The sequence below is a fragment of the Citrus clementina genome, unplaced genomic scaffold, assembly GCF_000493195.1.
Source record: "Citrus clementina cultivar Clemenules unplaced genomic scaffold, Citrus_clementina_v1.0 scaffold_9, whole genome shotgun sequence".
Classification (NCBI taxonomy): domain Eukaryota; kingdom Viridiplantae; phylum Streptophyta; class Magnoliopsida; order Sapindales; family Rutaceae; genus Citrus; species Citrus x clementina.
The window spans coordinates 15092045-15163202 of NW_006261964.1; the positions used below are offsets into that span (position 1 = coordinate 15092045).

The 71158-nt window shown below is 33.0% G+C and overlaps 7 protein-coding genes across 9 annotated transcripts in view; 4 read left to right on the top strand and 3 right to left on the bottom strand.

Moving 5' to 3' along the window:
- LOC18033426 (protein arginine methyltransferase NDUFAF7 homolog, mitochondrial) overlaps nucleotides 1–1821 on the bottom strand; it is a 9986-nt gene extending 8165 nt beyond the window's left edge. The window contains exons 1-4 of the mRNA XM_006420839.2: nucleotides 1548–1821; nucleotides 1352–1463; nucleotides 743–825; nucleotides 165–230 (exon numbers count right to left, since the gene is read on the bottom strand). Coding sequence (XP_006420902.2) covers nucleotides 165–230; nucleotides 743–825; nucleotides 1352–1463; nucleotides 1548–1682 — 396 coding nt within the window. The 5' untranslated portion in view covers nucleotides 1683–1821. The remainder of the gene's footprint in view (nucleotides 1–164; nucleotides 231–742; nucleotides 826–1351; nucleotides 1464–1547) is intronic.
- Nucleotides 1822–15165: 13344 nt separating this feature from the next.
- On the top strand, nucleotides 15166–21782 carry LOC18032270 (protein PHR1-LIKE 3). Of its 2 annotated transcripts, none has more exons than XM_024180753.1 (6): nucleotides 15166–15679; nucleotides 19690–19766; nucleotides 19869–19923; nucleotides 20376–20454; nucleotides 20540–20609; nucleotides 20959–21781. In XM_024180753.1, exons 1-6 carry the CDS (start codon nucleotides 15487–15489, stop codon nucleotides 21403–21405), a joined length of 921 nt encoding a protein of 306 aa, XP_024036521.1. In that variant the 5' UTR covers nucleotides 15166–15486; the 3' UTR covers nucleotides 21406–21781. The 2 variants fall into 2 exon arrangements, with proteins under 2 accessions (XP_024036521.1, XP_024036524.1); XM_024180756.1 differs by lacking the exon at nucleotides 15166–15679 and adding an exon at nucleotides 15949–19087 and having other exon boundaries at nucleotides 20959–21782.
- Nucleotides 21783–22027: 245 nt separating this feature from the next.
- On the top strand, nucleotides 22028–24675 carry LOC18033157 (probable calcium-binding protein CML22). The gene is made up of 5 exons (XM_006420841.2): nucleotides 22028–22369; nucleotides 23463–23702; nucleotides 23799–23995; nucleotides 24111–24285; nucleotides 24392–24675. Exons 1-5 carry the CDS (start codon nucleotides 22366–22368, stop codon nucleotides 24499–24501), a joined length of 726 nt encoding a protein of 241 aa, XP_006420904.1. The 5' UTR covers nucleotides 22028–22365; the 3' UTR covers nucleotides 24502–24675.
- A 78-nt stretch (nucleotides 24676–24753) lies between these two features.
- Nucleotides 24754–27794, bottom strand: LOC18033095 (receptor like protein kinase S.2). Its single transcript, XM_006420842.2, has one exon. The coding sequence runs from the start codon at nucleotides 27474–27476 to the stop codon at nucleotides 24972–24974; it is 2505 nt and encodes an 834-aa protein (XP_006420905.1). The 5' UTR covers nucleotides 27477–27794; the 3' UTR covers nucleotides 24754–24971.
- A 5398-nt stretch (nucleotides 27795–33192) lies between these two features.
- LOC18033253 (probable galactinol--sucrose galactosyltransferase 2) lies at nucleotides 33193–39639 on the bottom strand. 2 transcript variants are annotated; one of them, XM_024184336.1, is made up of 15 exons: nucleotides 38901–38982; nucleotides 38379–38433; nucleotides 37996–38243; nucleotides 37813–37903; nucleotides 37454–37502; nucleotides 37235–37326; nucleotides 36961–37068; nucleotides 36746–36871; nucleotides 36231–36647; nucleotides 36000–36141; nucleotides 35841–35908; nucleotides 35617–35751; nucleotides 35308–35528; nucleotides 35135–35223; nucleotides 33193–33856 (listed from the first exon to the last, which is right to left on the bottom strand). In XM_024184336.1, exons 3-15 carry the CDS (start codon nucleotides 38198–38200, stop codon nucleotides 33575–33577), a joined length of 2025 nt encoding a protein of 674 aa, XP_024040104.1. In that variant the 5' UTR covers nucleotides 38201–38243; nucleotides 38379–38433; nucleotides 38901–38982; the 3' UTR covers nucleotides 33193–33574. The 2 variants fall into 2 exon arrangements, with proteins under 2 accessions (XP_024040104.1, XP_006420906.2); XM_006420843.2 differs by lacking the exon at nucleotides 38379–38433 and having other exon boundaries at nucleotides 38901–39639.
- A 9944-nt stretch (nucleotides 39640–49583) lies between these two features.
- On the top strand, nucleotides 49584–54469 carry LOC18032828 (1-aminocyclopropane-1-carboxylate oxidase homolog 1). Its single transcript, XM_006420844.2, has 3 exons — nucleotides 49584–50235; nucleotides 53570–53891; nucleotides 53987–54469. Exons 1-3 carry the CDS (start codon nucleotides 49694–49696, stop codon nucleotides 54239–54241), a joined length of 1119 nt encoding a protein of 372 aa, XP_006420907.1. The 5' UTR covers nucleotides 49584–49693; the 3' UTR covers nucleotides 54242–54469.
- An 11923-nt stretch (nucleotides 54470–66392) lies between these two features.
- LOC18033093 overlaps nucleotides 66393–71158 on the top strand; it is a 4849-nt gene continuing 83 nt past the window's right edge. Inside the window, exons 1-4 of the mRNA XM_006420846.2 lie at nucleotides 66393–66538; nucleotides 66719–67471; nucleotides 68402–69894; nucleotides 70606–71158. The exon at nucleotides 70606–71158 is cut by the window's right edge and continues 83 nt beyond it. Coding sequence (XP_006420909.1) covers nucleotides 66808–67471; nucleotides 68402–69894; nucleotides 70606–70665 — 2217 coding nt within the window. The 5' untranslated portion in view covers nucleotides 66393–66538; nucleotides 66719–66807 and the 3' untranslated portion in view covers nucleotides 70666–71158. The remainder of the gene's footprint in view (nucleotides 66539–66718; nucleotides 67472–68401; nucleotides 69895–70605) is intronic.

Below are 71158 nucleotides of genomic sequence, written 5' to 3' on the forward strand. Positions count from 1 at the left end.
TAGACAGAGTGATCAGAAAATAATTTTTTCTTCAGATTTTACTGTAAAATATGACGAACAAAAAAGTGAATTATATTTTAAATTTCAGATTACAATAAAGCACAAGAATTTAACGTGGGGTAGTGTAAATTCTAAAGACATTACCAAAAAGAGAAGGTACATACTTTTAGAGGGACAGAAAGGTTAGCAGTGCGCATTATAGCCTCCGCAATCCCATGGGCATACCAAGGCTAGAAGGAAGAAAGTTTCACAACACCAAAGAATTAGAAGGCAAAATTTATAATTATACGGCATGAAAAAATTTAGCACTGTTATTACAAATGAAACTTGATTGAATAATTAAGATCATGGTGGAAAATTTATTAAAATTGTGATTATCATAATGCATGGACAAAAAAAAATGATAATAATAGTAATGAATAAAGAATACCAATAATGGGTTCAAATTGTGGTTGATAGAACATATGGTAAGGACTCCAACTACTTAGTTCCAAAGCTATCTAAAACCAAGCCAAAGGTCTAAAGCTCCACATGGACAAATGGGTAGACAAGTTCAGACAGTACAGAAACAAAATCGAGGAAGTTTCTTGCCACTTCATGCATGCTCAGAAACTGGATACAGCGAAAGTTCCCTAACTCTTGATTAGCAGATAAGATAAAACACTGAATTCTTGATGCACGATTTGCATATTAGATAGATGGAAACTTTCTTTTATCTTAAAGAGATTGAAAGAGAGATTACCTTGAAAAGTTCCACTGGTGTAAACCATGATATTTCACTCTGCTTATATATTTTATCCACATGCTTCATATAAGCTTTCCTGCCTAAAAGCATACCAAAAATTAGAATAATAAAAGTTAGAATAATACATCAACATCAAAAGGAAATAGCAGTATGGTCAAATATTTCAATTTTTTTTCCCAGATTTAAGTTAACATATTAAGCTTAAGCAGGGAAACCATTAATTCAACAGCATGTAAATCCACTCTTAACAAAGTACACTGATAAGTAATCAATAGAAGTCAATAGAAATCCGATCAACATATTAAGGGTATGTTTGAGACTGCCATGCTTCTACTTAACTTTGAGAGCATAGCAGCAAAAGTGCTTGCCAAATGCCACGTTTACTTGGCATCTAAAATTTCACTAAAGATTTTGAACATTATATATGTCAAGCTCTTTCATCATTACAAGCAAACCCCATTATCTTTCCACAAGGTTCATTGAACAGTCATCAGTAATGCGATCAAATTTCAAACTTAAACATAAATTCTACTAAACCCAGATCACAAATTACGAAGTAAACAAAAACTCAAAAAGGAAAAGCAACACACACGCACACGCACACACCTTGAAGCTGATTGAACTTGATGGCAGCGTCAAGCACACCAACGGACCTTGATCTCTGAGAGAAGTAGCCATGTTTGGGGTGGTACAAAGCTGAGTGTATGAAATCACGAACCTGCCCAATTGAAATAATAAATTAGTAATGATAATGAAAATGGAAACGAAACAAAGAAATGGAGTGAATGAGTGGGTGACTTACAAGAACTGGTTTGTCCCCAACAATGTGTGTAGAGAAGAGAGCTTTCAGTGGAGGCTGACATGGATTAACTGCAATTAAATCAACACCGTTGAAGATAAGTGGGAGCGTTTTGGTGGTGAGAGTGCGAGAAAGCATTTGTTTTTGCTGTGCTTACGCTTCTGCTTCTGCTTCTGCTTTTGCTTTGAAGTTTTGGCTTTTGGGAATTTCAAAGCCTTAAACCCCTCCTGACTGAGGTTTTAAAATGGGTTTTAAATGCAAATAAATTTCGTCTTTCTTTTTGGCAAGAAGATATTGATTAAAATTTAACTTAAAGATTATCACATTATCTTCATTATGTACCTGAATTGGACCTGCACAGAAATGAAGTTTATTAAAAATTTGACTCAAACATGGGCCTATTCTTGCTATCCGAGCACAAGAGTCAGGGTAAGGGTTGCCGAATGGGTTGGGCCCGGTTAGGCATTGCCAAGCACAGAAGCGGGCCCCTGAAGTTGGGAAAGTCTAGGCCTTTAAAACTTTTTGGCCATCTGGGCCTGACTTGGCCCAAAATTTTCTTTTAGGAAAATTGAAAATTGAAATAAAAAAAGGCGGATGCCTACAGAATTATGCTGCGGTGAACAATGCAAAATGCTAGTACAAACAAGAAACAGGGAGTTTTATTTCTTTAAACACCCCTAATTTATTTTATAAAATATAAATACGTATATTGACATTAATCATCTTCCCAATAATTTTTTAGTTTTTTATTGCAAAGTACCTACAAATCTTAAATTCTAAAATTATTTCCTTCTTATTATATGATTTCTATCTCCAAAGCTCTAAACCATTATATCATTAAAATTTATAATATAAATCTAAATTATGAAATGGAGTAAGAGTGAAAAGTTTGTTAATGAAAATTTTACTGAAATGTTTAATTAAATTTTCATTCAAAATAAAGATATTGATTAATTTGTATTTGGTTATTTAAGTAATTTCAATTAAAATTATGAGGAGTGTCAAAAAGCTAAAGGTGGCAATATGGGTTAGAATTTGTTTATTCGATTCGATACGAATTAGGTGGGTTTGGGTTTGAAAAAATTGATTCGTTTAATAAATGAGCAAATTCGATTCGATTAGCTAAATCGAATCGAATCTGAGTCTAACGACATTGATTCATTTAGGATTTATTAAATAAATAGGTCATAAACTAATCGAATACGATCCATTCATGTAAAATTGTTTATTATTCATTTAATTAAACTAATTATTTATCCTTAAATATCTATGAAAAAATTTTAATGTTTGAAGGCTAATATAATAATTATAAATTGTAATGAGTTTGTATTTTGTAGGATATTACATTGATGGTCCTTTTATATTTTTGTTTATTAATCATATTTTTATTAAAAAAATCATATTCAATTCAATTCATTATGGATTAGTTATAGGATAAATAAATAGTAAATAAATCCAAATTCGATTCGATTCGTTTATTAATTCTACTAAACGAATCAAACCAAATATTCGTTTAATAAATGAATCAAATATGAATCATAAGATTTCAATTTATTTAATAAATGAATTGATTCTAAATCAATAAAATTTTGACCCAATTCGTTTACGATTCGATTCAATCGTATTTATTTGTTTTGTCACCCCCTACAAAAAGCCTAATGAACAGGGTCTTGATTTTGATGGCACTGGCCCAGGCCCTAGCACAAAGGTCCGAGAAAAGCCTTGCGGTCCTGGGCTAGACTGACCCAAGCCTTTGTGCTATCCTTAGTGTGCCGAAGGGGAGAATTACATTTTAACACAAATAGGTCTTTTTTCTCTGTTTATTGTTTCCTTTAAAATGCTTGTTTAGTGATGCACTTATAAAGTTGGAGGTATAACGTTCATATTGATGTGTAATAAATATAAATAATTAATTGTCACATGAGATTATCCCAAAAAAAAAAAAAATTATCACATTAAATAATGCCACAACATCTGCTATTTATTAATAAAAATTATGTATCTCAAATCTGAACTTTGCAAACCACTAACGATCGGGTGGTTAATCACATTTTCTGAGTTTCATATGGTCAAGCACGAAATTGATGAAAAAATATTCTATGAAAGAATATTCTATCGCTTGGACAATGTCACATGTCAATTAGCTCAAGCAGATTTCATGAAAAAAAAAAAAAAATCAATAAAAGCTCTTTTAAAAAAAGTTGTTTTTGTAAGAATCTCCTTCTCGCTGCTAATCTTGATAATGAACAAGTAGAAATTATATTGAAATGTTGGAAAAAAATTAAAAGTAAAAAATTATTGTTAACTACAACCTTTAGACGAAACGTTTAACGCCGTCACTAAACTTATTCATGTCAGGATTATATACAACCAAAAAAGAAAAATAAGAAAAAAACTTTATTGCACAATATAAATATAATATGGTGCCAATTATAATTTGTAAACTACAAATATTAATAGTTGTATGCACTGCCATATATATGGCAATACATAATAGTGGCCAGTTCTCTGACTCTACAGCAAAGACTTCAGATGATTAATGTATAAAGTCTACTTTTTTAATGAATATATAGCAATTAGTGGCGTAAAAACAATAAATATATACTAATATACTACTCATTTAATCAAAATTTATAAGGCAATCTCTAAGTTACATCTATGTTGCGTTTACTTACTAGATTAAGGAATCGAAATCCGTAATTAAAATAATTGACAATGTTTACTTCACAAAATAAAATCAGGAATCGAAATCATGGAACCCACCATAATTTCGAAATGAGGAATGGGAGACTAGGTGTTGGCTTAAGTATTGGTGGCACGAATGATGCGCAATGCCGAGCCCCAACCCATACTGACACTATCCATGGTGCATTCTGCACTATGGAGACCCTGAGCTCCCTTTGGTACTCATAGTCCGCCCCATTCCCAAGATTGACCATTTTGTCCTCCTTAAAATTTCAAAATATTTATTTTGTCCTTATTTATAATTAATTAATATATTAATAACAATAATTATTAATAATTATAGTTTTTGAATACATAATCACAATAATTAATATATAATAATCACAATAACTACCATATATAATATATTATTGTTATTAATTAATATACTATTATAATAATTATTATAATTGGTTCATATTATTATTAACTAACTAATATAACTATTACTATTAATTAATACATTAATATATTATTAACAATAATTATTAATAATTATAATTTTTGAATAAATAATCCAATAATTAGTATATTATTATTACTTAATTAATTAATACACTATTATAAAAATTATTAATTTAACCATTATAATTAATTTATATATTATTATTAATTAATATAATAATAATAATTAATATAATAATAATAATTATTAATCATTTTTATAATAATAAAAATCACAAATAATATAATAATAGTTATTATTATAATTAACTAAGGACATTTTAGAAACTTGAAACAATTCAACTTATTTCGATTCTGATTCCAAGATAAAATAAACAAATCAATAAAATTTCAACCAATTTCTATTCTGATTCTTATAGTTTAAGTAAACAATTTATTTTGATTTCGCGAGGAACCAATCTTATATTTTTACTTTAGTTTGAATAGTGGTAAGTTATGCTAAATGTAATATAGGGACACTCAATTTATAATTGATAAAGTATTGGTGGTTCCATGATAAAGCTTGAGCGAATGGATTTGGCAATCATCTGTCCGATGAAATTCAATTGACTGATGGAAATTCTTCTATGCTATGGTGGAATTGGTCCACAAAAACTATGATATACTACTATTGTTTATCGAATGGTCCATGCCCCAACTCTTTTGAAAGTTGACTTTATGCATATCCATAGACAACACAATCAAGCCAAGCTCTACTAATTATAAACTATTAAATTATGCTTAAAATATTGAAGAAAAAAGGACAGCAGCCAGCAAGCGACCTCCATTTACTCATGTCTCTTTCTATGGACAGCTATGTCTGACCAATTATTTTAGCATTAATCTGGGTGGAGGGGACCCTAATTGGATCAATATGAATCATAGATATTAAGTTATTAACTTTGCATTTCATTCAATAAATCACTCAATTAAAATATTGTTTAATTAGTGTAGTACACTTGCATTATGGAGTCGGCTCTACCAAAAACACTTAATCATTTATTCGCTTCTCATTAGGGGTCAATGGAGCTGAGTATTAAGTTTTTAAATATCTACAATAAAAATATTTATTTTTTTTTAGTTAGTTTATCACAATATGTTTGTTGGAAAAATATGCTCTTTAAAAGCATATGTGTTTATTTAATTGTAATAAATAATTTTTCTGATTAATAAAATAAATGAGGTATTTTATTCAAATATCTTAATTGCATTAATATTTGTATTAAAGTCCATTTAATCATATTATATGTATTTATGTGATCACCATGTGAATTCACAGAAGACATAAATACAAGTTATCTTATGATTAAATAAATTTAGTTCGCAGTTGATAAATAAAGTTGGGCACTTTATTTAGGTATAAACTGTAATAAATTCATTGAATGATTTGTCTTAATCATGTATGAATTTATTGATGTAGTACGACTACATTGAACAGGATCACATATGAGATTTAATTAATTTTGTAATAACTGTCAGACTTATTAAATCTCATAGGCGTTGATTTTACTGTAATCTTAATCTTGAGTTAATTATGATTTCATGATTGTAATTGTTATTCCATTTGAGTTACCAATGGGCACGACACATCCTTGTGGTCAAGATTACCCGGTATCTTGGTGGGAGCAATTATGAGTATTGGAGTTATGAATTAACAAAATAGAATTTGTACAACACATCTCTTGATGGGTTTTCGGCACTTGATCATAGAATTCTCTGACCAGAGTGTGTCAACATATTTAGTATGTTGAAAATGATCATTAGAGAAAACTAGTAAGGATCAAGGAATAAGATGCTATTAAATTGATTGGACAGTTGAGATATCAATTTAATTAACGATGTGGTACAAAGGATTGTGCAGTAAAGAAATCAATGTGGCTTGGGACAAATTATTATTCGAGCATACAATTATGGAAGTCAGTTCCAATCTTTTAGTGGAGTAGATTTGGAATTAAATAATTGGGCTAGTTTAATTACAAGCCTAATTATTGTAGCCACTATTGTATGTTCCCAAATGATCCCCGGGTTAGCTCATTTAATTGACTGCACCACTACTGGACTAATAAGTAAGATAACTAGCTATTTGGGTCAAAAGCATAAATATATCATTTAGTGGGAGGCTCCATTTAATTAGCTTTTGTGTAAGGGGACTTATGTTATTTTACAAGGTGGGTCCCCTATTGAAAAAGCAAAGAACGTGGGTTTTGTTTTTTGATTATTTGGAGCCTAGGGTTTTCACTAAAGGGTAATATAAAAGGCTTATTTTTCTCAAAAGAAAGTAGGGTAGCCACTTTATACATATCAGAGAAAAAGATTTTTCTCTCTATTGTTGAGAGAAAAATTTTCTCGTGCTAGTTGCTTTAGTAGTGATAAAGGCGCCCACACGTCAAGTGCAGATCGAACCTGAATCATAACCTGGAAGATCATTGGTGACAGTTCGTGATCTAACAAGCGTTGTGGTGACGGATCGTGATCTAACAGGAGTGGTGGTGGCGGATCGTGATCTAGGATCCTAAATTACTTCAGCGGAAAAAGCCAACTCGGATTTTCAAGGTACGATTTCTGGATTACGTATTCCTATATATTATATGAGAGCAGTCCTTAAAAGGTTTTATAAAATTTTAAAAACCTGATTTTTTCCCAACAATGTTATCATACTCGTATTTTATTATAAACCAAAATTATTGCATTTTTCTTATAGTATGTATGTGCTTATATATAAGAACGTTGAATCAAAGTGCGAAATGGAGACATAAATATGTATAAATTATATATAAAAAAAGTAATTAATCAGCTAAGCAGCATAAAATGATCTGATCCTTTTAATTTTTTTGAAGTTTTTTCCTTTAAAATTTTGTTCTTGTTGTTGATTAAGGTATCAAACACGCCTTTGCCTGCATAACTAATGATCATACACTTCAAATGCATTTTTTTCTTCATGCATGAATTTCTTCTTCTTCTTCTCTCTCTCTCTCTCTCTCTCTTTTCCTTCTTAACTTTAGATATTAAAGCAAGCATGCTAATGTAATTTTTCAACTATTTCCCAAATTAGAATTTTATGAATCTAGGTAATAAAGTGTTTTTTTTTTTTTGAGTTAGAATGATATCATTGATATTTATTATCTGAAATCTATCAAGATCAACTTATACTATTTCTATTGTGGCACAACCAAATTTATTATTCCTACATTAAGATATAATTGTAGAGTTTTAAACTCGTTTCCTTGAAAGAATGAACTATTGGGCTAAAAGCTTAGTAGCATAAATAATATGTTCTTAATAATTAAAAGTTTCTTTGAAGTCGTTTATTGGCCTACCGATTTTTACAATTAGAAATCGTTTAAAACCTTGGATTATTTTTTTACAATTAAAGATGTCACTATCTCATGGATCAATTGAATTACTTGTTAGTTAATTCTTATAACATGCATAAATTATACGAGCACTTTTCCAATCAATAAAATTCTTGTGGAACGAAATTACTCATGGTAATTATCTGGCAAAAGTTGATCTCCTCTTAAGTTGGATTAAAATCCATTAAAAGTTCCTTTTACTTTTAATTATAAAGTATAGTGACCTATTCTAAGATTTTGAAAAATGTTAAAGAGAAACATCTAGAAAAACCTTGTCAAAAAACTAAACCTAAGTTAATTAATTAATTTATGGGATTCATCAATATGAATACTAGTCTCTTATTAAAAAAAACTCAAAATTAAAATAAAACCTTATACTTATATATTTGATGAAATATTTGAGATAAAGAACTCATTGCCTAGATTTGGCATTAATTCAGCTATGACTCTCATTTGATTTTGTCAGCACCATGAAGAGAACTAGAAGCTGAGCTAGGCATTGCGTTGCATGTTGCATAGTAAGAGTGCGTTTGGTGATACACTGTGTGTTTAGGGAATTCTAATCCCGCAAGTAAAAATATCAAATAATATAATAAGTAAAAATAGATGGAGAATATAAACCTATACTAGGGAAAAACTACGGCTGCCAAAGTTGACAAGAGAAAAATCCACAATGTGAAAAATTATTACGGTGACTCTAATATTTTTCTTCACACCCAAAACTCCAATAACACTCAATCTCTCAATACACTTATTGTTTCTCTTACACAAAAAACTGTCTACTTGGAGAGAACTAATTATTGTGTTATGCAAATAAGTGAACCCAACCTCCCTATATATAGTGATTATTTCTTGTAGGAAAAGTATTCATTTTCTTATACTAGTAGTATTATTACTTGAATAAGTCAAGTCCCAAAGAAAAAATTACTTATTCCTTAAATATGATCATACTAAAAAGGAAAATATCTCAGGAAATCTTTATTGAAAAATAAGGCATATTTCCTAGCAATCTTCACCTTGTCAATTTTTTCAATTAGGCGATAAAACATGATCCGCCATGTAGCCATATAACCATGTCGTCTTCACCTTCTTTACTCCATCAAAACCACACTCGCATAGGGCTTATAAGAATCACTCCACCATGAGTATAATCTTATCCTCTATCCAGCAACCATAATCCTCTACACTGAGAATTATCATACTCCACCTTATCCAGAGTACACATATTAGGCACATGTCGATCACTTTGCTAAAAATAGCCATTCTCATGTTTAGTTTCCTTGAGAGTCCTTGGCCATCAACATAAAATTCTACCACACACTTTGCGTAAATGTCAAATCATGTCTTGTGTGCAAATCTTGTAGACCTGCTAATAGTAACACATCCTTTTTCCTGGCACTAGTGCCTTGCCATGAGGATGTCTTCTTCATCTATCACAAGGGACCATTGTCTCCCACAATGATGAGAGACTTTCCGCTAGTGATACAATCACTATCTTCATATACTGACTTGGAGCCACTCACCAAACTTAGTCCATTTACTTTCTGACAATCCCTTTCAAGGTATCCTAATTGTCCACATGCCCAGCAGACTCATTTCTTCTTCAAGTTATTTTTCTTCCAATTACCAACTGTCAATGCTGAAGCATCAGAAACTTCATTACTTCCACCACCCGGCCTTCTTTCTTCTGAAAGTAGAGTACTAGTAAATTCTTCAAGATCCACAGTGTCTTTCCCATACATTAAAGTAGGCAACAAATACTTGTAGAAAGTTGGAAGAGAACATAATAGCCTAAGCGCCTTGTCTTCGTCTTCAATTTTACTGTAATTGCTTCTAGTTATGTCGCGATGCCATTGAGAACACTAAGATGATCAGAAATTTTTGGACATTCAATCATTCTCAGCGTGTGAAACTGCTCCGTAAGATACAAGCATTTAGAGATGCTCTTTGTTTGATACAATTTTCTAGCCTCTCTCAAAGTTCTTTTGACGAAGGAATCTTTCCTACATAAGCAAGAACATTCTTTACTAAACATAATCGTATGGAACTTGCATATCTTTCATCTAATTCTTCCCAATCTTCATTGCTCATAACAAATTTTCCAGAGTCACTGCAAGAAGCAGGGGATGGTTTGCCCTTCAAAGCCTTGTGTAGCCTAAATTGAATCAATAGATTCCTAACTTGAATTAGCCACAAGGCAAAATTGATTTTTCCATCAAACTTTTCAACCTCAATTCTCATATGATTTGAAAATTTGTTTGCAAAGATAATTACTCTGCAGAACAACCTTTACTCTGATACCACTTGTTAGGGAATTTTAATCCCGCCTAACGGCTCAAGATCCTGCAAGCAAAAAGATTAAACAAATAATAACCAAAAATAGATGGAGAATAAAACCAATCACACAACATAAGAAAACTCTTATATTGGAAAAAAACCACGGCTACTAAGGACGACGAGTAAAAAATCTACTATGTGAAAATTTATTACAATCACTCTAATATTTTTCCTCACACCCAAAACCCTAGTAATACCCAATCTCTTAATAGACTTATTATTTCTCTTACACAAGAAAGACTGTCTACTTACAGAAAACTAATTGTTGTGTTATGCAAATAAGTGAACCCAATCTCCCTATATATTGTGATTATTTCTTGTGGGAAAAATATTCCTTTTCTTATACTAGTAATATTCTTGCTTGACTAAGTCAAGTCCCAAAGAGAAAATTATTTATTCCTTAAATATGAATCTTACTAAAAATGAAAATATCATAGTCAATCCTTATTGAAAAATAAGGCATATTTCCTAACATTGTGTTACATTACATTGTATTAGTCGTATTACATGAGGATAAATTGTATCAAGTTATAATATAATACTATTTTTGGTGAAGTATAGGTTGTATTATATAAAATAATATTATTTTATACTTAAATTAAAATTATCTAAATTTATTAGTATTTTACATTATTATTATTAATTTTTATAATATAAGAATGATTTAATAATATGCTATTAATAATATAAATATTACAATATTATTTATATAAATAATTTACTGAAATTACAAATATAACTGTATGTTGTTTTATTAATAAAATATAACTCTTTGTTAAATTTTTTTTAAAGTTAAAAAATAGTTGGATCTCATCTCCAATTTTACTTATTGCTTTTAGAAACTCTGGGGTTGAATTCTAAAATAGCAAGAATTTTAATTTTTTTGTTACTTTAATTTATATTTAGTGGGTTGATTTATTTTTATAAATAAATTATAAATAATATAAATATTTTTCTAAAATAATATAACATTGAATTATAAATTTATTTTTATTAATGTCTAATATAATTGTTTAATTTAAATTTAGTATTTTAGTAAATAATAGATGATCAAATAAATTTTATAAATTTATTTTATTTATTAAATGATAAACGATTAAATAAAATTAAAATATTTTTATGCATTTAAAGTAAAATAATTAAAATGATTTTATGTAATGGAAGTAAGATAATGTATTATCATTTATTTATTGAATATTTAAGTTTATTCCTATCTTATATTATTATTTCAATTAAATTTTTATTTAAACATAAATATAAATTAATATTTAATAAGTTTAAATTTACTATAATTTATTAAATAATAAAAGTTAAATGATTATGTTAAAAATATGAACAATATTTTAATACAATAAAACCGAAACTAATACTCCCTATGCATTTATTTTATAGAGCTTTCATAGTGATCGTGTATTAGTAATAGCCACTTCCTTAATGTGATATAATGCAATTAAAATTTGTAACCAAACTTAGTTTGACATAAGAATAATATTTTAATATATTATAATAAAGTGTAATACAACCTGACAAAGGCACTCTAAATACAAAAAGTTCAACAGCAAAGGTTACTCACAAACAATACTACTATTAGCATATCAGAGATGCAGCAAGCTGTGTAGGGTGCTTCTGCTTCTTCCTGCATGAAAGCAAAAGCAGAGGGGAATTGGAAAAAAACGATAATAATGAAAAGCGAATTGAAAAGAGGCGAGTCGTGTCAATCAGACAACAGCAACAACAACCGCAAACACAAGCAACAGCCCCACCACACTGGCCATAACCCACAGGGCCACTATAATTGGGAAAGGATAATTGGTTCGAGAGCAAAACAGCATAATTTTTGTCTCTAAGCGCTTTGTCCCTTCTCTCTGCGTGTTTTGATTTTTAATAATTGTTATTTTTTTGCCCTTTTCAATGGAGTCATTTCTTGATCTGCCTCAAACTTGAAAAGCAACCACAACTATTTGATCATGGTGGTAGGGACAAAGAATGGCCGCCCTTGTTTTTCTGGCCTCCTATCCATTCAGTCTCTCCCCTTCTCTCCATTATCCAAATTAACGGCTTAAACAAAAATTTTAATCATACCCAGAAAAAGAAAAAAAAAATCATGCAATTTATTATTAAAGATAGTTAATGTATATCGATAATCTTGTGGGTAAGGGCGGTTATCTTCTCACGACTGATATGATATCGTATGCTGCAGTCTGATTAATTTATAATTTTAATTATATTCACTAAAAGTTAAAAAATTATACCAATAAATCTAGTGCCCGTTTAATTATTTCCTATTTAATGTAATTAAAAATTTAGTATAGAGTAAAAAGGGTGGTGTTATCACGGATTTATGTCACTTTTAAAGAATTTTTGTTAGTTTTTTTATTAGTTAAGATGTGCATATGGTAGCAATTTAATAGAAGAGATTGTAAAATATTCTCTCTATCTTTAGATTTAGGATGGCTTTGCTCAAGTTGTAGATAATTTGATTGAATGTTCAAGTTGTAGATCACTTTTGAATTTGAAATTTTTTTTTTTCATAACAATTATTATTACATTTCTTTTGATTGAATGTTCAAGTTGTTGATAATTGTATAATTTGAAATAGTTTGACTTTGCTCGGACTTTAATTGGATTTTTTTTTAAATTATAATTGCAAATTGCAAAATAGTTGTTTTTTTTAAAAAAAAATTGTTTCTTCCCCATTTTGTTATTTATCCTTTCTGGTATTTAGGACGATTTGCTTAAATAGTTTGTCCTAATCATTATTAAGTTTACAGGAAATTGTATTTATTTTCGGTTAGATATGATTACAGATAACTCTTTAAAAATTAAAAAGAATTAAATTTAAAAAAATCCAAATTAATAGTAACCCTCCATTATTGAAAGAGTTGGTAGATGAATTGACTTATAGTTGTCAAAAAAGAAAAAAGAAAAAAAATTGATGCCTACTATGGTCCACGTAATACCCCCTATAAACCCATAATTTCATTGCTGCCCATGAATGCAATCCCCTACTAAAATTGAGAATATAATAATTATTGATGGGACCAATATTAATAAACAAGAATAGAAAATGTGATCCGAGATTACGTGTCAAAAATAATAATACTACTGCACATGTATTAACTCACAATAAAATCATGTTGCATGATATAATTGAAAGAACAAATAACAAACAAAATATATGTACAACCAATAAGAATAGAAAATGTGACGCTAATAAATAACCATATATTTTAATTTTCACTCATTCAACCCCTATAAAGTATCAATAGTTTGTATCCATAAGTTTGTAAATGTAATATACTAAAAATTCTCAGATATTCAATCTATAATCTAATACGACATGAAACTAGTGAATGAATGGGATTTAAAAAATTAAAATAATTAAAATAAATGATTTTGTATAAAAAACCATAAAATTAATTCACGTTAAAAGAAATAGTTTTTTTTTTAAGTAAATTTTTTTTAAAAGGCGGAGCATTGGGTAAGAGGTAAGGTCCAAATGATTTTTTTTTTCCTCCTATCTCTCATAGTATTTGAACTTGAATGGTCATCCAAATAAATCTGTGTAAAAATCATTCGGCCTTACTCTTAGAGGTTAAAAAAAAAAAATGCTTATGATTTAAGGGTTGTATAAACTCATATATCTAAGAGAAATTGTCAATTTACTCTTATTGAAATCAATATATATCACTTACCCCTATTGCTAGTTTATAATATTATCCTTATTTTTAAATGTATTTTTATTCATATTACTTATAAGTTAAATAAATTAAAAAAATTTAAATTAAAAAAGAAAGCTTAAAATTAAAAAATTAACAATATGACAATTTTCTTGTACTTTTTGTAATTTTTTAAAACTTTTTTCTTATAATAACCATAATTTTATATTTCTAAGATAAAATATCAAGTAACTGATTTATTTATCCCTCTCTTTTTTTTCTTTGTGTTAGGATGTTTTAGATATTATAAAAATAATAGGGAAAAATGATATATCTTAATTTAAAGGGAGTCCCTATGTTAAATTTCATGTAACATACACCACCCATAAGAACCACACAGATTGTGGGACCCACATAATTGTGTGGTTCTTGTGGATTGTGTATGTTACATAATCTTAATTTAAGTAAAAAAAAGTTGGTAGTGTTTCTATATTTTTATTAAAATATTATATATATATATATATCCACAGACATATATAATATTTTATCATGTGTGCTAACTAGTTTATTTGGTCTATTCACATGGTGAAATAAGTTCTTTAATATATTATAATTAAAAAAATGATATTTTAAAATAATAATAACATAGTGAATGATGAAATGACAACACTGAAAAAATTCCTTCGATATATTTAATCAAAAAATAATATTTAAATGCAGCAATGACGCAAAAATAATAGAAACGAGAGCACTGAAAATAGTACTTTAACATGTTATAATTAAAAAAAATGAAATTTAAACATATTAATGACACTAAAATGATAGAAACGATAATACTTTTAAAAAAACACTAATTTAAAATATTATAATAAAAAAATGATATTTGAACACGATAATAACACTCCAAGGATGGAAACGACAATACTGTAGAAGAACGGTTTGTCGTTTTGGTGGACCGCAAAGTGTTGGGTGTTCTAAGCAAAACAATTCGGATATAAAATTGTTCAGACAAGGAAATCTCAAGACAAGACATAACACAAATACTTTTCATGTTAAATTTATTAATTTTTACTAAGACAATAAAAAAATCGAAGTGCCAACCAGATTTCACAAAAAAAAACCCGTACAGAGACAGCCACAGAGAGAGAGAGAGACACACACACACACACAGACAGAGACATTTCACAGAACACATCGCTGTCTCAACCTCTCTGCTTTCAGCTCTACATTGCCGCACACCCCTTTTACTCTCTCTGTCTTTCTCCTTCACTCTCTCTTTCTAACCTCAGCTCAAGCCAAAGCTGAAGCTGAATCCTTGCTGGTGAAGCTCAAAGCCCTCCTTGCTCCTCCTTTAATCTTCTCTCTTCGCTCGCTCACTCGTCTTGATTTCTTTTTCGAGATACTGCATTCTTGAGTCTTTGATAGATGTACTCGGCGATTCACTCGCTGCCACTGGACGGTGGCCACCCCGACTTTCAAGGGGGCCCCCTCGACGGCACCAATCTCCCCGGCGACGCCTGCTTGGTCTTAACCACCGATCCCAAGCCCCGCCTCCGCTGGACCGCTGACCTTCACGACCGCTTCGTCGATGCTGTCACCCAGCTCGGTGGCCCCGACAGTAAGTGGTTTCTCTTTTTCTTTTTTCTTTTTTTGGTTTTTTCTGGTTTATGATGTTCTTTTTTTTTTTTTTGAAGTAAAGATTAAATTTACCAACAAACACACACTTCATTCTATTTTATATTTGTTTTACTAGTTTCCCTCCTGTCTATTTCTTTATACAGTGCTTTGTTGATTTAATTATTTATTTAATTAATTCACGTTGTTAATTAATAAACTGTTATCTCTTGAATGATTGGATTTATATTAGGTGGGTGGTCGGTTAGCAGTTTTGTTCTTCTTCCTTATACAAATTTTACAGATGCAATCATTAAAAACTTGAATTTGTTAAATTTTTTTGGGATTTTCTATATATGATAGTTTCTTGTACTAATTCTTGGTCCTTTATGGAATATTATGGAGTCTTAGAATTCAGCGATTAGGGCAAAAGGGTTCATGATAGATGCAGCATCCATTTGTTGATTCAATTATTGTTAAAGTTGAATTAGAAAAAAATATAACCATGGGATTGTTACTCTTCCCTATTTAGTGGGAAATTAATTTAACGCCATTACTTGTTGCTCTTTGTTCTGTGAGGATGATCACTTAATTTAATTTTTTAAATCCTTTTTTACAAGGTAGAAAAATGTACGACCAGGGTAATAATATTGCAAAGAACTGCTCTTAGAAATGCAATTGATGTTATTGTCATTATCTTTCTTTTGTGGGGTAGTAACAAATGACCTGCCTTGTTGAACAACTTGGTTCGGTTCGACATCAGGACTATTGTTCAATCCTACGGCTTTGGTAGTTAGGAAACTTATGGGATATAGCATCCCAAATATGTGCCCCCAAGGGATTGGACCCCTATATGTTGACTAGAAACCGAACCTCTCAACAACCTAACCTGGAGTTTAAGTGCCTTTTTTGTTCAAAAAATGTTTTTAAGGGAATGCACCTACCATTTTATCTCCAAACACATTTGTCTATTTGAGCCAAATGCTAAAAGACAAATATAAAAGCACTTAATCATTTGAAAGGACCTTTGAAAATATTAAAAGCATTATCTAATCCACTAAAAGCTGAATTAGTTCCCTAATCCACTATGAGCATTGCCTAATCACTTTGGTGTTTTGCGCTTTCTATTCTTCGAATTTAGGTGTTATTTAATTATTCATGGACTCTTGAGTTCATTGTGTGATTATGTTGTACTTTGACCTCGGAAAAAATATGGCCAACGGGACAAATAATTATTTGGAACCATATAGTTCAATAATGTTTGCGGGCGTGGTTTAGCTGTAGGACAAGGCAGAGGGATCATGGCATTTTGTCTTGGTCTGCGTAAGAATATTCTGTTATTCCTGGTGGATTTGGAGAAAAAATCTGTTTCATCTTCTGCATGAAATATTTTTTTGTGGATCTGCAAGCTTTATGTTTGAAATTTATGTCTAGCTTCTAAATTTGGAATAGGAGGACAAATGTTGCAAGCTTTCAGTTTCACTGTTTATTTATTTATTATTCCTCAAAGCTTTAATATGACGTAATATAATTTAATTCTTTGAAATTGCTATCTTAAGTAGTCTGAAACTCCATGACCTTGTTGGATGATTGTCCCTGATGCGGCTGCATATAATTTAATGGTGAATCTGTGAAACTTTGTTGAGTGAAAATTTGTCAAAACACCGAGCGAATTTGGGTAACCTAACTTTGCACTAAGCTATCATCAGCATCATTGTTAGCAATTGTTCACTGACGCGATCCGTAATAGAAACCATCATTGCTACCACGAGCTTAAACAGTCAATGGTAAGGAATTTTCAAGCTTTCCAAACTTAACTTATCATCTTTAGAAATGACACACAAGGATAGTGGAATAAGGGACTGAAAGATGGGAAGCAAGAAATGGTAAGTTGTAGTTGCCAATGGTGGCGGATAAGAGATACATGTGAATTTTTGTCCCTTTATTTTATCTATCTAGATGATAAAGGACAGTCCCTGTAAAGTTACAGTACTCAGGGGTTATTCTTCGATTGATGTTTACCTCCCAAGCTTATTGGAAATCTACTTAAGCAGTAATAAATGCAATTTGCTTCAGCGAATAACGTCAAAAAATCTTTGATCACATCCTTGTTATTTGGAGGATATTGTCATTTTGACCAACTGTGAAGAAAATAAAGATGTATAATGTGGTGTCTACTTACTAGGCCTGCTGTTATTTAGAGGGAATTGCTTCAGAAACTTTAATTTTATACAAGCATAAAGACCATGGGAGTTTGCTGAAATAGAGGAAAGTTTCTCTAGTTATTCTTAGTGTGGTGACACTTCCGTGTCTAGATCCTGTCAAAAGGCATGGTAATAGCTGAATGGTTTTAGGCTTATTTACACAAGTTTCAGAGCTTACTGTTCCAGAAAGGAGTTGTTTGGATATGACACCTGACTTTTTTTTGGTTGTTGCCAAGGGAAGTTAACCTAAGGGGTATTTAATGTTGATGGAATGGTAATAATGATCAATTATGATGTGAGTAATTGATTTTCAAGGCTGCTTTTATGAGGTCCGCATAAAGCACCTTCCTAAATATGGGGTAGTGAATTATATGTTCTTAAGATTGGATGACTGGAAAATTTAATTAATATTTGCTAACTTTTGCTGAATGTTGTGTCAAATGATGAATTGACAAGATCTTCTAAGTAAGCATTAATAACTTGTCTCAAGATTCTCTGCCTTCGGTCAACCTATTGTAGTGCTGGAAGTCATTGTTCAATTTACCTAGTAATCAATTGTCTCACAAGTTAGGTGAAGTGATAGTCAGTTCCCAATTTTATGAGAAGCCTACAAAATATGATGCGCTATCCGCCTCTTCTACTTATTGCCCTCTGTCAACCCATTGTGGTGCCGGAAGTCATTGTTCAATTTACCTAGTAATCAACTGTTAGGTGAAATGATAGTCGGTTCCCAAGTTTACGAGAAGCCTCTACATATGGTGCGCTATCTGCGCCCTTCTAATTATAGATTGTAGGCAATCAAATAGATTGGTCGAAGCACTATTTGAATGCAAATGGACAAAGATGTTAATGGATTTCAAATGAATATCTTGTATAAAATGGCAGCTGTGAATAGAAAGGTTCTGACTTTTCTATTCATAGAAAAGCATGCCCTCAGCTTTCAACATAATTGATGCACTCCTTATAGCCTTAATACTTGCAAGTATTACTGGGGCATTTTCAATTGGAAGCATAAAGCTGTACCAGAAAATTCTCTATAAAAGTTAATGATGCTGCTTGAGATTGGATGTACCATTGGACTCTTTGTAGTTCACTTCTCATGCTACAGGTACCTCTATTTCATGGGTATGAAATGGGGACATTTCATCAGAAGCATAAGAGGGGTCTCAACAAGAAGCATAATGTATGGTGCCACGTCGGAAATAAGGGTACAATTAGTTGTTTTTATAGGTAGTGCTGATTTTGTCTTCTTTGTTTACGACCAAATGCAGTTTGTAATTTGTCATGAACATGAACAGTGCCCCAGCCTTAGGTGGAATTGCTGGAGTTATTTCTAGAATAATGCATGTTAAGTCAAATAGAACTTCTCCGTTGTATGCTTTTCTGTTGTTGACATTTTCATGTTGTGAAGCCCCATGCTCATAGATCTCATTTGAAATAGTAATGCAAAGAGAAAAAAAGAAGTCTTTCTATAGATTTTGCGACGGATTAGTGACATCTAAAGTACAAGGTGTGCATGTTTGACTTGTCAAAGCAAAGCAGCCAAAATATACCTTCTGAGGCACCTCCAATGAGCATGCTCATGCTTAGGCCTAACATGGATGATGCACCTGAAAGCAAGAGGCAAATCTGTGCATGGCCTTAAGAAAACATTGTAATCTCATAGTTAATTCAAGAGGAGTTGTATTCCAGTTGTGTTTACCCAAGTATTGCACATTCAATGGAATTGGTTTTTCTTATACTAGAGATCAAATAATTATTTGACATTAATCTTTTTCTTTGTCCTCATTCTTTTGGATTTGTGTCTCAGAAGCAACACCCAAGACTATCATGAGAACGATGGGAGTGAAAGGCCTTACCCTTTATCATCTCAAATCACATCTTCAGGTTGTTGTTGGCACTTTTTCTTTTAAACAACTCATATAAGTTGTTGCAAATATAATATGCTTTCGTGTATTAACATTTTTTCTCCCCCTTTTGTACTTTCAGAAGTACCGCTTGGGAAAGCAAGCGTGCAAGGAAACGACAGAGAACTCCAAGGATGGTATCTTTCTTGGTCTTTAGAATGAAGAATGATTTTAATATGTTCTGCTATGGTGCATGAAACTTCCTGTTGCATTTTCTCATTTCGTGTAAATCATATGAAAGGACATTTTTAAAAATGCCACATGACTATGTAAGTGAGGAACCCATAGATAAGATTCTCCCCAAAACATTCTGGCAGTGTATCTATAGTATCAGCAGTAAGAAAACACCATATTTGTCAGGCTTTAGGGATTCTGGGATTCAAGATAGTTTACTAGAATGATTTTGTTTTCCATTTATTTTACCTCTTTTCTTATAAAATTTCTTTTCATTCGTTTTCCTCTCTCGGTACTCTTTTTCTTTCTCGGTGGGCCAGATTATGTTGCTCTAGAAGGCAAGAACTGTTAATGACTTTTGAGACAAATAGATGTGCCTGAAATTCTTATTTATGTTGTGTGGTTGGCATTGCAGTTTCTTGTGTTGCTGAAAGTCAGGACACTGGTTCATCAACAACATCGTCAACCAGAATGGTAGCGCAAGATCCAAATGAGTATGTTATCATCCTTGCGTATTAATTCCGAAACTTATCCATTTCTGCATGGTAGCTTGAGTGCTGCATTTCGTTTTTCATATAGTGGTTACCAGGTTACTGAGGCTTTGCGAGTACAGATGGAAGTCCAACGAAGGCTTCATGAGCAGCTGGAGGTGAGTTTCCTTTATGTCTTGGTTGGTAGATACATAGCCTTTCTGTTTCTGTCAACCATCTTAATTACTTGTGCACTTTTCTTTATACCTCTTCTGTGGATGAGAGAAACAAAACTTCACAAGCCACTTTTTGAGGATATCACCGTAATACCATTGGGGCTTTAACATAATTTGGACAAAATGTGGTAGAACATTCTTGGCATACTGTCTGGCAATGGCTTATTAAGCAATCTTTAGTTATAAACATGAAGCTGAGTTCTTCCTACTAAAAAGATTTATTTTCTATCAATCATTTATCCAGTTTGATCCTATTTAGTTGAATCATTTACTATGGTTTTATCCCCACCAGGTTCAGCGACGGCTCCAACTCCGAATTGAAGCGCAAGGCAAATACCTACAGTCAATACTTGAGAAAGCTTGTAAAGCTCTGAATGATCAGGCCATCGTGGCTGCTGGGCTTGAAGCTGCTAGAGAGGAGCTTTCCGAACTTGCCATCAAAGTTTCCAATGATTGTCAAGGGATGGTCCCTCTGGAGAACATAAAAATGCCATCCATATCTGAACTTGCTGCAGCTCTAGAGAGCAAGAATGCTTCCACTATACCAGTTCGAATCGGTGACTGTTCTGTTGAAAGTTGCTTGACTTCAACCAGTAGTCCAGTGTCCCCAATGGGTCTGGGTTCACAGGCTGCTGCCATGAAGAAGAGACCAAGACCCTTGTTTGGTAATGGAGAGTCATTGCCTTTGGAGGGAAACATGAGGCAAGAAGTAGAATGGGTGATGCCTCATATTGGATGAACAACAAATTGGTTGTATCTTAGAAATGGAAACCCATTTTGACTTTTTCTTTTTTCTTTCTCTTGTCTAGTTAATCTAAATGTCTCCTCCTGTGTCAACTTTATCATCAGTGGTCTGTATATTCCTAAAGCAGACGATTTTGGATGTGGGGATGCCTTTAATTTTATGACATGGAGTTGCCTCATTCAAAAGTTTTTCAAGTACTTTTCCTTTTGGGGTTAGTGGAAAGAGTTGTTTGAACTTTTGACATCATTATTGAAAAACATAGTGTTTTTCAATGGATTCCCTTTGTACATTGAGCTATGTTCTAGAAGACTCTGTGTTCACTGATTTAGAAGATAATCATCCGGTTCTTCAAATTGCCTATGAGCAGTGTGTTGAAATGTCCAAGCTACATTTATTTATTGATGATAAATTCATACTCTAGGCGTGACAGCGTTGCACTGGCAGTGATAAATAGTCTAGGCGTGACTACGTTGCAATAACAGTGATAACAACCCTGTTATGAATAAACTAATGGAAATAAAAGATAATAATAAAAAAGAAAAAAAAATCTCAAATTTTGCTATTACAAGGTTATCTATATAACTACTGACATGCGACATCACAGTAGTTACAGCTACGGTTGGCGAAGTTGCATTGAGCGATAGGTACAGTCCAACTGTCCAAGTAAACTATATTCTTAAGAATGTGATGTTATGGTTATTTAGGAAGGAGTGAGGCAAGAGTTGTAAGGATTCTGCTGATGCTTTCTTCGTCGTCAAAGGCCATAATGGCATCTCCACTTTTTAGAGAATCCCGTTTTGCTTAATCTTTACTCCCTTTTTCTCCAGCTTTCCACTCGCTAAATTCTCTTTTCGTCCTTCCTTCCTCATTATGCCTTTTTTTTTGTAACGCTTTTCTTCTTTTGAAAGAACCACTTGCCTCCTCTATCAAACCACATCTCCCCCAAAGATTTCAATGGGTGAGTTTCAATTTTTTGTGCCTTTCCATTCATTATTTTTGTATTAGTTGAACTTCAATTCTGTAGCTGAATTTGGATTCCTTTTCTTCTGTTGTTTTACACATTGGGATGAGTTTTATGTTCGTCTTCCTTGACCTTTTGCTTATTATTTTTTGCTACTACCGGTAGAAACTTCTCTGTTCATATTTATTTGTTCTTGCAAATATTTATTTGTTCAGGATATATGGGTACTCTTGGAACTAGCAATTTGATTGTTTGGTTACCACCATGCATAAATATGATAAGTGTAGTTGTCTACCTTCTTTGTAATTTTTCTTAAGATAGCGGATAATAGGATCTGTTTGGTCAGTATCATTTAAGTTAGTGCAGTCTTCATAGAATTTTTGTTTTGGGTTTATGTTAGGATCTGAGAAGGATATAAAACTGCTCAAGGAATTCCCTTTTGAAATGCTTTTCATACTTTGCCTGGTTGCCTTCTTCAACAGTCTTTGGTTGAACTTTCACCAGTAATCACCACCAGAACATTTGGATTGTTATTTCTGCTTTTTCCATGATGCAACTTCTTTGGCATTAGAATTATCAAACACAATGACTAGAACTGCAACATCCTTCCACTACCATCACTACTAGTACTAACTGGCATATCATGCCTACCATCCCACGGCGCAATCATTTCCTCAACCTATGGGTTTCACCACGTCATTGTCAGTGCCATTTGCTATGACTGCAATTACCTGAGAAGCGGCAGCTTTGCCACTTCTTAATACTGCCAACTCGTTTCAATATTCCCATTTTAACCATCAATGCATGATGTAAACTTGCAGAATTGAAAAAATGGGACCTAATATTCTTTAATACATAAATAGATTATGCTGTTGAGATTGTAGAGGCATGTTGAAGGATTGTTGACTGTTTGATTTCTTATCTTGAATGAGAGATTATGTGTAAGGTGGATTGTGTCCGTTGATGTACCGAAATAACAAATTTCACTATTCTGCTTTGCTGGCCAAACAGTTCAGATATATGCTTTTGAATTTGTTTAAGTTTCATTCTTTTTTAGCCTATTTCTGATTCTGCTTATGTTATCTTTAAGGCACATCTCACCCTTGCCCTCCTCTGAAGTACTTATCCAACAAAGTTAGAGGCATGCTTTGCCATTGCGGTTCACAAAACAAGTACGCAAGGTTGGATGCAAAGCTTGAGAAGAAAATGATTGAAGTTAAGAAGAGTTCATCTGGACATAGCAATTTCAAATCAATTGACAGTGTAATTGTACGATTCCCTCAGTTCAAAGACGGACTGAAAAACATTAAAAGTGTCTTTGAGCAATATGGTGGGTCATAATGAGGTTGCCTTTTTTTATCTTCTGTGATGTTTTAAAGATTTTATTGTAATTTGACTCCCTTTTCCTCTATTATGCCATCTATAGACAAAGACTCCAATGGAACTATTGACCGTGAAGAACTTAAAAAATGCTTAGAGGAATTGCAACTCCATCTTAAAGAGGAGGAAATTGAGGATTTGTTCAAATCTTGTGACATTGATGGGAGTGAAGGCATACAATTCAACGAGTTTATTGTTCTTCTCTGTCTGATCTATCTACTAACAACGCCCTCTTCATCTTCCGTAAATTTATCGACAAATAAACTCAATATTTATTCTTTTACTCCTTTCTCTCTTTGTAGCCCTCCGACTGAACCTGCACTAATCAGTGTCTTTGATGGCCTTGGAATTGTTTCAGATGTCGAAGATGGGCTCACCTCAGCTCAAGGCCACATTTGATGCTATAGTTGAAGTATTTTTGTTTCTTGATAAAAATGGTGACGGAAGGCTGAACAAGAAAGACATGGTCAAGACTTTGAATGAATCTTATCCTCGGGAGAAATCACCTGCACACGTAACCAGGACTCGATTCGGTATTGCCTGATTCACTTTCTATACTTCCAGTTTTTGTTCCGTTCTGTACTTGTGATAAAATCTTTTATTATTTTTTCTTTTGCTAACTCCTTTGACAAATTGCAGAGGAAATGGACTGGGACAGAAATGGGAAGGTTAGCTTCAGGGAATTCCTCTTTGCTTTGATCAGTTGGATTGGGATTGACAATGATGAAGAAATTGCAGAAATGGAGTGAAGGGATAAGCCAAGATGCATATATTTAAAGAGAAGGGATAAGCCAGGACACATTTATGTAAATTGGGTGATGGTCCAAAATGAGGTCAGACTGAAACACCCCAAGTATATTATTTGTATTATCTCGTGTCCACTATAATATCTTCCCAAATTGTAGAAACATGAATCTCTTCAATAAATTAACTGATAATTATGGTTAACTTCTTTCTTCTTCCAGAATTCTTCTTTTTGCTCTGTTGAAACTACAGTGAAAAAAGTTTTGCAAAGTAAATAATCTGTAGCAGAGATTTCACAAGAATTTACTTCATTTAAGTAAAACACGCTATACATTCCACACTATAAAATCATAAAAAATAAATCCAAGAACATTCTCCTATAATATTATACACATCTTATACCTCAAACAGTCTACAAAACTTGAATACGGTAGAAGGAAGAAAATTTCTAAATAAAAACCCTGTGAGCATGCTTTCACTGTATTCCAAGAGCTTGGATTCTCTTTATCAATGAAAGAGAACACTCATTTCTTTGTTTCCATTCTTCCAAATTTTCGGTCATTTGGCCATCTTCCATGAAGCGTTTGTCATTTCCGTCAAGTATGCTCAAAATCTGCCTCATACTTGGTCTTAATTCTGGGTTGGAGAGTGTGCATGCAATTCCTAATTTTATGAGTCTCATCAGTTCTTTATGATTGTACTCTCCATTCAACCTTAAATCAACTAGCTCTGCCAACGGTCTTTTCCGTGCTTCAAATTCATGCACCCTCTTCACAAGTAGTCCCTCAGGCAGCCGAAAGTCAACTGCCATCTGTCCAGTAACCACCTCGAGCACTACCACGCCAAAGCTATAAACATCAGCCATTGAGGTTGCTTCACCGGATTCTATATATTCTGGTGACATGTAACCAAAAATGCCACGGACCGATCTGTTTCCACTGGTAGCTTTGCGATGGCCTTGATCATTGCGTGTCAAGAATTCTGCGAGGGCAAAGCTGCCAAGCCGTGGGTTCATGTCCGGATCAAGAGTGATGGCAGAAGAGGTTATGTTTCTGTGAATAACTTGTTCATTCCATTCCTCATGGAGATAAAGAATGGCAGAAGCAAGTGACTTGATGATGTTGTATCTGTGGTGCCATTGCAGGATAGAGTGGCCAATTCTATGATTATTATGGAAAAGGAGGTGACTCAGAATGCGAGTTGCTGAATAATCATAGATAACAAGCATCTCCCCTTGCTCAGTGCACCAACCGCAGAGCTGAACCAGATTGCGGTGGCGAAGCCTGGCTAAGTTTTGGAGTTCATTGGAGAATCTTGTTCGCAATGCAGGGCATTTACTCATGCCAAGCCTCTTCACCAGAACATACTGGTGGTTGTCAAGGAAGCCCTGGTAGGCTGTTCCAAAGTCCATTTCTGCCACCCTTTGCGACTCTGAGAAGTTGTTTGTGGCAGAAATGATTTCCTTGAACGATATTTCCCGTGGAGTTTCAACCATAAAGAAACTATTTCGTCGTTGACTTCTGCTATTGTTAGATTTAGATTCAGTGTTCCCCCCACACTCAGCTGTTGCATAAATAGTTTCTCCTGCAGCTGTGACATAATTCGAAGAAGGGGATGCGATTGTTGTGTTTGAGGCAGTTGTATTGGTGGACCTGGTGGTTTCTGTGTTGCTTGTACTTGTGTTGGTTGGTGAGGATAAAGAAATGTACAGAGGGTGTGACTGAAATGATGGGAGAGCTGGCAATTTACCAGAATAACTGCCAGAAACAGCTTCTATAACCCATTTCATGCTAGGTCGAAGATGTGGATTGTGAAGCGTACAGAGTAGTGCGAGATGAGTTAGATGCTCCATATCACAAAGCTTGTAAGATCCATCTGAAAGCCGATTATCCCCTGCTTGTAAAACTTTTCCCTCATCAGACAACCTTCTGATCCAATCAAGCAAGATGATCTGATCATCTGGGTATGTGAGATCGACAGCCCTCCTGCCCGAAACCACCTCCAAAACCACAATCCCAAAGCTGAAGACATCCGATTTTGCTGTAGCAACAGAGCCTTTCTGGAAACTCTCAGGTGGCAAGTACCCTATTGTGCCACCAATTCTAGTAGTCTCTGCCAAATGAAACTGGTGATTTCTCGCTGATGATGTCCTCATTTGGTACTGTAGTTCATGTTCAAGCCACCGCGCCAAGCCAAAGTCACCAAGTCGGGCATTGTATTGGGAATCAAGCATCACATTACTAGTCTTAACATCCCTGTGTATGATCTGAGTTTCCAGCTGCTCATGAAGATAATGCAGTGCAGCTGCTAAGCCTCTGATGATCTTCTTCCTCTGCTCCCAGTTCAAAGGCGCAGCAGCCTCCAAGTTCTCAGGCCTCCGAAACAGTACCCTGTCAAGGCTGCGGTTAGGCATGTAGTCGTAAACCAAAAGCAGCTGGTCTTCGTGCACACACCACCCTCTCAACCGGACAAGGTTCCTGTGGCGAAGATGAGCAACTGCAACCAACTCAGCTGCAAAAGTCTTCTCAAACCGCTCTCCTTTCTCCGCCAAGCATTTCACAGCCACCACGGTTCCGTCACTTGGTAAAACCGCTCTGTAAACTTTGCCAAAACCTCCACTTCCAAGAACTTCATCTTCATCGAACCCATTAGATCCTATATAAAGCTCAGCATAGCTAAAAATCCTCGGATTGTCTCCACCAACCTTCTCCGACATTTGCACTCCTTCCATGTCATGAAACAAGCCGGAATGCTCTTTCCTCGGCGTATTATGATGACAGAAACAAACCCATTTGGCTTCATACAACCGCTGTAATTTATCAGCAATGAAACTCAAAATCCGACCCCCGCAGCCGCGTCCATGTTGTTCCTTGACCTCTTGTTTTCTGGATACGACGTTGTGCACTCGAGACTTCTCATACGGCTCGATCTCATCGACGTCTGCCGGTAGAATGAAACAAAGGCGGTTCAGCTGCTGCATGGTGAATTGGTGATTGCTAGGATAAAACGACTAGTTTAGTAAATGAACATGGAGAAAGAAAAAGGTCGGGGAAGAACATGAAACATGAAGGAGGTAGCTAAGCTATAGCTCAGGCTTTTTCGATGTGTTTCAACTCCATGTTGGTGGGCATTTATTCAACGCGGTTAGGTGTGCATGGGTTGAATTGTGAACCATCAGCCGTCTAAACAAAGGAGCCTACCATGCATGACGTGTGCATGGAAGTTTCTAATGTTTTCATCTTGGCTGCTCTGAGCCAAATCTTTCTCTCAAGTTATGCTGGGAAGAGGAACGGAGCATTTGAGATACGTAACAAAAATATTGGAATACACATTGAAAAATAATAATAATAATAATGTATTCATCGACCCTACGAACTGTAGTTTTGATTCATTCTTCTAGAAATTGTATCAAGAAATTCTTTTGGGAATGATTCCATATGAGAAAATTATTGGTCTGTCTTTTTTAAGCGCGTGAGTCCACGCCGAAGTTTCTTTCTTTTTTTTGTTTCTTTCAATGTCCCGCCCTAAAAGGTTGATTGACGAAAACTTGGATTTTATTTGTTTATTTGTTAGGTCAAAATTCACAAAATGCTCATCTTGGATTTTGTCCAAACTTCAAAAGAGTGTTTAGGTGATATATTATTTATTCATATCATGACAACTAATACGCTAACTTAAATAATTTTCTACCTACTTCTGATGTGAGTGAGAGGGAGAATCAAATTTTGAATTTGAACTATATAATTAGGGATGATAAACTTTTAACATGTTAATGTGACTCTCATATGAAATTAATTTACATAGCGGTCTGATATGAAATGACACAATTATTAATCTTATTAATATTTTATCGCTCATTTATTAATTGGCAATGACTATCTTAGAGCTATTCTAAAATAGAGCACAAATCACAGCCACACATATAAAGTGATAAATAGTAAAATTCATGTTATAACTTTGATTGTGTGATTATGAAAACGTATTCTACCTTAAAACGGTTTCAACATAGCCAGACCCTTATTAATTTTATGAAAATAGAGTTTAAAATTCTAAGCACAACTGTTAATGCCAAGTTAAATTGCTGCTCTTACCTATGTATAAAGATTTCATATGAGATAAAGGTAAATTAATCGTCATAATTATATAAAAGTTGACAAATAATTTGGAAAAAAAAATAACCTCATTCATTCCTAATTAATCATAATTAGGATGATACAATTGGATGAGAGTTTATGGATTAGTCCCTTATGATGAATCAAGTTTCGATCGCGTAATAATGTCATTTACACGTGGGATTGAAAAGATATTAGTGGATTAGAATTAACACCTTATGCTTGACTCCACTAGCCATGGCTTTGCAATTCAATGGCAAGCATAATGACCAATTTGATGATATAACTTGGATTATCAGCACCGAAGACATTGTTGATGATAAATTTCACTTCCTACACGATTCTTTCCCAAAATTTCGTCACATCACCTCAAATCACATCACTTCAAACACCTAAGCATGTTTTCTTTTTCTTTTTAATTCTTTTTTTTTTTAAATGTTTAATTGGAATTACATGGTTGCTTAGTATTAATTGGCTTAATGATAAAATAATCATCTCTTTTTTATCATATCAATATTATAAAGAGTTTTTTTTTTCTTTTTTCAAATTATTCAAAAGCATGTCTAGTGTATTTCAAGATTCCTTTTAGATATCAAATCTGCATCATCAAAGAATTGATTTAAGAAGTTTTTAGATCATAAGTTCTGATTTCTAAATATTAATAAATTATATTATAATTAAAAAAAATTTGAATTCGGTGTTGAGATGATGTGTGTGCTCAATTCTTCATAATCTTTCGTCACATATGTACGTATAGTAATGAGTGACGGATTTAGAAAAATAATTTACCGGGACCTAAATTACATGTTAATTAAATTTTAAAACTAAAACTTTGAATGTATAAAATACTTGTTAATACATTTATGATTGTTCTCGACGTATTTTTAAGAATAAAAAAATGTTTGTGGTGATGACGTATCATTATTTTTAATTATAGTGTAGACTTTTATAATTCTAAAACTTAAAGTTTAAATTTTGTGAATTTATAAATTTATAGGGTCAATTTTAATAGATTTAATGAGGGCTAATTAGAAATCTTAAATATTTTTTCTTTTCTTCTTAGAACTTTTTTTTAGCTAGCGGAAGCTACAGCCCCACTGGTCACTTGGTGCATCCGCCACTGATAGTAATATAGAATTAAGATTTAATTAATTTTATATTCTTATTTAATAATTAATAATTATATTTTTTTTAAGATTAACAAAAAAATTAATCCAGTTCTAAATTTAAATCCATAAAAATACAAATTCAATAATATTGTGATTCCCTTATAGAAATAAATAAATACCCACATGTGTCCCCAGGTGAAATCATCTAATTAAATGTCAAACAAACAAAAAAGTGTCCATTTATCTCATGGGCCTATCAACAATCAACGAAGGAAAAAGGGAGGTGTCAAAGCAAATTTGAATTATCTGGGAACGGCCAAAAGGTGCAGAGGGAGTAGATGGATAGGTGTTGCCAAAAGTCAATTTGGGGACAGGTGTGTGATTGGGACCTCCGGAACCTTGGCCTTTTTCATTTGCTTTGCAATTAATGGCGGCATAAATTTATGGCATTGATTGTGTTCAATTGCAGATTTAGTGCATTGAGGTGGTTTCTGAGTTGGTCGATCGGTTTGTCTACTTGTGTTTGTTTTATGATCTTTAAAGACAAAACAAAAAGTCACATTTTGGGTTGGTACTTGGTTGGAGTTGAGAAGATATACACTTATTAGAAAAATTTGTGAGAGTTGGGTACACTCAGATGTTCTTGTTCCCATTAAATTTTGGAAATAATTTGACACTTTAATGTGATGAATTCAAATTTCAATGGAAAAGGAAATTGAGTCATGCTCAAGTGAAATAGTTAGCATTGATATCTTTTAGACTTTTTGTTTTTGTTTTTGTTTTTTGCCCCCCCAAAAGTGTTAATGCACGTGCCATGTGTGTGTGATGGAAACTAGTTGTTACTACTTACTATTAAGCTAATCCAACTACCTCTTGGATTATTATTTTAAGGACCGTTCACATTTTCATCCTTCCTGCCTTATGATCTACACAATAATGGGGTCGGTGCATTAGCATTATCGTTCATATATAGTGAGTGATTTTTTTTGCTCTTTATTTTATCTATCAATAAGAAATCGAAGGCCATTAATATTGATATGATTGAGTAGGTTAGTTGATAAAATGTCCAATAATATTATTTATCGATAATAAGCAACTGAACCCAGTACTCATCTATGGCGGCAAATAGTAGTTGATGGTGGATTGCCATAATTCTTTTCTTTTTAATCATAGTTAATAGAAAAAAAAAGCATTGGATATTATGTGAATGATTGAAGAAAAATACTAATAAAATATTAAATCTCTTTGAAGAATAATGAAAAATAACGATTAATGGGTGCGTTTAGGAGGAGCCAGGACGTCAGGAGAAGACTAATGTGAACTTTAATTTTATTTGTTATTTTTTTAAAAAAAAACCAATCAGATATATTTTCTCTTGTTGTGTTGCAAAATGGTCCATTTGAAACTTCAGAATCTTTTCACAAAAAATCAAAACGATATTCTAAAAAAAAAAAATTACGTAAATGGTTACCTATCCATTTAAAAATTGAAGGTGAAAATTAAAATATTCAAATTTTAAGGGTACACATTTATTACGTAAATTCAATTGCGGTGAATTTTTCAAAATTTTGAAGTTGTCTAAATAAACTAATAAATATGTAATAACATTATTTTTTATCTACTAAATTCCATTTTCATTCAGAATGAAAATTCAAATGGTAATAGCTAACTCCGTAGCGTCTAGGTTATTGCAAAATTTTTGTTTTAAAAAAAATAATATAATGACGAAAGCATAATTTATTTGATTCAAATATTCTTTTTAATTCCTTAAGATTTAACAATTTTTTTCCTAACAGCCGCACTTCACCCAACCAAAGTTATTAAAATTATCATTTGTATACCCTTAGTTTACTCCATTATCAAAATACTACAATACTTTGAGAGTGTATTAATCGTCCACCCTAAATTGATAAAATATATCAGCCGACCACCAAACTGTTAGTTGCCGTTTAAATATGATAACGTCAGAAGGGTAATCTGGTCTTTTCATATGATACAAGTGATAATTTAAGGATATACAAGTGATAAAAGAGAGAATTTAAGAGTATACACGTGATAATTTTCAAGGGTAAAATCGTCAATTCACTGTAATTCCGTTAACTTTCAAACGACAATTAACGGTTTGGTGGTTGGTTGATACATTTTGTCAACTTAGTGTGAACGATTGATACACCATTAAAGTGTTGTAATATTTTTGATAACAGAGTAAATATAGGGTATACGAATGATAATTTTCCTAAAAAAAAAGAAAAAAGGATCAGAGGATGACATAATCAGTGATTCAATTACTGCTGCGAGGATTAGGTTACACAAATTATTCTAAAATTTCTACCCAAGTTTTTCTTTTGCCTTGGCGGAGGGTTTTGAATTTTGACAATAGAATTAGTGCTTTTCTTCTTTTCTAAATTAATTTTAAATTACCTACTACAAGTTTGGGGATTTGGGTTAGCGTGTTTTATTAAATAAAAGTATAATAATATATAATGCTGACCTAAGTACACCGCTTTGTTAATGGATTCCAATCCAATTCTACTTTTCAATTTTACTATCTTTCACCAGTTCACATTACATTCTATGGATCAAAGATCTAAAATATGGAAGAAACATGTGTTTACACGGCTTTACCAACTAGTCAATTCTCTCACACGTAATCTTTATTTTATGGTCACATAAGTCTCCGGTTAAGTAAGAGAAAACTATTGTTAGTAGAGTAGCATTACGTTTTTCAAATAGAGATTTGATAGTTTATGTAAATCATACATGGTATTAATCCTCTAAAATCACGAAAATTAAAACTTTACGGATTCCTTAAAACATTTTATAATTCTATAAACTGTAAATTGGAAGAAATGAATGACACCGCTGTGATTTAGTGAAATAGTTATGAAGACTCTTTTATTATTTAAAAATGTTCACGCAAATATTTTTGCAGGATACACGTATCTCTTTTTCCACAAATCTTAAGAGTGGGTGCCTATTTCCAAGTAAGGAAGGGATTCTTTATATCCCATATGTGGGATCATTCTTTAAAATAAAAGGATTTTTAATTTGTAACCGTTTTGCAAACTTCATAGGCATCGCTATCATTTTTCTAGTATTAAGTTCTTGTTCTACTATGAAAAAAATTATAACTATAAAACAAAAATTAATAATATGTAGTACATATAAATTTAAAATAATAATATTGAAAAAATTATTAAAGATATAATATATTTTTCATTATACAAGTAAAAAATCATTTCAATATAGCTTATAAGTTATGGCAGATAGTGTTTAGCAAACACTTTAGTACTGTAACTTTTAAACTATAACCGCCCAACTTCAATTCTAAATACACTCTCAACAGAAGACACTTCAGCTGAACATATTTCTCATATTCATTCATCAACCATTTTAGGGCTTAGGCCATGTAAAGCAAAGACCAATCATCACTCACAATCGCATTGATCTAGACTTAAGCTAAGAACAACAAAAGTGTAAAAATTGAAACTTTGCTATTCATAAATACCATATATTCGTTTCATGTCGCAATATGTACACAAATGCATTCTTGTATATCAAGAAATGGTCAGAACAATTATAGCTGTAGCAAATGATTTAAGGGCTGATATCAGCTTAATCTAAAGGTTGATATTCACTGTCCTTAAATAGTGACAGTTACGTCGCATGATTCTTCGTTGCTGCTGACTCTGATTACTTGTCACTGCCTTGTTGGACCATGCTCTTATTCACAACACATAATTATGCCAGTGCCAGAGGCATTTTATCAAACACCTAGTTCATTGCATCAAATCTTCATCAATCTAGCTAATACTGAATGATGAAAATTATAGTAACCATGCAGCAAGATGGAAGCCTCAATAACAAAGAGTTATATCCCAAGAGCTGGTTGTGGGTGGAATTGTTACCGTCAACAGATTGTCTTCAGCACTGAATTTGAATTCCTCATTTTTTGAGTTTAGTAAAATTGAACTTGGCTTTGTACTTGAATATGCTCCAAAACTCCCTCCTCCTCTTCCCTTGATGTGTATTTTACAACTAGAAGAATCATTAGTCAAGTCAACTGACTCAACAGCTCCTCCAGAATTATACATATTCGTCAGCCCAATAGGAGCAAACTGAATCTTTTGGTTGTAAACCTATAAAAAATTATTCAAAAGTCTCAGAATTGGTGAATCTTTTGGTTGTAAACCTATAAAAAAAAATTCAAAAGTCTCATAATTGGTGTAATGAAAACAAAGAACTAAGAACTTGGGCCACGCCATCTAGAGATGGCCCACGAGTGTGGTGATGCTAGGCATGGCATGCGCATGGGCATGGAACGTGCACGGACACGACACGAGTCCGCATGGTAGGGTACGGCACGAACATGATCCGTTAGGACATGTAGTGCGGCACAACATGGCTCACACGGGGGCCTAGTTAAGTTGAGCCAAACATAAAATTTTAGGCAAGTCATGTGAAAAAATGCGAAGTAAACATATTTCGAATTTTATAACTCAATTTTTAATTAACTAAATTCAATAAAGTTAAATATCATAACATTTTATTTATCACATTCCAATTAAATGATCTTGAACTTTTATATTAACCAACACTCGATTTGAATTTGATAATTTACTTCAAATTTCAATGACTTGTGCATTGTTTTACTTCAATTTAAATAATTAATGATATAGTTGAATTATATTTTAATATTTTTTTTTCAATGTAATTGAATTTATTAACTTTCAATCTAATAAAAAATTGTCAAACTCATATTAAAATTAGAATGCCTATTATTGTTAGGTTTATGTAATGTTTCCCATTCTAATTTGTTCCATTAAAAAAAAAGTTAATATTTTTTGAATTATTAAATTAATTAAAACACTAAAATTTGATTTTTTATATATTATTATATTATTATTTAATCAAATTACTTTAGCCAAGTGTTCTAATTTCAAGTCTTAGAAAGCGCCAAAATAAATAAATACATAAATAAATGTTTTAAATTGAAATAGATGCCTAAGGGCCGGCCCACAGCCCATCCATGCCATACTACATTTGGTTAGTGGGCTTGGCATGGGATGACTCACTATGTGGGCATCAGCACTAATAGGCCTCTTTCTTAACGGGGCATGCCATCCATTGGCTATTTCTAAAATTATATGATCTTTTTTTTTTTCCTAACATATGAAACTCAAAAGTGTATTAATAGAGAAAAATCAAAATAGAAAGTGGAGCAGTTGTCTGCAAAGTAAGTAAAAATAAAAGCTTTTAAACTCATTGGAGTTGTGGGTCAGTGGTGGGTTGGCAACCTCAACAATGTTAAGGGTACCAGTTCAAGCCCTTATGAGTAATCTATGTTCTCCTTAAATATTGTTAGTGTTAGTAGAATTCCGAATTAAGAAAAGAAAGAACTCAGGACGCTAACCAACCTTTATAGGAGATACAGTGAAGACATCACATTGCATCACCTTTAATGCAATACCAAATGATTCTGCCTTTGCTAACCGGAAAAGAGAACCTGATATTTGAAATGACAGTAGAAAATAATTAAAGAAAAATGGATGAAAAGTTGATCTCATTCCAAATGTTGCATCTTGTGTACCTGTATTGAAGGAAAAAACTGCACAATCTCCGGTCCATTGCTTCCCAGAAACCTCTTCGAGGTACTCAACATCAGCGGGAGAGACCTTCCCAGATATCACAGAATCAACATTTTCCTGAACAGAGCTTTCCTTTTCCGTACAAGGCCAACTGCCTGCTCCTTGGCAGTTGAAGACTCCAATAACGCCCGTACATTTGTTCAAATTCCAAATTTTGAGAAGGCTATACACAAAAGTTCAGGAAAAAGGCAATGAGAAAAACAAGGAAACAACTAAAAGATCAAGAAATTGAAGTCATCAGATGGAGATACCTCTTCCCATCCATAACTGGATCATTGAATAAACAATCGCGCGATGGCCTTCCTGGATATTTAGCTCTAAGCACTGACCCATCAGCAAGAACAAGCCTTTTAAGTATTTTGAAATCATGCTTTCCAGGTTTATCACTGTTGTCAAAGTAGCATACATTATACATTATTCTAGGGCTGAATTATGAACAAGTAGTCAAGCTTCTACCAAGAATAATGCAATTTACCTAACATAGACTCCGCAACCTCCCACAGCTCTAGCAACAGCATGAAACTCAGCAGCACAATGTTGACTCTGAAAGTTGTCAAAGATGTTGATCACTGATCAGTACCAGAATGTAAAAAGGAGACACGTAGTTAGATCTATGAGAATGCGTTTTACATACATAGAACATGTCCCAATCTGGGACAACTACTTCACCAAGAAATATGCTGTTGAAAGCCACAGCTGCTATGTGCAATGTCTGTGTCCTTGGATTTTTTGGATAGTAATCATCAGATGCTCGGGTAATAGCACTTCTTTTTGAACTGCAAATCACAGGAGTAAGCAAAATTAATTAAACCCGATTCATGTCTCAAAGGGGAACATAGAGCATTGAAGTGCATGAATCATGTACTGGAAAATGGAATCCGTGTTCTGTGCCATGCAGCAGATTATGCTGTTGTCCTTGAAGTTGGTGGCTATGGACTCCTCCAGTGCTTGTTGAAACTGTCTAGTAAGTGAAACTCTGCTTCCTAAACCCGAGCAAATGGTTTCCAGAATGTTCTGAACATCAACTTTAACCCCATCCACACCCTGTGAAACAAGATACTTGTGTAGATCATCATAAAACTGAGAAATTTTATCAGGATCAATAGCACGAATGCCATACTTCTCCATCTCCATACAATCAATGGATAAGTCCCTCATATTTGCCAAATTCCCAGGTGACTGCACCGGGTATTTCATCTCCGGATTATACATTTTAGTTCCTGAAGAGTTCAGAACAAGGCCTCCCCAGTACCCCATCAGGGCATGCCACACATAGACATACCTGAGAATTCAGAAGTTGAAAGAAACTGGAAAATGTATACAAAAAATTGGAAATACCTAAAGAATGACGTATACTTTCGAGTATTATAAGTAGCTTACTTGAGGCAAAAGTTTTTCTTAATATCTAAAACAAAATCCTTCAGTCCACTTGTTTCTTTCTGATCATCACCTGTTGTTCCCCGAAATTTATTGTTCTCTTTGATACTCGCTAATCTCCCACCAAATCTGCAATTTAGGGTAACCACAGTTACATATGCCATCACAATCAACGAGTCCCAATATATATATATATGTATATGTATATATACACTTACTGTGACCCTTCAGCAAATGGCTCCCCTTCTATTTGGAACTCATTAGTTGTATCTTGCCACCCATCATCTATAATCAAAAACTTTGCAGGCGTGCCTCCCTCGGATAAACTGATAGAGAAAAGAGTGACAATGGTCTGAAATAAAGAATCCTCAAAAGCACGAAACACCTATTGAACATACTCATTCTTAAAATATTATTTTGTGACAATTTGTAAAGCATGGCACCCTATTTTGATTTTGGAAGAAAAAGATCTATGACTCAATACTAATTAACCTCTTCAGGCCATCTTTGATTCCTTGAGGATTCACTTCTTGATAAAAAGCATCCCATGTGCACCAACCAAACCAATCTAACATTCCTGGCAGCTGCATTCAAAATTTACCGAAGGATCAGCACATTGTTGATCTTTTGTTTCTTCTAAAGATTTATATACTTGCAAGTGTATAATCTGAGAACATTCATTTGATCTGCAAAGATATAAATGAAGCACACCTGTTTGGTTTCTCGGATTGAAAACGTTCCAAGGTGTGTCTCCAGCATTCTGCATATCATCCAAAAACGCATAAGGGTGCTAACAACATTTGGCTTCATGGGCATGGCCCAGCTAGCTGTGAATGTGCTTTTTTCCCGTAAGTTTGAGTAATAATAAGAGGCAAGAGTTGGTATTTAGAGGATAAGGTTTCTCATTTCCAATCCAAATCTTTTAAAAAAAAAAAAAATTCCTGCCTGTTGTTGTTGTTATCATTACTTACCCAAGCTGCAAGCTTAGCAACATAATTAGTTGACTTAAAAACATTTTCTAAAATTCATTTTACCCTGAAAATTAAAGTTTACTTAAAGAGCTGACCTACTTCATAGATTCCTTCACCAAATCAAATGGATTGTCTCCGAAATTGACAAAAACTGCTCGAAGGGACTCTGAGGTAACTATATCCGGATTACCTGTGAAAAAAGGACAATTAAGTGACAGAAAATGTATGAAATAGACATACGAATATGTGATTGTTTATTTCAAATTTTTGAAGTGATCATACCACTTTCAATACAAAATTCAAGTTCATTGGATGAGTTCCCTTGCAGGCTGCTTCTAAATTCACCATCCAGGACGGGCAAGAAAAGGATATAAGAAGTAGAAGCATCATCAGAAGTTGGTCCCTTTTCTTTTTCACTTGCTTCCAGGAGTAGCATCTGAGTTTCAATAGGAATGTCACTTGCTGAATTTCCCATCCGAGGTATCATCCACCAAATTGTAAATCTAAACAGACTGAGTAATCTCACATCCCTGCATCATACACACCCATTAAACTTCTGAGTCGGATTATAGTGCATCAGGTGCACTGTACATTGCACCAAATTTTTTATCACATCTCAAATTTTTGTTGCACGGCTTAAATTTTTAGAGACTTGAGAGATTAACCCCTTAACACGAGCAGCAGACTAGGCTTATGCTTTGGGTAACCATGGCTCCGAGACTGAAAAAAATAACAAGAAAAATCAAGGTCTAAATTGATTTTATGTATGGCTCCCTTTATCTTATTGCCTACATATTTTATGATTTCTCCACTATAACATCGTGTTATTAATTTTGGTGATATAGTAGTATAGGCTACTTTAGTTTATATTTCCTTTTTTTCGATTATGACCGTTGTGTCGAACTAAAATCATTACTTGAAACGTACAAAAAGAACAAATTGAGAAATACAATGAAAAACTTAGTCCACATATAATGAAGTGGCATAATCATTTTTAAATTTATTTATCTATGTGTAGAACTCACCTTAAAAAATCGATTTAAAAGGGGAAAGCATCCATGAACACTATATTCCCATTTATTAAATCATTATATTTTTCCTGCGTGGGATATTGGATCCGAACAGGGATATGTATCATTACTCAAACGCAAAACTAAAGGACAAGAAGAGGAGGTGGCATGGCTTACTGAATCACTCCAAGCTTGAAAACATGGCGTGAATCCGCGGAAGTAGCAGTAGCACCCACAAATGCGGATGTGTTGGTGAATGGGGTCACTACCACATTTCCGGGCACACCAGTCAATGCATCTTTTCCATTTATCCTGAGGTTTCCGTCTTTGAGTACAGGCGTTCCGTTTACAAACATAGAATGTCTCCATCCCTCTTTGACTTTGAAAGACAATGATGCTTTTGACAGAAGCCTCTGCCTCTGCCTTTGGCTCGGGTTCGGGTTCGGGGCAATGAAAGGTGATGATGATGATAGTCCTGAATTGATTCTCAGAGAAGCCATCGGTGTACAGAAATTGTTCATACTGGTGGTGGTGGTGGTGCGAGTCATTGGTCTTAGAACCGTTAAAACATTTACAAAAGGATGTGTCAGAATTCTCTTCATAGGGGCAACGCTTAACTTACATTTGATGTAAGTAACATTCCGAGAACATGAATGGTTGGATTCTTCAATTTGCAGATCCAACAGGTGTGGTGAAACATAACGTAAAATTAGGTTCAGGTAATGGTTGGAAATTCATTTTTAAAAACAAAAGAATGGCTACCTGCTAAAACGGTAGTCGAAAAAAGCAAGCTAAGGGATTAGTTGGAAAAGACAATTTTGGAAACGATAAGTGATGAGTGCTCGCTGAAAAATCCAGAAAATTGAAGACAGAAAGTACAGTAATTAGGTTTTGAAAGTGGAAAGCAACAGAAGCAGCAAATGACATAACCAAATTCCTATTTCATTTTTTCATATCAAAAATTAGGGAAACCAAAAAAATTGCAGCCCCATAAAATCAAAGCTACAGGCGCTGGAATGTGGCAGAAATTACAAATTACAGTGTAGTCCAAGAAGATATTAAAGGAAGTATAATATTTTTAAGTCTTATTTTCGCATTTCATACTTATATAACATTTGAAATAATTATTAAAGCATCTACTCCCTAATTCAATCGAATCACACCTAAAAACTATTACAATATATATATATTTTGTTGATAAATTTCAAGTTACACTAACACATACATTTATAGTTTTATAACACTTCTAATTGACCAAAAAAATTGCTTAAATTAACAAACATAACATAAGAAGCTCCATGTTTTATTTACATATCGGGTAAAACATAACAAAGCTTTATATACATATACAAGTTCTACAATATACACACATAAACGTAAAAACATCATTTCCCATGCTGCCTTCTTCCATTATGTGCATCCAGTTCTGCAATTTTTTTTCTCTTTGAATAAATAGTTGCCAACTTTGCCTCCTGGGGCTGGGACGCAACTCCCAAACTTCCTAATTGTTGCACTGACACATCTACATTTGACATTAACCAAAAGTTCCGTCAAATTACATATAAACCAAGATAATAACAAAAAAATTTCACGAAATATGCAATGGCCAACGTCATTGTTGGAGTTTTTTTCTCACCTTCTCCAATTCTGCATTTGTTCCAAGATGCACCTCTTCTTTCATTCTTAGGTGTCATAAATGGTGATGGATCATGTAACTTCGGAGCAAAACTAACTAAAGTATCGAAAGATTATTGGCGCTCTGTCAGCACCGCACCCACTCTTGCTTCTTATTGCATCCCTAATCTAAATAAACAAAATATTCTGAAGCTCCATTTCTGTAAATGCTAATAACAAAGTCAAAATTTAAACTTTTCCCTTAATTTAGCAAGGACATCAAGGTTTCAATTTGTTAACTGATTAATATATTCTAGTTTTGAATTACAGATATTGCAGGCATTGCATTGAATTGTATGAACTGCACAAATACAATTACAAAGAATGGCACCGCAAATAAAAGGAAAATATTGTACAGAATAGAATATATTCTATATAACTCCTATATATTCATCGTACTCTGCCAAAACAGAGAGAACAGAATAAAAGGAAAGGAGAAAATTATTAATTCTACAGAACCCAAAAGAAGAGAAAATATTGTTATGGAAAAATGAAATTAAGAAGGTAATTTAGCTTCTTTCCTTCATTCTCAGAGAACTACAACGTAACATGATTCATGGTGGCTCTGAAAAACAACTCAAAACAGAGATACTAAACAAACCAAAGTACAGATGCACAGCAACAGAAGCTAGCAGCGGCATACAGCCCTCATTTATATTAATAAATAAACCAAACTACAAATACTCAGCAGAATAATCCAGTAGCAGCAGAAGAATCAATCACCAGCATACAAACCTCACATATATTCATCATATTAACCAAATATATTCATCAATTTTAGCCAAATATTTCCGGGCTAACGCTATTCAGACATTTCATCGAACACTTGATGAATATGGTCCATTTAAGACTTTCAAGCAGGATAAATTAATCGCTGATATTACAAGTTCATTATTCCAACGGAAAAAAATAACGAAATATATTATAAAATTTTCAAACACTCTCTAACCTGTGAAACTGCAGCTCCCCGTCATTTCTCCATGTACTAGTAACGAACAAAACTCTGAAACCATTTTTTTTCCCCCTCGATTTTCAGCCTTTGTTCAATACAATCAAATATAAAGCTATATGAAATTTTCGCATATTTAGTTGCAGCAGCGAGCTGTTGCTTCTTCAATAATCCTCTTTTAAAAGTCGCGTAAATTTTTTTCTCTTTCCAATTTTTCCTTTCTTTTCAAAATTTTCAGTGATTACTGCCTTACCTTCAACCGGCTGTAATGATAAACGCATGGGATTGACTTTACCGTTGACCCATTTTGCAACTGGTTTCCATTCGGTTTCAACAAGTTTTTATTACTCCCCCCCCCCCCCCCCCAAATTAACACGTGTTGCACTTACATCAATTAAATAGTCATATCAGTTATGTTTCTTACATAAAATGTATCGTAACCTTACCCATAGATAGGACAACATAGTAATATGAGTGATGTAAGGGTGCGTTTGGCACACTGTATTGTATTATGTTGTATTGTATTATTTTAATACTGATGTATTGTATTATGCTGTATTGTATTAACATTGTATTATAATAATACTGTGTAATATTTGGCAATACACTGTACTGTATTAATGTTTTTGTAATTAATTTAAATTTTATATTTTATTATATTAATATTTATATTCTTATTAATTTTAAATTAATATTATTCAAATTTATTCATATTTAAATATTTATTATTAGTTATATTATATTATAAATTTATTAATAAATTATAAAATAAAAATAAAAATATTATATAATATTATATTAAATTAAAAAGTTATCTTTATTTTTATTATTATTATAAGCAAAAACAAAAAGCAATTGGAAAAGAAAGAAGAAGGAAAAAAAAAAAAAAAAAGAAACGCAAGCTGCCAAAGAAGGAAAAGAGGGGAAAAAAAAGAAGATAAGGGAGAGGAGATGATAATTTAATACTCATGTGATGTTTTTCCAAACATAGTATTAGTATTAACTTAATATAAATAATAATTTAATACTCCCTTAATACTACAACCAAACACACCCTAAGTTGTTTCTGCAGTTGATAAGGGAGAGGAGATGATAGGCTTAGTTTATTGGCCACGTTTTTCACTTTTTAAATGCTTGATGTTTCTTCTTTATTAATTTATCATTTTCAATCTTAATTATCATTGGATTTTAGTTTCTAAGGGTGTATCGTATCCTCTCATTTGAAGATTGGGTTTTGGAGCTTTCTTTGTCACTAGTCAGCAATAAAGAGGTTACCCAGAATGAGACGTCTATTCCAAGATAAGCCCACCACCAAGCCAAATTTACGTGTGGACAACCTTTTCTGTGCCTTTCCATTCAATATTTTTGTTGGGGCTGAATCTGGGTTTCTGTTCTTGTGTTGCTTTTACGCATTGAGATGAGTTTCATGTTCGGTTATTTAGTGTAGTATTAGGTGCTTGCCATTAGGCTAGAAACCTGAGGCCACCAGGTTAAAATTTAAACAGATAGTGGTCGTGCGTGCACCGTATTTTTTTTCATTTTAGGTGATTGTCATTGGGCTAAAAAGTTAAGCTTATAAAAATTATCTGACGTAATATTAGTTAAATTACGTAATAATGATACTTAGACATAGGTTACAGTTTTCTAAATATCTCATTATTCATCCTATAATGTAGATTAAACTATTAGTTCATTAAAATTTAAAATCTTGAAGATTTTTAATTTTAGCCCTAACATAAGGCTGCAGATGTGCAGATGTAGTTTGTCGATGGATTTGGTATTGATGATAATTTCTTTAACAATTAAAAGAGAATAACAGAAAGAAATTATCATAAATTATCTTAATTTGACAAGAAAATTAACAAAGAAGAGAAAGATAAGAGAATTTATTGTAATACATAAATGATAAATTTTAAATTTTCAAAGAAGAAAAGAGCAAAGAAAGAATTAAGACGAGATGACCTTTGTATTTTAAAAATTCCATAAACTTAGAAGGGGGTTTTTAGAGCAACTAATACTAAATAGATCATTGGAGCAATTAATACCCCTGCTCGCACCCTTTGACAATGCCCTTGACTCTACGTACACTAGAAATTTAACCAACTAAATTAATTACAACCTATGTCAAAATTATATTTGTAAACTAAGGTGGAGTGACCTGTCAAAGTAATAGGTTTAGAATGCTGCTAGGTATCTAAAAAGATGAGAGAAGCACAAAAGAAGCTGTTTTCTTTATTAATTTTTATTGATATTTTAATTTTTTTAATTAAAGAAGGATGAGAGATTTTGGGAGTCGTGTTTCTCTCGCCCTTCTAAATACCAAGCATTTTCCTAGGTTTAAGGTAGATATAGTACTAAGACACGGGTTTGCATTTCTGATTGGTTCCATCTTGTTTCACCTCATATTTTTTGGTTGAATTTTGGTTGTTATTATCATTGACTTGATATAGTTGTAATCCAGAACTGGCCATGTCACTCTTTAAAAGGGAGATTTTTATTCAATTTAAATGAAAAATCTGACAATAAAATATATTTAAAATACTAGAGATTCTGGAAGTGTAATTGATAAAAAATTTTGGGAAACCATTTGGCACCAGCCTTCCTTCTGAGACTCGGCGGCGTGGTCGCTATAAATACGCTCTTGCTTAGTCTCGAGTTCGAGGGGCTACTTGACTGAACTGGACCTTTTTCTAATCCTAAATAAGGTATTCTAAAATACCTTTTTTTTTTTTTTTTGTTTAAGTTAAACTTTTTAAGATGATAAATGTATTTGACTTTGTGTGGGATACAAAAGAAAAAAGAAAAGAAACAAAAGTGTATAATGTAAGCTAGCTATAGATAAGTCGAGAAAAATCAGTCAAAATAGAAAATTTCTTTGTCCTTCTATAATTTCTTTCGGCTACTTGATTGACTTGTCTAAGTTGTCCAAACATGTTCAAATTGCCTCTCCACTTGAACAACTATGTTTTTAATTTGTGCAAGTGGAGGTGTATTGTTTCAACTTGTAAAATTTAGTAGTTAATGACGTGACTTAAAAATATTGATTACTTTCAAGTATAAGAGTGAGGTTGAAAACACAAGAAATTTAAAAATTCAGAAGTCAATTATTAAATAAAATTAATTACAAAAAGAGAAATTAGTCATTTAAAAAAGTGTTAAGATTACAAGATCTGTTCTTAGTATTCAAATTATAGTCATAATATTCTCTCATAATTACATTTTTACTAATTTAATTGTTAATTAACCACTTATGGTTAGATATGGGGATAAAGTACATAATATGCCATAACTATATTTTTGTGCCAATATTAGGTCTAAATGCCAGATGGATCCAAAGTAGATCTAGATCTATAGACTAACATGAAATGAAAATAACAAGAGAAAAATATATCTAGTAAATACATAATTAAAATAATAAACTACAAACTTACTTAAGAGAATAATTACTTCCATAATTTAAAATAATTACTTCCTTTACGTCCTACTTCAGGAGGCATTTTCTGTTCCCCTAATGGTATGGAATTTGTTTTATTGAAGTGACAATTCGTAAATCGTGTGGCAAAAATATCACTTGTCAAGGGTCCCAAATATATGATAATTGAATGTCAGTTAAACCTAACATAGATCCTCAAATGATGTTGAAGTCCCATCTTTGTGCTCTACGGGAGTGATATATGAACATACACGACACAACTAAAAATGCATAGATGGGATATTTCAAGTTAATGACCAACCACAAGTTGTAATGGAGAATATTGATGATAAGAAGAAAGTCTAAGATGAATTAATGCTTCAGCATGTAAAATAGCATGACCCATATAGATATTGGTAATTGCGTACTCAATAGTGAAGTTCGTGCAATCACCTGAAATCTTTTAATCAATGATTCTACCGATCTATTTTGTGTATTTACATAAATATATAGTAATCATCAAATGTTTTCAAAAGTAAACTCACCAACATTATCAAGATGTATGGTTTTAATATGATAATTTGGAAATTGTGCCCTTAATCCTATAATTTGGATAAGTATTCTATCAAATGCAAAGTTACGGGTGGACAACAAACAAACATGTGATAATTGTGCACATGCATTAGTTAAAACTATAAAGTAACGAAATAGCCTGCATGATGACAAGTTGGCCTATATATATCTCATTGAATTCTTTAAAGAAAAGTTAGAGATTCAAAACCAATCTCAGAAAGGGATGACCTAACCACAAATTTGTCTTGTGAGCAAGTGGTACAACTAATTTCATTGGACAATAGAATCTTTTGATTCTTTAATGAGTGCCCATGAGAATTTTCAATGATTCTATGTAACACTGTACATCCTGGATTACCAAGGCGATCAAGCCATAATATAATTATTTTTGCATCAATGAATTTATGGTTCAGTATTGCGTAGCTTTCAATTGGACTTATAATTGTATAATATCATCCAGATGAGAAAGTTATAAGTGTTTTCAATACGTATTTCATGCCTGAGATATTTTTAATAATGTATAAGTATTCTACATTATTTTTATTGAAAGTCCCAATATAATATCCATTTCTGTGGATCTCTTGAACTTAATAAATTCTTTCTGAATCTTATATAAGGTATTTGGAATATATAATTTTGTTCAATTTGTTAAAAAGATAATGGCTCTTTTAGAGCCTTCAATCGAGTCTGTAGGACTTGAAATAGTGCTTATCTTTCTTTCAAGAAACTTTAATTCTAAGAAATTTTTTTTATTTTATTTTAAAGAGTAATATGTGTGATTCCACTATCAGCCAAGCATACATCCCAATTTTTCTTTCCAGGATAGACAATTAATTTCTAAATTCATATCCTTTTATTCAAGAAAAGCTCATGTTAGATATCAGAACTATTAAAACATAAAACATAAAGTGAATATGGTGTGATAACAAAAGTACAATATAGATAACATTAAGCAGACTAATAAATAAAGTTTAATTAGTATGAATAGTTCCATAAGTAATTAAATAATCAATTCTCCATCTTCGGGTCCTCGAAGAATTTCGAGATATCGAGATGAGTGAGATCTGTAAAATCTTATTCATTAATAGAATTAGCCTTAATACTATTTCCTTTGCCTGTTTTGGATGCCTAATAAAGGTCTATTTCCTGTTACCTTGCACGGCAGAGACGTGACCAATGCCTCTTTTTTTCCCACATGGATAACAAATGTCGTCATCATTTTTTTTTACGATGTAGAAATGAAACACCCTTGTCTTTACTCATTGTTCTGTAAATATTCCATTTTAGATGGTGTCCATCTTTGTTATTTTGATTTTTTTTTGAGTTTTTATGACCACCGTGGGAGTGATTACCACATTTTTTCTGCCTTCTTAATTAAGTCACTTATTTCTTTGTTCATTTCCAATTGCTTTTGGGAATGGTTTAGAACTAAATGGATGTGATTGATATTCTTCATCAAGAGCTCAATGTTTTACTTAGCTATCGGAAGATATGATATCAGATCTGAATATTTACAGAATCAGCATTCTCAATATTATTGCTGTAGGACTATATTCGATACATGAAAAGTGGAGAGTGTCTTTTCAAGCATCGCATTTTCGCCAACTTGTTCACCTCACAATTTCAGTTGTAAGGTAATGCAAAACAACTCAAGAGTTATAATCAGGTACTCTCGAGTAGTCTCACAATCATAAGTTTATCTATTCATATTGTGATTTAAAGAGGAATGTGTCCCTATAATAGTTATATATTCCTTCATATTATTATAAAGTTAGTGGGTCCTCGACTGTCAAATATTGAGTTTTTAAGCTTCCATGCAAATTATGGTAGAGAAGAATCATGATTTTTGTCTTATCTTGCCGAGATGCCTGATTTTCTTCCTTTGTGGTGTCCTCTAGACCCACAGTTGGAGATGCATTTTGGCACCTGAAGCATAGGAAAAATAATTACTTTTAAAGACATCGAGAGCGGGAATTTGTAGATTTGTTAGGTTTGACATGTTTTCAAGAATACATTGCAATTAGTAGCTCTTAAATCAGTAAGTCATGCTGATAACGTGTAATAAATAAGGTAACAATAATTAATAAGAAAATAAATTTAAGAGAGAAAAATAACAATTCTTAATTCTTTCTTCGTATTGAATAGAGATAATATGAATGGAATGCCTTTTGCTTACAATCTCATGGCTATTCATAGTGAAATGCTGCATCAAGTTTAATCAAAGAATCAATGAACTGTAGGCTTATTAAACTTAAGCCATAATGAACTACGTTAAAGTGATGGTAAATCTATTGTTTCAGAACAATCTAAAGTATCTGTAGTTTCTTTTATATTTGTCAAAAGATCTTAAAAAAGAACATGTAGGAAAGTAACATCAAGGTACTTTACCCTATCCAAAAAAAAAATAAAAATTAAGGTACTTTACATAACGTGGGTGATATTCTCACCCTTTAAATTATGTAAATCAAAAAAATAGTTGTAAAAAATTTATATCATTGTTAATAATTTTAAATAAAGAAAGCATTTGAACAATTAACCAATTAAATCCTTATTAATGTTTAAATTTATGACACAAAACTATATGTTTTGGACAATTTATTCATTTTATGTTATAAGGATAATATTGTCAAATTAAAATTATATTAAAAGAAAAATTAATGGTTAATTATGATCAAGGGACTGATGTAAAAAAAATTCTAATTAATTAATTATTTCGTATTAATTTTTTTTGTAAATAATTTTTAAAATAGAGTGGATTGAGTGATGATATTTGACCCCGTTATTATATCTCACTAACCTAATATTTTAGTTAACCCCATTAAAAAATTAAACTAATCTTTATCTCTCAAAATGTCCCACCAAATCTTCAATTTGCCCTTATTGTAATTTTTATCTTTTTTCCAAGCATGCACCATATAAAACATGTAAAATCTATTTTAAAAAGAAAAAAAAAACCTCTTATAATCTCTCTCTTTCTCCTTAAAGGTTTTATCTATTGTTGCCATTACCATATAAAAAGATTTGATACTTCTTCATCATCCTCTACTGAGTCTATAAATTAATTTCTTCCATGATTACAAAAGTAGAGTATATAATATTTGAGAACATATAATAATTTAAAAAGTTAAAAGAATTTAGGGTTTAAGAAATTAGTTAGCTAAATTAAATATTAATGGAAATTATAATGTAGGTGTACTTAAAACTTATTTACCCGTTTAAGTAATTTCATATAAGGATAAAATAGGTAGTGAGGTTTGGTGAGATATAATGAAGAGGTTAGATATCACAAATATGTGGATTTAACCATTTGTAAATATTTAACATTTTGGATATAATATTTGCCTGAAATAACAATTCCAAATAACGGTAAAATATATTGGGATGAGCTATTTGAACCTACTAAATTGCTTTATAAATCCATTTATTAAACAAATATCCTACAAAAATAGGATTTTACTCTATTTGTCCACTCTAATACCAAATACGCTCTCAGATCACAAGAAGTATGAAATTATCCATACACTCACATTTAAATGCAGCCAATATACTAGTTTTTAAAATATTTGACGATTTTATTTATGAACATTAATCAATCAAACACGTATTTTAATTGGAATTGATCACAAAGATTGACAAAATTCAGTTAAAACTTATGCTTGATATTTTCATTCATAGTACAAGTCCAGAATGATTTAGTTAAACTTCTAAATCTACCTCTAATCACCATCAGTTTCTTTGCATAAATAACAAAACAAAATTAAAACTAAAATACCAGTATAAAGTAAATTTGGTTACTCATATAACTTTGTTAGAAGACACAATTTTGGAATCATGTAATTTTTTTTAGTTGAGTCATGTGTATTTTGGAACAATCAAAATTTTTTTTTGAGTTTGCAGTCATTGGTTTGTTGATGAACACGAGTGAAGATCCATTTCATAATCATAATAATTAGATCTATAATTAATAATTTATTATATTATTATAGAGATTGAAGGTGCAATATGGACGGTCATTGAAAGATGAGCTTAGAAATAAATATTGGCTCGTATATGTTAGTAATTTGAGTTTAGGGTATTTTAATAACAATAATATTTATTAATAAGTGAGTGTAAGAAATATTATAATGGGTATAAATATCCTCACTCAATACTTGACTGATGGACAAAAATAGTACGACCATATTGGCCTTTTGTCACCAATTTAAGTGCAACACGCAAACACATGAGGATTTTCAATTGGCGGGCTGGAATACTGGGACCGGGGCCAGGCTAAAGCTCAAAAAGGTCTAGCTAGCTTGTCAACTGGAGACAAGTACTAAGAAATTTCCATTAATTAACTTGCTTTCTCCCATCGGAAAGCAAATGATTACCGCTGACGCTGGTTATTCTAACGCTCACTGTGCGCCAAAATACGATCGGAAAAGCGAATTAAAGGCGTTTGATGACACAAAAGCCGGCGTAAAGGGACTTGTTGATGCCGGGATAACTAAGATCCCTCGGATATTCATCCATGATCAACTTAAGCTTAGTAATTCAAGGTCTGGTGACTCCGAATTCATTATCCCAATCCTTGACTTGGATGGTGTCAATAAAGATGCCATTTCACGGGCCAAGATAGTCAAGCAAGTTCAAAATGCATGCCAGAACTGGGGGTTCTTTCAAATTGTCAATCATGGAATTCCAGTTAGCATGTTGGATGAAATGATTGATGGGGTAATTGGATTTCATGAGCAAGATACTGAGGTGAAAAAGAAGTTCTATACGCGAGATTACCAGAAAAGGAAGGTGCTTTATAATACAAATTTTGACTTTTATGCAGCACCAGCAGCTAATTGGAGAGATACCCTCAGTTGCGTTATGGCTCCTAATCCACCTGATCCTGAAGAATTGCCAGAGGTATGCAGGTACGTGATAAAAATTTATACCTAATTCTGGCTTTGTGCTGAATTTTATCTGTTCTTTAATTATTATTTTTATTAGAACTAAAGCAAATTAAGCACCGATTTAGACCTCTCACCAACTGATAATCCCTCACTTCCTGATCACTTGCTGAGTCAGGTATAGACTCTGGAATCTCCATATCAGATTTTAACCCAGATTCAACTTTGGTGGCCTTATAACCCTTTTCTCTCTATCTCTCACCAACTGATAATCCCTTACTTCCTGATCACCTGTTGAGTCAGGTATAGGCTCAGGAATCTCCCTATCAGATTCTAACCCAGGTTCAGCTCTTGGTTTATGTCTTGCATTAGAAGTTGGAAGCTCCACCTTAAAATAAGACTTCTGATTTTTGTCTTCAGATTCTGTGACAACAGTTTTTGACTGTGTTGTATTTTAAAACATTTTAGCTTCATTAAATACAACATCCCTACTAATAATAGCTCTTGGTGGTTTTAAATCAGTACACCAGAGCTTATATCCCTTCACCCCATCTGGATAGCCCAAAAATACACTCTTCAAGGCTCTAGGTTCTAGTTTCCCTTACTTAATGTGTGCATATGCAGGGCAACCAAACACCCTTCAATTGGTGTTTTAAAGTTGATTCCAGAAGGACTTCTGTTTACAATGTAATAGGCTGTAGATAAAGCTTCTGCCCATAAAGCCTTTGAAAGTTTTGAGTGTATAAACATGCATCTCACTTTGTCAACCAAAGTCTTATTCATCACTTCTGCTAACCCATTTTGTTGAGGGGTATTCCTAATTGTCTTATACCACACAATACAATTTTCAATATAAAAATCATCAAACTTCTTATTACAAAATTCCAACCTGTTATCAGTTCTTAGCCTCTTGGCTTTTCTATTTGTTTAAGTTTCAACCAGTGCCTTCCAAGCCTTAAATTGATCAAATGTATCATCCTTGTTTTTCAACACATATACCCAAACCATTCTAGAAAAATCATCAAAAGATAAGAAATACCTTGCCCCACCTAGAGAAACTGTCTGTGTTGGCCCCCACAGATCAACATGAATGTAGTCTACAGTTCCCTTTGAGTTATGAACACTAGTACTAAATTTCACCCTTGAAGACTTTCCTAGGACATATTCTTCACATAACCTCAAAGACTCTATCTCGTCTACACCTAAAACTCCATGTTTTGATAGTTCCTTTAAGCCACTTTCACTCATATGGCCTAACCTCATATGCCACAATATAGATTTGTCTAAATTCTGGTTTGTCACAGTAACATCACTTGTTACAGCTGAACCCTGAAGCACATACAAGCCATTGCACATGTTCCCCTTCATTACAACCATTGACCCCTTCATAAGCTTTAAAATACCTGATTCAAGTTTAGCTAGACAACCTATTTTATCAAGCATCCTAAGAGAGATAAGGTTTCTTTTTAATTCAGGCACATGTCTGACATCCCTTAATTCCTTAATCATGCCATCAGACATTTTTAGCCTAATTAAACCCCAGCCAACTACTTTACAACTGGCATCATTACCCATTACAACTATTCTACCATCATAGGTTTCATAGTTCATGAATAAGCTTTTGTTAGGGCACATGTGAAAGAAACAACCAAAATCTAGAACCCAATTACCTCTGGTTTGACCATCAGTTGCTATTAGAACTCCAGCTGAGTCATAGCTATCAGATTCCTCAAGCTCTGATGCTACAGCAGCATCTCCACTCTTCTCTTTTGCATCTTTATTCTTACTTTTCTTCTCAGGACAATCTCTTTTGAAATGACCTTTCTTGTGGCATTGAAAACATTTCCTTGATTTTGACTTGGATCTTTTCTTTTTTCCTTGTTCCCTTCTCTTTTGCATCTTTATTCTTATTTTTCTTCTCAGGACAATCCCTTTTGAAATGACCTTCCTTGTGGCACTGAAAATATTTCCTTGATTTTGACTTAGATCTTTTCTTTTTTCCTTGTTCCCTTCTCTTTTTTCTGACATTCCTCTTGCTGTCAAGCCTTCTCCATCTCTGGATTCTTTCTTTGTTGCAGCCTTAGAACTCAGAGTTTCCTTTACATCTACCATGGTAAGAGTTTGCCTCCCATACATGAGCGTGTCAACCAGATGTTCATAGGAGCTTGACGGTGAACAAAGCAAGATCATAACTTTGTCCTCATCATCAATTTTCACATTAATATCTTCAAGATCTAGTATGATCTTGTTGAAAACATCAATGTGATCAGTGATTGAAGACCCCTCTTCCATCTGAAGAGTATAAAGCTTCTTTGTGGCTAGACGTTTGGCCATTGATTTCTTGGTGTAAAGATCCTCAAGCTTTTTCCATGGACCTGCTGCTGTCTTTTCACCACCAACCTCTCTGAGTATACCATCTCCAAGGCTTAGAATTATTGCACTGTAAGCTCTGTCCAGTACATCTGGTAAATCTTCATCAACAATTTATCTTGGCTTTTTGGATGATGAAACCTCCCCAAGTGCTACATCCAGACCTTGATGTACCAGCAATGCCTTCATTTTAAGCCTCCATAGGTGAAAATCATTTTCACCCGTAAATTTCTCTACCTCAAGCTTTGGTGTAGCCATTCTATGATCAAGAATTCAGCGGACTGGCTCTGATACCAATTTGTTAGAACTAAACCAAATTAAGCACCGTTTTAGATCTCCCAAGATCCACCTTTGTTTACTCAAGATTCTGAATCTACTTAGTTTTAATAGCTGATGAATCAATGGTAATCCAACAAGAAACTCAAAGAAAAACATAGAAAAAATACACACACACACCTGACACCAATGATTTATAGTGGTTCGGCCACAAAATGAGCCTACATCCACTGTGAATGAGAAGAAGAGTTCCACTATCTGAGCTTATTAAAGATACAAGGTTCTTGAGACCATAAAGCCATATATACAGTAAGGAAAGGATTTAAAAAGACCCTTCATCAGTCAGCTGCTAACGCCATCTGGGTTTGTTCATAACAAACCCAGTATTTGCCCGCGTGATAACAACCTTTAACGGCCTTTTGAACCTCTGGTAGCCACGTGTTTTGACTTCACAAGCTCTTGAGTACAAAGCGGCACAAACCCCTGTCGTTTTGAGTAACTGATGCGAGTGTTGTGTCACGTGCGTTACTTGTTTCACCGACAGAGAAAGAACGTCATACAGCTCCCTGAACTTCTGCGACTGACATATCACTTTCCATACAAAGATCAACATGACTTGTCGTGTGTGTTCTCAAATTCTAATTTGAGCTTCATATCTAACATTTTTAATCTCTTCAAACTTCTGACATGAGTTTATGGTTTTAATTTGTAGAGATATAATCGTTGACTACGCTAAAAAGACAACAGAATTAGCACTCACTCTATTTGAACTTATTTCGGAAGCTCTTGGCCTTAACGCCAATCGCCTGAAAGACATGGATTGCGCAGAGGGACTGTTCTTGTTAGGCCATTACTACCCAACATGCCCTGAACCAGAGTTGACTATGGGAACTGACAGCCATGCTGATAGTAGCTTCCTTACTGTGCTCCTACAAGACAGACTTGGTGGCCTCCAAGTCCTCCATGAAAATGAATGGGTCAATGTTACACCCATTTATGGAGCTCTAGTGGTAAATCTCGGAGACATGATGCAGGCAAGTTAATTTTAGAGTAAATCAGATCATTGTCAATTTATTATTGCATCAATCATGTAATAAACAAACTTAATAACTTCTGTTTCTTTGCGTAGCTGATTTCCAATGACAAGTTTAAGAGCGTGAATCACAGAGTTCTTGCTAAAGATGTTGGTCCACGAGTGTCTGTGGCATGTTTCTTCAGATCACATTTTCAATCAGAGAAAGCAAGGCGTTATGGGCCAATCAACGAGTTACTCTCAGAAGAGAACCCGCCAATATACAAGGAAATCACTGTGAAAGAGTACCTGTCACACAGTTACTCAATAGGGCTTGACGGTACCTCTCCACTCGACCATTTTAAACTGTGAAGTATTCGACGTGCCTGCATAATTCCAGTTAATAACTTTTGCTTGAGATTTGAAATTGAATGATTGGTTGAAATGCATAAGAAGTTTTAGAATAATCCTGCTCAATATATAGGCTTGAAGGCAAGTCGGCACTTAGTGCTTGAGCTCGGCAATTGCATGTAAACTCTTTTAACAAGAAATGAAACAAATAAGAAAGAAGGAAATATTTTTTCTGTTAAAGACCTAAAACCATTATCTGTCCGCATGTTTAATCTCTCATAAATACATGACAGGGTCAATGTTCAGTTGGATTTTATCAGCAAATGATGTTCAACTATAGGCTTGCCCCTAATTTAACTGAGGCTTAACTATAGTCAATCTTAGGCGTATAACTGTTATAAGAGTAAAATATTATATCAGCTGCTTGTTATATATCCAAACTTCAACAGAGATAAAAGTAATTAAGTAGCCCAAAACCGATAAAATTCCTGCTGCGGTTTGGAGCTTGTTTACCAGTGCAGTACCTATCATGTGAATATCTCATTTAATGAGAAAAAGTTGGTTGCGTTCGCTTGTTCTTTTCCCTTTTTTAATCTTTGTTTGATTTTTGAAATTGAAGAATATTGTTCTGTCTAGTCAAAATCCATTGAATCATATTTTATCATTATAGCAAGAGAATGGTGATGATAAGCTCAGCAGAAATTCAGGCAAAAAACATTTCCAAATATGACCGAATGAGTGAATTAATAAAACCTTTTTGATGATTCAAAAACCGGCATAGATTCCGGAGCTGTAGAATGCCAGGGATATTCCTTGTAGATAAAAATAGATCAGTGGTATAATAAACCATCAATTTTGAATTTTATGAAGGGCCAGCAGCTAACTGGAGAGAGATTCGTTGAATTCCCTTATGTCCCCTGGGCCCTGGCACACCCAATCCTGAGGAATTGCCCGACGTGGCGCAGTATGCAATAATACCACTATTAGCCCGTGCTGCTGATAATCTGAATTTTCTCCTAATTAAATTTTTACAAAATTAACGTTAAATTAACAAGTAAATGTTTTACATAATGGAGTTAAATTAACAGGTTACTTCACCTAGCATTCAAACTTGGCAAAATGGTTTCTAAGCAACTTTCTTCGACTGGCTATTAGTTGTTTGAATGCAAGGTGAAGTAGCAGCTTAAAAATCAATTTAGACTTTGCCTGCCCTCTTACCATTTAAAATAAAATAAATGTACAGGAAAATACGAGCATACCTGAACGACTGTTGTTGACTCGACGTAAATCCATTTTCTGCACATTCGTATGAAAAGCAGGGTTTTTTAATCGTATAAGATCATGTACTTGATCGAATTGCAGAGATGCAAGGTTCGGCTATTCAAATGAAGAAATGAAATTTGGACTTACAGTATTGGAGCTGATATCAAAATCTTTTGGGCCCAATTCCAAATTTTCAATCCCCTGAAAGAATTAGGCTGCGAAACAGTTAATTTGATAGCACATTAACTCTCAAGCACGCCCTGAACCAAAGTTGATTTCAGATCCTTGCAAGTACATCGATAGTAGATCCCTCACTGTGGTTCTTCAAGATCAAATGGGCTGCCTTCAAGTCGTAAATGAGGATCAATTGATTGATGTTGATCCTGCTCCTGGAGCTGTAATAGTTAACATTGGAGATCTGACACAAGCAACTTTACTAAACAATTAATAAACATGATTGATTGTCCAACGAATTAATATTTGGATATTATAGATTAGGTTATCTTTAGTGCTTTTAATAATTAAAGTTCAGTGAAAAATTTGTTTGATATTTAGTGTTTGGGGAAGAAGCGAAAGGCCCGGTAACAAAGTGCCACGTGTCAATATTAAATTTTATAATAGAAGTTATCAAAAGAATCTTGGGTTATGCAGGGTACCATAGGTATTCTGAAGGGTAGTTGGGGTGCAATACGAAGGGATAGATATGTTAGAAATATATTCATAAAAAGTGTAAGGTGATAAAAAGACGTAATCCTAAAAAGATTGGCTGATTCTCTTAAAAAAAAAAGAATCAACGAAAGAATATTGTGATGAAAAAGAGGAGACAATGATCTGTTACTCCTACAAAAAGGCTAAAAACAATTGTTACTAAGATAGTTGGGACCACATGTCCTCTCCTGCCACACTTGCAAATCCCCAACTGGCTCAACAGAGGTACACGAGACTAGCCCTCTATGCCCAACAAGTCTATGCAGCTCAAACTTATTTTCCTCGCATGTCTTGACATTAGGGATGGCAAACAGTGGGCTTAGGCCGGGCTTTTTCAAGCCCATGTCCAGGCCCTCTCATCAGCTAAGTGTACGGGCCTGGGCCGGGCTCGGGCTTTATTTATTTATTTTAAAATTTTAAATTATTGTAAATTTGAAATAAATTAATGATCAACAAGTTGTTACAATTATAGATAAATTAAAGAAAATCAATATTTCAAATTAAAATAATAAATAAAGTAAATAAAAACTCATAACTTTAATTTTCTTTAATACTAGATTTTCTAATTTAAACGCTCTCTTAATTAATTGACACAAAAGAGAGAATTTAGTATCATAATTTTAGTTTTTTTGAATCATAATTGATTTATAAGTTAAGAATTTAAGTTTTCTTTTTTATTTTTAAATTACTTTTCAATTTTAATTATATTATTCTAATTTATAAAATTATTATTTTAAAAGTAGTGGGCTTGAGCTTTGTCCGGGCTTTTTTTCTTAGGCCCTTGTCCAGGGCCTCATGGGTGAGGGCCGGCCCAAGCCCAAGCCCAAGCCCAGGCTTTTTTGCCAGCCCTACTTGACATATCCAAATGGTTACGCGTGTAAAGGACAAAAATATCTTTGACATGCCAACAAAGAAGGCCAATAAAAAAAGTCAAGTGGCATGGCAACCCGAGTGCTGCTTATAGAATAATCAGGTTTTATTTTTATCAGTATAGCCATCATGCACACCATAGGGGCTACGATTTCTTCCGCCTCCAACCACTATTATTAAGAGCTTGCAAGCTCTCTAACCTAAGATAACCCAACTTTGACTTGAGCGTCAAAGTGTGGTCGCTAGCCATCCCCAGCTCCATCTCTAACATCTTTCTCATTGTTTTGCAGGTCTAAGGCAACTTGGCGAGCTCTCTGAGTCTAGATTCAAACCTCTTACCATATCCACTATCCTCTCACTCTTTCTTCACTCCATAACAACCAAAATAATCCATATACCCTGACCAAGCTAGGCACTCTACGTCCCAAAAAAAAAAAAAAATCATTGTTCTCAAGTAAGTTTTGTAGCTTTCATTCGCACACCCAAAATCTACTAAAAACATGTAGAATCGAATTCATATACTAAGTTTTCTTCAGAATTTTATTTGTTCAAACAATGATGATAATAATTAAAATTTTATTTATATATAATGACCTCAATTTAAGCTGGTTATATTTTATTATTCACTTAAAAGATATAATTTATTTTGTGTGGGATAAAGGATTCAGTCACTACAAAACAACAAAGAAATAAAAGTCTATAGTGTGTGACATCGGAAAGTTGAGAACAAAAATTTGTCAAAATGAGAATTTTTCTTTGCTTTTCCTTCTAGTTTCTTTCGACAACTTGGTTGACTAGGTCATAAGTTGAATTTTTCTAAACCTAATAAAATTGCCACGAACAAAAATAGGCTTTTTTTTTTTTTGTTGGGGGGGTTAATTGTTTTAACTTGTAAAATCTCTTGATTGATACAAAGAAGACTAGAACTCAAACCCTGCTCATTTTGTTATTGATAGAATAAAGTGATAAGCTCGAACCTAGCTCACAAAGGTGAGAACGAGACATAGTTTCTAGAACGAGTTTCTAGTCATAAATTGTATTAAAAAAATTGTTTATTCTAATAAAATATTAGATTCTTAAAAAAAAACATACATGCGAACACACACACACAAATTAATTAATTAATTGAGTGTGCGCGAGGTATAATTCAGTGTATATGAAATTTTTGTAATTGCAATATAATATATACTCTAAACATCCTTGTTTTAAAAAAATATGTATAGTAATAATATATTCATGATGTAATTTACTATTAAGGTCTATGTAATATGATCAAATAAAAAACTTGGCTTGCGATATTTAGCACACTCATGGAATAAATTTTAAACCTTAATAAACTTTTTAGTTATTTTTAGCAAACATTCATCTATTGAGAAGCAAACCACTAATTTAAAAAAAGAAATAGTAGTAAATTGTGTGTTTAAGAACCCTATTTTTATATACAAATTTTGACGTAATATCTAAGCTACTAAAACGTGAAATAAGATGTTCTTTCAATATGAGCTCTATTGAGTTTTTAAAGCTTTTCTACCATGTATTTTTTAGTGATAGTGTAGGGATAAGATTTAACTTCTTTATTTTTTTACTTATTAACTACTAATTAACATGTGAATTATTTATTTAATACATGATCAAATGCATAGAAGTTCTTTAACCTTTAAGGTTTGTGCATGCTTTTTTGCTCAGTGGTTGGTTCAATTAATTATGATAGAACCATCAAAATTCCATATTCATTAATGGAATGACGGTTATTGCTCATAATTAGTTGAGCCAACATCAAAATTCCAATTAACTTGGCTCATCAATTACAATTTAACATGTTAAAAGTACATTTAAAACAAAACAATCCAAATTTGCAGATCAAATTAAAACAAATTCTCATATTTTCAACTAATTAATGGAATGACAGTTTCACGTAATTGTAATACTTAGCCTGAGGGCAAGTTAGCTCTTTTGATTTCTGATTCTCTTGTTTGACAAATTAGCTTTCCGGCGAAACTATTGTGTGTATAATTTTTTTTAAAAAAAATGTAGGGAAATTATCATTCGTATACTCTATAGATGCTCTGTTATAAAAAATACTACAATACTTTGAGGGTGTATCAATCGTCCATTCTAAGTTGACAAAATATATATACCGTCCACCAAACCGTTACTTGCCATTCAAATAGGATAATGCAAGAGGGGTAATTTGGTCTTTTCATATGATATATGTGATAATTTAGGGGTATACAAGTGATAATAAAAGAATTTAAGGATATACAAGTGATACTTTTTAAGGGTAAAATCGTCAATTCACTATAATTCCGTTAACTTTCAAACGGCAGCTAACGATTTGGTAGTCGGCTGATAGCTTTTGTCAATTTAGGGTGGACGATTGATACACCCTCAAAGTGTTGTAGTATTTTTGATAACAGAGCATTTATAGGGTATACGAATGATAATATCCCAAAAATGTATATGTACGCGTAGTTGTCATACATAACAATTGGCTAAGTATTTTTTTTAACGATTTATTTTGATTTTCATGTTAAAAAATAAAAATAAAAATAAAATATTTGGGAAAAACAGAGTACATATTATTTGGTCATGAATCATGTTGGTTTTATTGGGAAAGGAACTCACAAAAACAACTGCAAATTAAACAGAAACAAAACTCTTTTTTTTTCTATTAAAATACGATGTGTATCACAAATAAATAGGTAAAAAAAAAAAACCAACAAAATCTAAAGAAAAAACCAACCACAAAAAATATAAATCTTTTGGGTGGAAAATCCAAATCAAGAAAAAATCACGGGACTGTAGTCTAATGTAATCTTCCACTATATTAATGAAATTACAGCACAAATTTTTTTTTAAATAATACTAAAGATTAACAACATCAAGAATTTCAGTCTAATAACAAATAGATATCTCAAATAACCGTCAACGAAATAATCAAATAAAAATCAAGATTAATAAGATTATTGAGTTCGATGCCAAAAATTTATACTCAAAATTTAAGAAGAAACCAAGTTAATTTCATATTCTGATCATCCAATTAAATATTGAAACTCGTTCCCAAATTTAATATTATGTCAGTGTTCTCTCTTCTCTCTCACGTCTTTTTCTTCTCCACAAGAAGCTACCGCCGCTTGCTTTTTATTATTCTTTATTTGAAAACGTAATTTTATGATAAAGTTCATCCGAATCCAAATTTAATGTTAATTACAAATTAAGTAAGTCTTTTTGAACTTTGAAATTTTGGGTCCCCAAATGAGATGATCCCAACAAGTTTAAAAAGAAACCAGGTCTCCGAAGTGCTACACGGTATGAACTCAGACAAATTATTGTACAATCCCATGGATAATTGGGTATGTCATGTAATCCAAAAAAAAATTAATCCGAGATAATATAAAAAACTTTGGATAGTCCAAAAAAAACTTATCTGAAATAATATCAAATAACTACCGATATCTAAGTCATAAAGGCAAATTTTCAATAGAATCAATAATAGTACAGACTATTATTATTCCGAGATTATCTCAGAGAAACTAGTAAATGTTCGTTAAGTCGTCGAGAGAATTTTCAATAGAATCTCTTGTCATTTAATGATTCAAACTTGGGTGACATGAATATACCTACATTGAAACTGGTGAAAAACTTTTGGGCAAAAACCTATTTTAACAACCTTCTTTTCAATAATTTTTTACTTTTAGTTCTCTCCAATATTTTATCATTTTTTTTGTTAAAAATATCGTTGAGTTGAACATATATGAACACTAAATTTTTAAGTAATAAGAAATTGCTGTTATGGATACGAATGTTTGGAATAAGAAACTTTTAATGATTTTTGTTTCATGCGTTTTCTGTTCGAGATATTGAAATGCAACATTTTAATATTTAGGGATAAAATATCTCATCAATTTTATGCATGCTTTCGTAATATGAACTTCATAACATATGATTATGACTTAACAAAAATTTCATGAAAAAGTAATCTAATTTTTTTAAAATTTTTTAATCAGTATTTAATATATATTGAACAAAAATAAATATGAATATTTATATTAATATAAATAATTCTACTGTTTGCGACCAATATTCTCTTGAGTGTCAAATACAGATTTTTATTTTTGGACTTCTCAACTAATAAGATTTTTTATTTTTTCTACAGTTTAAAACTACTTCCTTCTTTTTTTTTAATTAATGAAATTTTAGCAGCATTTACATAAGAAATTAAGAATAAGTTATGAAAATCATGCAATCAAAACCTAATGTCAAGGGATGAGTATGTTGCACAACAACCCATACAACACTTAAACAACTTCTAGCACAAAGGTTAATGAACTTACTAAGCATTTACATAAAAAATTAAGAATACGTTATGAAAATCACTCAATCAAACCTTAATGTCAAGGGATGAGTATGTTGCACAACAACCCATGAGGCACTTAAACAACTTCTAGCACAAAAGTTGTTTACTAAGCCTAATGAACTTTTCAAGCTCGCTAAGAAAGGATGCTTGCGAGAAAGTATATGGCCAAGCGAATTTTATTACTCGCAATAGAGAATATAAGAGAGCTTTACTAGGATGCTTGAGTTGCTAGGTGTGTGGTGTGGTGTTGGGCAAAATGGTGGGTAGAGATGGCAAAAAAATACAGGCCTGCCTCAGCCCGTAAAGTGTCCATCTAGGCCTACCGGCTTTAGGCCCTGCCCATAGTGAATGGGTCTAGTCATGAGATGAAAATTTAAAAATCCACAATAGATGAGCTTGGATATGGGCTCATAGGAAAAGCCCAGGCTTTATATTTTATAAATAAATTTTTTTTTATTTTATATATTATGGACTTTATATTTAAATTTTATATATTTTAAATATTTTTATATTTAGTGTATTTAATTATTTAATCTATTATATATTGTATAATCAATTAATCATCTTTAATTTAAGTGTTCCTTTATTTTTTTCTAATTTTAAACTCTATTAGAAAATTATTTTAAAAAATTTATCTAAGCCCAGGCCCGATCCAAGCCCGACCTGTTTAAGTATGGACATACTTTTACAGGGCTTAGGCCTACTGTCAATAACTTGGGCTTGAGTCTGTACTTGAAAAAGCCTAGCCCAAGCCCTTAAATTGCCATTCCTAACAGTGGGTGCCTAGCCCTATTTATAGAGTGTCTTGCTTAGGACTAGATATTTCCAAGCAACTTGCGCAAAATATCTAGAGAGGTTTATTTATACACAATTGTGAAATTGCCTAGACATTTACAAGTGCTAGTTAGTTGTAAAGAATTCTAGAATCAAGCTGTGCTTGTTCACTTTAGCTTGCGGATTTGGGCTTGATCTTGGGCTGTCGGCTACTAAGCGCACCATGGCTCGCTAATTGTAGTAGATGACCCACCGTTGATCGCAGCCTTGTTGCTGAGCGTACCCTACTGCTAGCACACCTTACCTTTGGGCAGACCTTTACTAAGCGAACCTATGCGCGGCAATTGAGCCTTCGTTGGTACCAAATTATAAATTTGAGCAGCCTGTGACACTAAGGTATACAAACTAGTTGTACTTCAAAAATAAAATATGGTGGTAAATAACACTATAATAGTGTAACATGGCACTTGCCAGTTGCCAATAATTTCAAGGCAGCTTTCGCATTAGCTCAAATGTAAAGTTTAAATCACAATATTCTATATCGTGGAAAATATCCCTAAACTGCCAATTACAAATCTATTGAGATTCTACTTAAATTATAGAATCTCCTAAATATTTTCTTGAAATATTAAACTTGTGATTCTTTATAGAGAAAAATGTTTTTTTTATAGAATTTTTTTTTATATAATTTTGAATATATAAATATAATCTAATTTATCATTCTAAATTTGAAGCCAAACCCAATGCCTGCCAGCTCACGGGTATTCAATTTATCAAACTTGAAGCCATCCAAAAATACCAAAAAAAAAATTATTACTAATGTATTACAATGAGAAGACTGCAGATATCTATGATTCGATAATTATTGAGACTAGTTTATATTAATCTATGAAGCCTAAATTTCTCCCCTTACTTATATTCAATGGATTTCCACTCTCAATTGTATTTCAAAAGGGGAAAATTGTCTCCAATCAAATATTTTTTCAATTGAGAGAGAAGTGAACTGATAAATTTGCAAGAGTAGCAACTAAAGGTCGAGTGGTTGAAAATGAAAAATGTTCCTACACACATTAAAGTAAACTCAAATCCTCAAACTCAAAGACGACATTAAATTAAAGAGGTACCCACAAACTCAACTAATATTTATTTAATTAAAGAGTGTTTTACGAACTAAATTATATCATAATAAACTTTATTTTCATGTTTGAGTGAACTGAATTAAAAATCTAGAGTGTATGTAAAAATTTTATGTGGTAATTCAATAAAATTATATAAATCAATAATTATCGAACCAAACTTCTTTCGGAATATATATTTACGATGAGATTTCGATAATATCAATAATTATCGAATCAATGATAGTTTCTATTTTTTGGATATATATTTACGATGAGAACCAAATTATATAAATCAATAATCATTATATAAATTTTATGTGGTAATTCAATAATTCAATAAAATTATTTAAAATTTTGATTTTTTTTAAATAAATGCAGGAACTTTATTTTAGAGTTCAACTTACAGATAACATTCTAAAAAACTAGGATAATCTTCGAACCAAACTAAAGACTCTAAACATTGAAGAGAAAATTTAGCTAATACATCAGCAGCATGATTACAACATCCAGGGATATGTCGAATTTTGAACTTCTCTACTGCTGAGGTTAGCATTTGTATCTCTAAAATAATCCAAAATAACTCAGTACATGTATGACATTTGCTATTGACAAACTGAGTAACCGGCAATGAATCCGACTCCACCACCAACGAATCCGAATCTCACTAGCGAGTCATACACCAAAGCGAAATGCTTCAGCCTCTATAATATCCACATCATCAGAAAAAATACCCTGATAAGCCCCCACAACCATAACATGACCATCACTATTACGCATTACAGCACCATAACCCACCGTACCATTCACCTTATCAACAGCTACATCCACAGTTAATTTATACCAACCCACTGAAGGCACCTCCCACTTCCCAATAGCTAAAACCTTATTAGACTATTTAGAATCTCCACTAATATATTTCACACAAAACAAAGGATTGGAACATGCCTTCAATTTGTTCAACAACATGTGACGACACCATTTTAACATTCTCGTACAAACACTTCCCAAATACCCCACAAAGTCGGCACAAATAAAGACAATTCCTCATTTATAAGCACATAACTTGCATATTTAAATAGCCCCCACAAATCACAATTAATTTCGTGCACACTTAACTCCCAAAAGCTTAGTTAATTTCCACACCTCTTTGGGCCCAATCACACTCTACCAAAGCATGCATGACTAATTCCTCCACATATTCACAAACATGATAACTTGAAACATGTACAACTCGTTTTAACTTTGATTTGTCCATTGTAGGCAAAATATTTAAAAGAGCTGGCCAAAGAAAAATTCTCATCTTGGGAGAAACATTTAACTTCCAAACAGCTTGCCATACACAGGACTCTTCCCCAGATGACACAACACACTCTGAATCTTGACTCTGCATAGCCAAATTATAGCCTGACTTCACAGAATACTCTCCTTGCCTATCATAATGCCATAACACCCTATCCTCACAAGGCTGATACAATAGCTTAATCTTCAAGATCTATTGAACATCCATGTCTAAAAAATGTTGTCGTAGCTTAGGGACATTCTAGTAATTTCCATCCAAAATCAAATATGCAACTAAAGAATTAGTAGGTAAAGTTGGCGGCGAGATATGCCTAAAAGTACTCGGATGCAACAACCAGTTACTGCTATATATTCCTAGACATTTTTAATGTCTATTCCGCTGCATTTGGGTAGTGTTTTGATTTTGTAAAATCCTCAATGTTATTTTGTCCAAATGTATGTGCTGCTGTTCGTCGAGCGGTGACTGAGATTTTTTATTTTACTGTTGTACCTGCTTATGAGAGATACTTAGGGTTGCCAGCAACGGTGGGATGGAAGAAAAAAAGGTATTTTCAAGAGTTTCAATATCGTGTAATGAAGAAGTTGAGTGAGTGGTCTACAAAATGTTTTTCTAAAGGGGGCAAAGAACTGCTAATTAAAGTGGTTGCCCAAGCAATTCCTTCCTATACAATGGGGGTCTTCCGATTACCAGTGGGGTTTTGTAATGAACTTCAGAGAAAATTTACAAAATTTTGGTGGGGAACGACGAGTCAGCAACGAAATATTCACTTGTTACAGTAGAATTGTTTGAGTCGCTCGAAAAAATTAAGTGGACTTGGTTTTAGAGATTTAGGATGTTTTAATCAGGTGATATTGGCTAAGCAAGAATAGGTGTTGTTATTGTATGACAATTCTCTAGTGGTGTAGGTTCTAAAGGCTCACTGTTTTTTTTTTTTTTTTAAAAATCTTCTTTTGATTAAATAACTTAATTGTTGATTGATTGTTAATAAATAAAAAAATAAAAGAAATTAAATTTTATTCATATACTAATATTAAAAGACACATGACAAAAAAATTTTAAAAATTCAGTAGAACTCATATCAGGAGAGAATCGTAATATTTTTTTAAAGGAATAATTGAAATGTAAAATTTTGATATTTAAATGGCTGTAAAGTAAAATTTTAATTTATTTTTTTAATTTTTCAAATCTAACGGTGAATGGTGCAGTGAATAAATCATAAATGAGAATGAAACGACACCACATCTCCCCTCGGGAAATGTAACCGAAGTAGTTTAAAGGGTTAATTCCACCGTGTCCTCATATGTTTCAATATTTTTTACTGCACTCCTAAATGTTTCAATAATTTTCACTCCGCACGTAAATCCGTTAATTTGACCATTTATTCTAACGGTCAAAGGATAAATTTAAAAGTTCATGCTTTAAATATTATTTGATGCTGATAAATTAAATTTATTTGATAAGTTAATTGATGAAATTATTATGTAATTGCCTTTAATTAATAATTTTTAATATAAATATTAATTATTAAATTAACATTTTATATCATTTAATTCTTCTCCAATTTAAAATAAGCGGCATTTCTGATATTTATTTAAATTTCAAACAGTTCCGTAAAAAATAATGGTCAAATTAACGGAAATAGGTGTGGGATGAAAATTGTTGAAACATTTAGATTCGCGGTGGCAAATGTCAAAACATATGAGGGCTGAGTGAAAATAACCCTAGTTTAAACTTTAACCGAACAAGTACAATCAAAATCGAATCAAATCCAAATTAAGAAACTCTTCAGCATCTGTGTTCTCTTTGGAATATCAACTCCAACATCTACACATAACTGCCCAGATATTTACATCACGGTTTTTAATTCAAACAAACGTTAACAGCATAGATCGAGACAGCTTTGATTGAGTCGACTCATTCACAGCTCGGTAAATTCTTTATTTTTTTAATTTTTATTTTTGATTTACCTATATATGTAATGTCATCTGTAAGTTAATGGGCGAGTCTTAAATTTTGATGTTATGAGTTATTTTTGTTGTATATTCTTAGCAACCAAACTGAATAGAGTGAAATAGTAACTTAATATGTTTCCTTTCATTTTCTCACAGTTTTCTTGGCTACCAGAAGAGGATTTTGGTCGATTATTTCATAATTGGTTTGATCAATATGCGTAAAGATTAAGTGGAAGATTGTTAAAATGGGAAAGACAATGATGTGTCAAGCGATCGATGTATGGACATTTAGTGAGCTAGTGGGTGCATTCCTCAATCTTGCTATAGCTTATTTCCTCTTATGTGGATCAGCACTTGCCTATTTTGCGTCGAAGTTTCTTGGTTTGTTCGGATTGTCTTTGCCTTGTCCGTGCAATGGACATTTTGGTAAACCCAATAAGATTAGTTATGGCAACTGCTGGCAAGGTTTTCTTGTTGATTGCCCCACAGAGAAAATATCTAATATTCAATTTTTAGCTAAGACTAAGTTCCCTTTCGATTCAATATTGGCCAGTAACATGAATCCTCAATCGAAAGAGAGAGAGTTTGATAAGGGCCATGTTGCTTCAGAGGGTGAAACATCATGTGCTTCGTCTTCACGAGAAAGAATTGGAAGAGATTCTTCGATGAAAGAAGGAAGGTTTGACTTTAAAGGGAAGGTGGTTAAGAGCCACAGGCCAAGATATGGTATCAGGCGACATCGAAAAAGTGTTTTTCGTAATGAAAAGTCTCTGTCATTTTCATCGTTTGATCAGTTAGTATCAGATTGGCAATCTGTTTTGTCATCCCCTAGCAGTTTCAGTAAAATAGGAACTGAAATTAGTGAAGGCAGCTCTGTTCCTGTTCATCGAGGAAGTGAAACCATTGAAGGTAAGTGCAAATAATGTGATCCAAAAGATGAGTTTTCAGTATGTGTTTATTGCTGATGAATGTATTTTATCTTTAGTTCTGATAATTTTTCTTTTTGCATGATATTGTAGCCGTGGTTGATAATGCATCACTGTGTCTGTGGTGTCATTTGTAGTGAGAATAATTACCTTTCATTCAAAATTAAGAGAGAATAATTGAATATAAATGTTTGTTGTGGGCTCAGAAGATAATTTTTCTCACATAAGGAATCATGATGTCCTTTTATGGGATCACGGGTCTCTTTATTAGTTCTTATTTGTGGTGCACGCTTACATGGAATTTGGGTAGCATTTATGATCGATTTGATACTAAAGAATAGAACTTTTATTGTTCTAGAGTGAACCACAAGCTCATCTTATTTTGAAGAAACTATTAACCTCCTGTGGTAGAGATGAGTTTGCGCTGGGCATAAATAACCTTATATGCAAATAAAAGAGTGCAAGAAGTTTTTTTGGCTTACTATCCTGTATCTCAATGCGACTGGACTGAATGATTCCCAAATATCTCTTGTGATATAACTCTTATTGGCTGAGGCTTTACTACATCTTCTATGTCAGAGTTGAAGAATAGCATGCTTGATATGAGCCTTCAATTACTTTCAGAATCTCAATTTTTTTTTTTTGGGAAGTGCAAGAGGTATGCTTAGTAAATAGATCAACTTCGGTAAACCTTTTGATAAGTGAATGGTTGCACCCTTTGAATCAGGCAGTAATTTGTGTTTAGGAATGTTTCACTTTGAGGTGGTAACGTTTAAGTTTGACATTTTTCTTCAGTCATAAGCCTCGCATGGCTTCATAATGGTTTTGTGCATACATTACATGCTTGCATTTTAATTGATTGTTTCTTCGTGTGCTGATGCTGCTTTGTTGTGGGTGGTTATGCTGTTTTCAGATAGCAGAGGAGCTTCGAAAGAAGATGTAACTATGACTTCTGAATCTAATGAACCTGTGGACAAAAATAATACTGTTGAGAAGGACGCATCATCTGTTGAAGTGTTAAATTGTGATCTGCCAGGGGAGCTAGGTTTAGATGGAAATGATATAAGTACAATCAGAAGTTTGGAAGAAGCACTAGGAGAAGAACATGCTGCTCGTTCAGCTCTGTATCTTGAACTTGAGAAAGAAAGAAGTGCTGCTGCAACAGCTGCAGATGAGGCAATGGCAATGATTCTTCGGTTACAAGAGGAGAAGGCGTCAATAGAAATGGAAGCTAGGCAATACCAGAGGATGATAGAAGAAAAATCTGCATATGATGCTGAAGAAATGAACATTCTCAAAGAGATCATAATAAGGAGAGAGAGGGAAAAACATTTTCTGGAGAGGGAAGTTGAAACATTAAGGCAAATGTTTTTTGATGCTGAGACAGATGATACAGCAACTACACAGGAGCAAACTGCAACTTCTTCATCATATTCCTGTGAGGATCCCCTGATGATGCTGCAGAAGATTAGCAAATCCGTTGTTGAGAAGCAAAAGGTTAAAAGTGAAAACGATTTTCCGGATTATGAGGTCACTTCTATTGGGTCACAGAACTATTCTGTTACTTCAGGAAAAGGATTACTAAACCCAGAATTAGATGAAGTTGACTCTTCAAAACCAGGATACATCCATAGACATCCAAGTTTACAAGAGAAGGGCATGGAGTCTATGGAAAAGAATCCAATACAACAAACAAGGGAGGAGCAAATACCAGCAGAAAGTTCACAGTTAAACTGTTCAACTACTCAGGTACGTAATGTCCATGAGAAAATCATCACGCTGGAAGTGGAAAAGCAGGAGCCAGCTGATGAACTCAAAAAAGCTATGGAGGCTTGCGACGAAACGAAGATAATTGTCAAATATAGCAATGATAAAGTGGAGAAGCATGGAAAAGGTTCACAAAGCTCAGTTCCTGTAAGAGATCTCTGTGTTTATGATGTTCATGTCATTGGTGATGAACTTACTACATGTAATGAAGATAGTGGAAACAATCACGGAGACCTATCAAAGAATCTTACTTTGGACATTCCTACCAGATGTGACAGTCCAGTTATAGATAGGTCAGACACGGAGGTGGACATGAAAAGAAGCATTTCAGACTTAGTTAGTAGACAAAGGAGTTTCTCACAAGGAAAAACTTTGCTAACTGATTTGCGGCGAAATTCTATGTCGGCTTTTGATTATGAAAGGTTGAAAATTGACAATGAAGTTGGTTGTCTTAGAGAAAGGCTTAAGATTGTGCAAGAGGGAAGAGAGAAGCTCAACTTCTCTAAAGGGCATAAGGGAAGGGAAAAGATCCAGTTGCAGCTTTTGGAGGACATAGCGAGCCAACTTCGAGAGATTCGGCAATTAACTGAACCTGGAAAGGCAGCACGGCAGGCCTCTTTGCCACCTTTGTCAACCAAGGTCTGTGTTAAAGCTTCCATTCACTAAGCTCCAGTTGATTATTTTCTGATATTATCACTTTTTTGTTTTCCTGATGATCAAATTCTTCCGTTAGTGGAAATTACTTGTGTACTATTACTTAATGTCATACACATACAGTGGATACGTGCATAATAAGCTTTCAATAAATCCCTACAGTTGGTAATGTGTAAACATAAGTTTTTTTTTTAAAAAGTTAAATTTTTATTCATTAATTTTATTAAACCAATGGAGTGGATCTTAAAAAAATATAGCTTTTAATGTTGTCAACACATCAACTATATCTACCATTGGATTGAATGCAATTGATAGTTAAAATTTAAATAATCCTTTTAAGTGAAGAATTAATGGAACCTCGTTGTATGTAAATATGTATTTTGGCCTGCAATTCAAAAGATTTTGGAATGTCACTCTTGTCTGATATTGTGTTGGGGGAGTGATGGGTTTATTTGGTTCCATGGTCAGCAAATGATACTGTAAGGGTAAAATAAAGCGAAAAAAAGGCGGGGAAAAAAAGAAACCTATTTCTGATCCTGTATTCGATCTGACGTTTTGTTTGCTGAGCCGTAAATATGATCTCCTCACAGAATTTATTGGTTATTTTTTAATTGTATTCACTATTTTTGGAGCAGTGCTCCTGCTTATAACATGCAAGTCCTTTTTTCACTGATTGTGAGAGCTTAATATTGTCAGGCTGTTTCAAAGAAAAGGCGATCAAGAAGTATTTCTTTAGTAACACAAAAAACCTCTTGAACAACGCAATTTGATTTTGGTTATTCAACTGGAGCTAACTGTGGCTCAGTGTGCATTAAGGAATCTTTAGTGAAAGAATCCTTAATTAAAGTTCCTTTCAGTTGGATGCTTGGTCAGTCAAACCGTTTTTCTGCTAGAGTTTTGCATGTACCTTAACTGTACAGAGGGCTAAATCGACAACCAGATCCCTTTAGTTTTGAAGCCTCATGATCAAAGCCTCTGAAAGCTTGCAATTAATATCTTTATCGTGGACTTCTATGGAAGCTTCTAGCTGCATCTGTCCTGGAGAAGGGAATGGAGGTATGCTAAATTCCTTTTAACAGGTGTAGAAGTCTGTCTTCTTGATAAAAAAGAGAAAGTAAAGAGTTGTAGAAATCTGATTTTTGACTATGTGTTAGCCTTATCGGTACTGCTTGGGAATCAAATTTTTGTTGATAAAATTTCTCTGTTATTCCCACACAAGTACTGATTCTCTACTGTTTTATTTTCTGTT

What these genes read in the sequence shown, in the direction of transcription:
- LOC18033095 (XM_006420842.2), bottom strand. Translation starts at nt 27,476, where the DNA reads ATGCAGCAGCTGAACCGCCTTTGTTTCATTCTACCGGCAGACGTCGAT.
- LOC18033253 (XM_006420843.2), bottom strand. Translation starts at nt 39,325, where the DNA reads ATGAAGAGAATTCTGACACATCCTTTTGTAAATGTTTTAACGGTTCTA. An exon ending in TTCAAGCTTGGAGTGATTCA is followed by an intron (nt 38,244 to 38,900) that starts GTAAGCCATGCC and finishes TGTATGATGCAG; the next exon opens with GGATGTGAGATTACTCAGTC. An exon ending in TTGGTGAAGGAATCTATGAA is followed by an intron (nt 37,503 to 37,812) that starts GTAGGTCAGCTC and finishes GATGATATGCAG; the next exon opens with AATGCTGGAGACACACCTTG.
- LOC18032270 (XM_024180753.1), top strand. Translation starts at nt 15,487, where the DNA reads ATGTACTCGGCGATTCACTCGCTGCCACTGGACGGTGGCCACCCCGAC. An exon ending in CCAGCTCGGTGGCCCCGACA is followed by an intron (nt 15,680 to 19,689) that starts GTAAGTGGTTTC and finishes TTTGTGTCTCAG; the next exon opens with AAGCAACACCCAAGACTATC. An exon ending in GGCTTCATGAGCAGCTGGAG is followed by an intron (nt 20,610 to 20,958) that starts GTGAGTTTCCTT and finishes TATCCCCACCAG; the next exon opens with GTTCAGCGACGGCTCCAACT.
- LOC18033157 (XM_006420841.2), top strand. An exon ending in AAGTGTCTTTGAGCAATATG is followed by an intron (nt 23,703 to 23,798) that starts GTGGGTCATAAT and finishes TGCCATCTATAG; the next exon opens with ACAAAGACTCCAATGGAACT. An exon ending in CGTAACCAGGACTCGATTCG is followed by an intron (nt 24,286 to 24,391) that starts GTATTGCCTGAT and finishes GACAAATTGCAG; the next exon opens with AGGAAATGGACTGGGACAGA.
- LOC18032828 (XM_006420844.2), top strand. Translation starts at nt 49,694, where the DNA reads ATGATTACCGCTGACGCTGGTTATTCTAACGCTCACTGTGCGCCAAAA. An exon ending in GAATTGCCAGAGGTATGCAG is followed by an intron (nt 50,236 to 53,569) that starts GTACGTGATAAA and finishes TTTAATTTGTAG; the next exon opens with AGATATAATCGTTGACTACG. An exon ending in ATCTCGGAGACATGATGCAG is followed by an intron (nt 53,892 to 53,986) that starts GCAAGTTAATTT and finishes TTCTTTGCGTAG; the next exon opens with CTGATTTCCAATGACAAGTT.